The sequence below is a fragment of the Triticum aestivum genome, chromosome 5D (genome assembly GCF_018294505.1).
Source record: "Triticum aestivum cultivar Chinese Spring chromosome 5D, IWGSC CS RefSeq v2.1, whole genome shotgun sequence".
In the NCBI taxonomy this organism is placed as follows: domain Eukaryota; kingdom Viridiplantae; phylum Streptophyta; class Magnoliopsida; order Poales; family Poaceae; genus Triticum; species Triticum aestivum.
Genome location: NC_057808.1, coordinates 287,744,134 through 287,816,222, shown reverse-complemented (window position 1 = coordinate 287,816,222; position 72,089 = coordinate 287,744,134). Strand labels below are relative to the sequence as shown.

Below are 72,089 nucleotides of genomic sequence, written 5' to 3'. Positions count from 1 at the left end.
AGGCCTATGATCCAATTCGGTGTGCGCCGCTCAGTTGCTGAGTCAAGAAGGCTTCGGCTGATACCATGACTTCGAGTGCCCATAACTGTCCCCATGTAGTTGGTTAGTGCGTATAGGCCAGTGGCCAGACTCAGATCAAATACCAAGATCTCGTTAAGCGTGTTATTTTGAAGTAACCGCGGACGCCGACTAGGGCCAGGCCCACCTCTCTCCTAGGTGGTCTCAACCTGCCCTGTCGCTCGGCCACAAAGATCCACACAGAGGGCCGTCGAGAAAGTATGTCTTTTCAGCCCCCAATCCGTGAATCAACCGCGCGTACTCAACGAGACGACCCGACTTTAGTCACCACATGTATCATGTAAGGCATATAGTATATACCCGTGATCAACACCCGACGTGATCACAGCCCGAAAGTATAGCATGGCAGACGGACAAGAATGTAGGGCCATTGATGGAATACTAGCATCCTATACTAAGCATTTAGGATTGCAGGTAAGGGTAACAATTGTGGCAACAATGACAGGCTATGCAGCAGAATAGGATTAATCGAAAGCAGTAACATGCTACACTACTCTAATGCAAGCAGTAGAGAGAAGGAATAGGCCATATCAGGTTGATCAAGGGGGGCTTGCCTGGTTGCTCTGGCAAGGAGGGCACGTCAACACCGTAGGCGTACTGGGTAGCAGCGGCGTCAGTCTCGGTGTCTAACGAGAGAAGAGGGGGAAGAAACAATAAATATAATGCAAACATATGCATGACAATGCATGACATGACAATGAGCGGTACTAGGTGTGCCCTAACGCGGTAGTAGGTGATACTGGCGAAGGGGGGAAACATCTGGGAAAGTATTCCCGGTGTTTCGCGTTTTTGGACAGACGGAACGGAGGGGGAAAGTTGCATGTTCGCTATGCTAGGGACGTGTGGCGGACGAACGGGCTGCGTATTTGGATTCGTCTCGTCGTTCTGAGCAACTTCCATGTACAAAGTATTTTCATCCGAGTTACAGATTATTTTATATTAATTTTTAAAGATTTAATTCATTTTTAGAATTAACAGAATTAATTTAATTAGAAAATATAATTTCGACGTCAGCAGTCAAACAGTTAGTTGACTAAGTCAAACTGACATGTGGGTCCTGGTTGTCATAGACTACTAACTACAGTTAGTTATTTTAGTTAGCAGGAAAATTAAGTTTAGTTAGTTATCTAAACAGAATTAATTAAGTTAATTAATTCTTTAATTAATTAATTCATTTTCTTTTTTTCTTAAATCGTTCAGGGGGTGTGGGGCCCCCATGTCATAGGCACAGGGGGCCTTAGCGGGTTAGCGGGCAGGAGCGCGACGGGCGCCTGGGCGGGCGCTTGCCCACAGGGAGTGCGGCGGGGCGAGGCCAGTGGCCGGCCGGCGTGGGGGGAGACGGAGTGCGGGGCCGGCGAAGAGCGGGCCCGCGGGCGGCAGAGGAGCAGCAGCAGGGGAGCCAGGGCGCGGCGGCACACTAGCAGCAGGGGGCGGCGCAGCGGCAACAGCAGCGCAGTGGTGGGGCATGGGCGCGCATCGGTGAGCCGTGGCGCGGCCAAGCGCGGACGCGCGCGCGGGCGCGCTCAGCTGCGTTGAGCGGCCGGGAAGGCGGATGCGGGCGGCGCGGCAGGGGCTCGTGCGTGGGTTGCAGCGTGGGATGGCGAGGGGTGGCGAGGCCACGGGGCGACCAGCGTGGAGCAAGCGATGCGGGGGCGTGAGCTTAGGCGACGGTGAGCGCAGTAGGGCGGCGGGCGAGCAGCGGGGCCGCACGGGGCGGCTCGGCAAGCGGGGCCGAGCGAGGCGTGGTGAGCGCGCGGGGCTCGAGCGCGCGTGCGCGACAGCCGGCGAAGCCGAGTAGCAGCAGCGGGCAGCAGGGGCGGCGGCCGAGCGAGCCACGGCGGAAGCGAGCGGCGTGCTGGCGCGAGGGAGAGAGGAGGAGAAGGGGCGCTCACGGTGGCCGTAGGGAAAATGGCAGTGGGGCGCGGGGAGGAGGTCGGAGATGACGCGATGCAAGGGAGGACGACGGCGATGGCGTCCAGCGAGGAGGAGTCGAGGAGGAGGTCGGCGACGCGGCTCCGGGCGGCGGGGATCTGCGATGGGCAGGCGCAGGGCGTCGGGGGCGACGGGATCGGGGCCGATACCGATCCAGATCGGTGGGGGAGGAGAAGGGGAGCGAGTGGGGGGTTCGATCTAGGGTTTCCTAGATAGGGGGGATATGGGGGAGTGGAGTGAGCCGGTTGGTCCGGCTTGGCTAGCCCAGTGGCCAGCTGGGTCGAAGCCCACTGAGGGGGAGGGATTTTCCTTTTACTTACTTTTTTTGTTTTATTTATTTATTTATTTTTCCTTTACTATTTTAATTCATTTTAAAGTATTTATGCATTTTGTAAAAGCGTGATTTCTTCACCATAATTACCTATGCATTAATTGGCACAATCCGAACATTTTAGGTCTAATATTCGAAAACTTTTATTGTTTGCTTGATTTTGGATTTGAATTAGAATCGGTTTCGAACTAACACGAGATTAGCAATAGTAATCGAATTGACGTGGCATCATTAACATGGAATTACTGTAGCTTAATTATTCGGGTGTCACACATGTCAGGGGGTTCCCGAGGGACCCACAAGCCAGGGAGGGCCCTAGGGGGGCCCCTCCACCCTTGTGGTTGCCTCGGGACTCTCCTGGCCCAACTCCGATGCTCCGTGGGCTTCTTCTGGTCCATAAAAAATCATCGTAATTTTTTAGCTCGTTTGGACTCCGTTTGATATTCCTTTTCTGTAGAAGTCAAAAATAAGGAAAAAGAAGAAACTGGCACTGGACTCTAGGTTAATAGGTTAGTCCCAAAAATAATATAAAATAGCATATTAATGCATATAAAACATCCAAAACAGATAATATAATAGCATGGAAGTTTTACATAAAAGGAATATCAAACGGAGTCCAAATGAATAAAACTTTACAATGATTTTTCTTGGACTAGAAGAAACCCACGAGAGTTGGTGAAGAGGCCAGAAGACCCACGACGAGGCCACAAGCCATAGGGGTGCGCCCCAGGGGGTGCCCCCAGGGCTTGTGGGCCCCTCAAGGACCTCCTAACCCTAATCTCAGCACTATAAATCCTCAAATATCCCCCTATACCAGAGGACACACCAAAATACTTTTCCGCCGCCGCAAGCCTCTGTTCTCGTGAGATCCCATCTTGGGGCCTTTTCCGGCACTCCGCCGGAGGGGGATTCGACCACGAAGGACCTCTACACCAACCTTAGTACCCTTCCGATGATGTGTGAGTAGTTTACCACAGACCTACGGGTCCATAGCTAGTAGCTAGATGGCTTCTTCTCTCTCTTTGATCTTCAATACAATGTTCTTGGAGATCTATTCGATGTAATCTTCTTTTGTGGTGCATTTGTTGAGATCCGGTGAATTTTGAATTTATGATCAGATTATCTATGAACATTATTTTAGTCTTCTCTGAACTCTTTTATGCATGCTTAAGATATCTTTGTATTTTCTTTGAACTGTCGATTTGGTTTGGCCAACTAGATTGGTTTTTCTTGCAATGGGAGAGGTCTTAGTTTTGGGTTCAATCTTGCGGTGTCCTCACCCAGTAACGGAAGGGGTAGCGAGGCATGTATTGTATTGTTCCATCAAGGATAAAAAGATGGGGTTTATGTCATATTGCTTGAGTTTATCCCTCTACATCATGTCAGCTTACTTAAAGTGTTGCTCTGTTCTTTTGAACTTAATACTCTAGATGCAGGCATGAGTCGGTCGATGTGTGGAGTAATAGTAGTAGATGCATAATCGTTTTGGTCTACTTGTCACGGACGTGATGCCTATATTCATGATCACTGCCTTAGATGTCTTCATAATTATGCGCTTTTCTATCAATTGATCAACAGTAATTTGTTTACCCACTGTATGATTTCTTCAAAAGAGAAGCCTCTAGTGAAACCTATGGCCCCCGGGTCTATTTTCCATCATATATTTTCAGATCTATAAACCAAAAAACCCGAAAATACCTTGCTACACTTTATTTGTATTTACTTTATTTTGCCTTTTATTTATCCTTTATACCTATCTCTATTAGATCTCACTCTTGTTCGTGACCGTGAAGGGATTGACAACCCCTTTTTCATGTTGTGTGCAAGTGTTTGTTAGTTTGTGCAGGTGCATATATTGGAGACTTGCTTGTGCCTCCTACTGGATTGATACCTTGGTTCTTAACTGAGGGAAATAATTATCTCTACTTTGCTGCATCACCCTTTCCTCTTCAAGGAAAAAAATCAACGCAAGCTCAAGAAGTAGCAGGCATATGCATTGTAATTGAGAATAATAGATGACAATATCTCACTGTGCCTCAAAGTGGGTCTGACCGACTCGATGATCTACATCCCCGAGTCATACTATCAGTTTAGTATGTATATGCCCATGACTTGTGAAACATAGTCATGAACCGAATTGTATACTAGTCAAAGGGTATGTGTCTACATAACCTTACCAACTAGGGACCATTAGAATTAATGATGATCATACAATATATAGTTCCACAAACAAGTCACATACTTATTGATACATATCACTGATGATGTTCAAGGATAATACAGAAGACTCATGAATACATAGGGAAATAGCATCATCACATGATTGCCTCTAGGACATATCTCAAACAGTCTCCCACTTGCACTAGAGTTAATCATTTAGGCATCGTATGCCCATGGAGCTCATGTGTGCCTCATGCTTTGTATGTGGGAGAGGCTTCGTCAATGGACCAACGGCATTTGTATCTGTGTGTACCTTGCATATGTTCACATCACCTGTCTCGACAATGTCACAAATGAGGTTAGAACGCCCGAGTATGTGTCGGGTTTTATGATGGTCCTGTGGTTCCTTGGCTTGTGCGATAGCACCACTATTATCACAATAGAGGTTCAACGGATTGGACGAGCCCTGAACCACACCAAGATAAGAAATAAAATTCTTCACCCAAACACCTTCTTTTGTAGCTTGAGAAGCCGCAATGTACTCGGCCTCCATTGTATAATCAGCTACCATATCTTGCTTGGAACTCCTCTAGCTCACTACTCCTCCGTTCAGAATGAACACAAACCTAGATTGCGATCGACTATCATCCCTATCGGTTTGGAAACTAGCATCGATGTATTTCTTTACAACAAGTTGATCCTCACCTCCATAAACTAGGAACATATCCTTGGTCTTTCTCAAGTATTTGAGGATATTCTTTACCGTTGTCCAGTGAATCTCACCTGGATCAGACTGGTATCTGCCCACTACACTTATAGCAAAGCAAACATCTAGACGAGTACATACCATATCATACATGATGAACCCGACAACCGAAGCGTATGGAATCACATCCATGTGTGTTCGCCCATCAGGAGTCGAGTGACCCCGAGTCTTTCTAAGACCAATGCCATCTGACATGGGCAAGAACCCTTTCTTAGCATTTGCATGTTGAACCGCTTCAACACCTTGTCTATATAGTTACTCTGGCTTAATCCAATAAGCCTTATTGATCTATCTCTATATATCTTGATTCCTGAAATGTAAGCTGCATCTCCCAAGTCCTTTACCGAAAAACTATTTTTCAAGGAGTCCTTGACAGATTCAAGCATTTGACATCATTTCCAATCAACAATATGTCATCCACATATAAGATAGAAATGCGGCTGAGCTCCCACTGACCTTATTGAACACACAATGATCATAATCCTTTTGATGAAGCCAAACTCTTTGACCGCTTCATTAAAACGAATGTTCCAACTCCGAGATGCTTGCCCCAATCCATACATGGATCTCTGAAGCTCGCATTACTTGCTAGCATTCTTTGGATCAACTAAACCCTCCGGCTATGACATGTACACGTCCTCGATTAAATTTCCATTAAGGAAAGTCGTTCTGACATCCATATGCCATATCTCATAGTCGAAATATGAAACTATAGCAAGAATGGTCCGAATTGATTTAGGCATCGCTACCGGTGAGTAAGTCTGATCGTGTTTAACTCCTTGAACTTGTCGATAACCTTTAGCGACAAGTCGAGCCTTATGGACTATAACATTTTCGTTCATATCAGTTTTCTTCTTAAAGATCCATTTACACTTAATGGCTTGAACGCCATTTGGCAGATCAACCAATTTCCAAACACGATTGTCATCCATGGACTTTAATTCGGATCTCATGGCCTCAAGCCATAACTCGGAATCCGTGCTCACCATCATTTCCGCATGCGTAGTCGCCTTGCCGTTCTCCAAGAACAACACATTGCACTCATGCATATTGCGCAATGATAACCCCACAAGTATAGGGGATCGCAACAGCCTTCGAGGGTAGTATTTCACCCAAATTTTTTCATTCAGCACAAGGGGAGCGAAAAATAATTATAAGCCTTAGTAGTTGAGTTGTCAATTCAACCGCACCTTATAAGTTGTTTGTCTGCAGCAAAGTATTAGAAGCACAGTAATATGATAGTTTTGAGAGTAGTGGTAAAGTAGCAATAGTAACGGTAACGGTAATAGTAGTAGTTTAAACAATAGCAACAATAGTAGTAACTTAGCAAAGACATTATGAGAAAAGCGTAGGCATGGAGTAGCGATGGATATTTGGATGACATTCATCATGTAACAGTCACAACCTAGAGCCATACACATAGCTCCAATTCATTAATCATATGTAGGCATGTATTCCGTATATTGTCATACGTGCTTATAATAAGAACTTGGATAACATCTTTTGTCCTACCCTCCCGTGGCAGCAGGGCCTAATGGAAACTAAGGGTAATTAAGGCGCTCCTTTAATAGAGAAACGGAACAAAGCATTAACACATAGTGAATATATGAACTCCTTAAATTACAGTCATCTCTAGAGAGTATCCCAATTATTGTCACCTTGGGGTCTACGGTTCAGAACAATAACACGTGCATATAACTTGCAGATAGGATCAAGAACTCAAATATATTCATGAAAACATAAAGGGTTCATATCCGAAATCATGGCAATTGGGCCCTAGTGACAAGCATTAAGCATAGCAAAATCATAACAACATCAATCTTAGAACATAGTGGATACTAGGGATCAAGCCCTAACAAATTGACTAGCATCTTCAAGCAGCTGCAAGCATCTTGCAGCATCAGAAGAGATAAGAGTGGCATACTATAATATTAGTAAGTATGTTGTAACATCGCCCAAAGGTCACTTCCTCGACTCCCTGTGAGAAAGCAATCCTGGAGCCACATATCCATAACATGCCTCGGCATTTAGTATCCAATTCTAGTTGTATCAATTGGGATACAACTCTGAGCGTCCGTTACCATGGACGCGGTTATTCGAATAGATAATACTTCCCTGCAGGGGTGCACCAACTTACCCAACACGCTCGATCAACTCCGGCCGGACACACCATGAGGTCATGACCGCCCTCGGCTAATCAATGCACCGCAGACCTACCTAGGCTCATCAGAGAGGCCAACATGCCGGTCTACATCCTAAGCACGCAGGGGTCTTGGGCGCATCGCCCTTTGCACTCCTGCACGTTGCGTACGCGGCCGGTGAGCAGACCTAGCCCCCCTTATACAAGCGAGGCGTTCCAGTCCAACCCGGCGCGTGCCGCTCCATCGCTAACGTCCGTTGAGCTTTCGGCTGATACATACGACGCAGAGTGCCCATACTTATTCCCGTGTGGTGTTTAGTGCGAAAAAGGCCAGAGGCCTACTCAGATCAAATATCCAAATTGTTGATGTCTTGGTAGTGCAGTAACGATCAATGATCCATGATATGTGGTCCCGTTGCCCCGTCTCACGGACTTGCGGCAAGGGCTAAGAATGCCCGGCCGCGCCGCGTGGAAAACTTGCGGGTATCCTCCAAATCAACCCGACTTCACATCACTCGCGGGTACCCCTCAGGGCCGACCCGATGTCATCATGGTAAGTCAAAGTAACCGTGTGTCCAAAACAGCAAGGGGGAAACCTGAGGAATCACCCTCAATGGATTCCCACTCGATTAACCGTCAAGGTGGACTTTGGAGGAATCACCCTCGATGGTCCACACATGAGGGATTGCATGACAGAGTCGTTATCGGGAGTGGTGAAGGAGGAATTACCCTCAATGACCATGACCGGATAGCCACACTACAGGGTTAACATCAGAAGTGCTAACGAGGTATCACCCTCCGCAGTCGATAATAACTCTGCAGAGTCGTACAACTAAGGGGTTGATGTGCGGTCTCGGGGCCTGGACGTCGATCACGTTGATCAAGTCATCAAACATAAAGCGGGGCAACTGGGACAAGGAGGGAGTGACTGATGGATCTCTAACCAACCTATACTAAGCTGTTTAGAATAAGCAGGTAAGGTATGAAAGCGGGTAACAAAAACGAGCTATGCATCAGAGTAGGATCATAAAAAAAACAGTAGTAGTTCTAATGCAAGAATAAGAGAGAAGGGAATGGGCGATATCGGAATGATCAATGGGGGGGTTGCTTTCCTGGAAGCTCTGTCGAGAATGAAGAGGGGTCGTCCTCGACGTAGTCGATCACTATGGCATCGGCATCGGTCTCGGGGTCTAACGGAGAGAAGAGGGGAAAGAAACAGTAAATATAAAGCAAACAGATGCATGACTAAGCATGACATGATGATATGCAGAGCTAGGGGTGTTCTAACGCGGTGCTACACATTGCAGACGGCGAGGGAAAACATCCGGAGGGGTTTTCCTGGTCTTAGGCATTTTCTGGACAAACGAAAGAGAGGGGACGGTTCCATGTTCAGCATGCTAGGGGCATGCGACAAATGAACGGACCACGTATTCAGATTCGTTGGTTTTTTTGAGCAATTTTCATATATAAAATATTTTCATCGGAGTTACAGTTTATTTTATATCAATTTTCTAAGTTTTTAAACAATTTTTGGAATTTAACAGATTTAAAACAATTCAAAAAGGGATTACTGCATCAGCATGATGTCACCCTGACATCAGCATGATGTCACCCTGACATCAGCAGTCAACCAGCCAGTTGACTGGTCAAACTGACGCCCGGGACCCACCTGTCAGTGACAGTGGCTGGTTAACAATTTTTCTAAACTAATCTAATTAACTAATGAAGCATTGGGCCCACATGTCAATATGTCATTAGATTAACTAATTAAATTAATTATCTTAAGCAGTAATTAAGGGGGTGGGCCCCATCTGTCAGCGGTTGGGGGTTGCCCAGTCAGCACCATTGACTGGTCAAAGCAGTCAACGGGGTCAGCGAGGCCACTTGGGGCCACCAATCAGTGGCTGCGGGGGTAGCCCCAGCGGCACCATGTCGGCAGGGCGCCGGAGAGGGGCTCCGGTGACCATTTTCACGGTGGAGTGCCCCTGGTCTTGCCGGAAAATGGCCACAGGCCACCATTTGGCACGGGGCCAGCTGCGTTCGAATGTGCGGACGAAGCCGCATCCACCCGTGGTGGTCTCGTAGGGAGGGGTGGCCGGAGCTGAGAGCTACGATGACGGCGGCGGTGGCACTTTCAGGTGCTCCACGGGGACGACAAGGTGGGCATGGTTCGGCATGCAGAGTGGCTCTAGGGGCAGATGGCGCTCGCGTGAGTCCATTACCGTAGTCGGCAGTAGGTGAGAGGCGACGAGATTGCCGGAGACGAGCTCGCGGCGGCGGCCGAAGCACTGGCCCATCGAGGATGGCTCTAGGGGGAGCGGGAGGAGTAGCGGGCGTGTGGAGTGGGTGCGAGCGGAGGTGCTGAGCACGACGGGGCGGTCGGCTGTTGCTACCTCTTGAGCACTGCGTTGGTTTTCCCTTGAAGAGGAAAGGGTGATGCAGCAAAGTAGCGTAAGTATTTCCCTCCGTTTTTGAGAACCAAGGTATCAATCCAGTACGAGACCACACGCAAGTCGCCTCGTACCTACACAAACAAATAAGAACCTTGCAACCAACGCGATAAAGGGGTTGTCAATCACTTCACGGCCACTTGCAAAAGTGAGATCTGATAGAGATAATAAGATAAATGTTTTTTGTATTTTTCATGATAAAGATTGAAAGTAAAGATTGCAAAATAAAATAGATTGGAAACTTATATGATGGAGAATAGACCCGGGGGGCATAGGTTTCACTAGTGGCTTCTCTCAAGATAGCATAAGTATTACGGTGGGTGAACAAATTACTGTCGAGCAATTGATAGAAAAGTGCATAGTTATGAGAATATCTAGGCATGATCATGTATATAGGCATCACGTCCGCGACAAGTAGACCAAAACGATTCTGCATCTACTACTATTACTCCACACATCGACCGCTATCCAGCATGCATCTAGAGTATTAAGTTCATAAGAATAGAGTAACGCATTAGGCAAGATGACATGATGTAGAGGGATAAACTCAAGCAATATGATATAAACCCCATCTTTTTATCCTCGATGGCAACAATACAATACGTGTCGTTTCCCCTGCTGTCACTGGGATCGAGCAACGCAAGATTGAACCCAAAGCTAAGCACTTCTCTCATTGCAAGAAAGATCAATCTAGTATGCCAAACCAAACTGATAATTCGAAGAGACTTGCAAAGATAACAAATCATACATAAAAGAATTCAGAGGAGATTCAAATATTGTTCATAGATAATCTTGATCATAAACCCACAATTCATCGGATCTCGACAAACACACCACAAAAAAGAGTTACATCGAATAGATCTCCAAGAAGATTGGGGAGAACTTTGTATTGAGAGCCAAAGAGAGAGAAGAAGCCATCTAACTAATAACTATGGACCCGAAGGTCTGAGGTAAACTACTCACACATCATCGGAGAGGCTATGGTGTTGATGTAGAAGCCCTCTGTGATCGATTCCCCCTCCGGCGAGCACCAGAAAAGGCCCCATGATGGGATCTCACGGGTACAGAGAGTTGCGGCGGTGGAAATAGGGTTTCGTTGTGCTCCTCGATGTTTTTGGGGTATATGAGTATATATAGGCGAAGGAAGTCGGTCAGGGGAGCCACGAGGGTGGGGGGCGCGCCTCCCTGCCTCGTGGCCTCCTCGCTTCTTTCTTGACGTCCACTCCAAGTCCTCTGGATTGCGTTTGTTCCAAAAATCACTCTCCCGAAGGTTTCATTCCGTTTGGATTCCGTTTGATATTCCTTTTCTACGAAACACTTAAATAGGCAAAAAAAATAGCAATTTGCACTGGGCCTTTGGTTAGTAGGTTAGTCCAAAAATAATATAAAAGTGTATAATAAAGCCCATTAAACATCCAAAACAGATAATATAATAGCATGGAACAATCAAAAATTATAGATACGTTGGAGACGTATCAAGCATCCCCAAGCTCTCGTCCTCGAGTAGGTAAATGATAAAAACAGAATTTTTGATGTGGAACACTTCCTAGCATATTTTTCAATGTAATTTTCTTTATTGTGGCATGAATGTTCAGATCCAAAATATTCGAGATAAAAGTTTAATATTGACATAAAAATAATAATACTTCAAGCATACTAACTAAGCAATTATGTCTTCTCAAAATATCATGGCCAAAGAAAGTTCATCCCTACAAAATCATATAGTTTGGTCATGCTCCATTTTCGTCACACAAGAATGCTCTCATCATGCACAACCCCGATGAAAAGCCAAGCAATTGTTTCATACTTTAGTAATCTCAAACTTTTTCAACCTTCACGCAATACATGAGCGTGAGCCATGGATATAGCACTATGGGTGGCATAGAATATAATGATGGGGGTTATGTGGAGAAGACAAAAAAGGAGAAAGTCTCACATTGACGCGGCTAATCAACGGGCTAGGGAGATTCCCATTAATTGATGTCAATGCAAGGAGTAGGATTGCCATGCAACGGATGCACTAGAGCTATAAATGTATGAAAGATCAACAAAAGAAACTAAGTGGGTGTGCATCCAACTTGCTTGCTCACGAAGACCTAGGGCATTTGAGGAAGCCCATTGTTGGAATATACAAGCCAAGTTCTATAATGAAAAATTCCCACTAGTATATAAAAGTGACAAAACAAGAGACCCTCTATCATAAAGATCATTGTGCTACTTTGAAGCACAAGTGTGGAAAAAAGGATAGTAGCATTGTCCCTTTTTATTTCTTTACTTTTTTGGGCCTTTCTTTTTTTATTTGACCTTTCTTTTTTTTCTTTTTTCTCCTTTTTTGGGACAATGCTCTATTAATGATGATCATCACACTTCTATTTATTTACAACTCAATGATTACAACTCGATACTAGAACAAAATATGACTCTATATGAATGCCTCCGGCGGTGTACCGGGATGGGCAATGAATCAAGAGTGACATGTATAATAAATTATGCATGGTGGCTTTTCCACAAATACGATGTCAACTACATGATCATGCAAGGCAATATGACAATGATGAAGCGTGTCATAATAAATGAAACGGTGGAAAGTTGCATGGCAATATATCTTGGAATGGCTATGGAAATGCCATAATAGGTAGGTATGGTGGCTGTTTTAAGGAAGATATAAGGAGGTTTATGTGTGATAGAGCGTATCATATCACGGGGTTTGGATGCACCGGCGAAGTTTGCACCAACTCTCAAGGTGAGAAAGGGCAATGCACAGTACCGAAGAGGCTAGCAATGATGGAAAGGTGAGATTGCGTATAATACATGGACTCAACATTAGTCATAAAGAACTCACATACTTATTGCAAAAATCTACAAGTCATCAAAAATCAAGCATTACGCGCATGCTCCTAGGGGGATAGATTGGTAGGAAAAGACCATTGCTCGTCCCCGACCGCCACTCATAAGGATGACAATCAAAGAACACCTCATGGTTCAAATTTGTTACACAACGGTTACCATACGTGTATGCTACGGGACTTGCAAACTTCAACACAAGTATTTCTCAAATTCACAATTACTCAACTAGCACAACTTTAATATCACTATCTTTCATATCTCAAAACAATCATCAAGTATCAAACTTCTCATAGTATGCAATGCACTTTATATGAAAGTTTTTATTATACCAATCTTGGATGCATATCATATTAGGACTAATTTTTAGCCAAAGCAAATTAGCATGATGTTCTAAAGGACTCTCAAAATAATATAAGTGAAGCATGAGAGATCAATAATTTATATAAAATAAAATCACCACCGTGCTCTAAAAAGATATAAGTGAAGCACTAGAGCAAAATTATCTAGCTCAAAAGATATAAGTGAAGCACATAGAGTATTCTAATAAATTCTGATTCATGTGTGTCTCTCCCAAAAGGTGTGTACAGCAAGGATGATTGTGGTAAACTAAAAAGCAAAGACTCAAATCATACAAGACGCTCCAAGCAAAACACATATCATGTGGTGAATAAAAATATAGCATCAAATAAAGTTACCGATGGACGAAGACGAAAGAGGGGATGCCTTCCCGGGCATCCCCAAGCTTAGGATTTTGGTTGTCCTTGAATTTTACCTTGGGGTGCCTTGGGCATCACCAAGCTTAGGCTCTTTCCACTCCTTGTTCCAAAATCCATGAAACCTTTACCCAAAACTTGAAAACTTCACAACACAAAACTCAACAGAAAATCTCATGAGCTCCGTTAGCGAAAGAAAACAAACCACCACTTCAAGGTATTGTAATGAACTCATTCTTTATTTATATTGGTGTTAAACCTACTGTATTCCAACTTCTCTATGGTTCATACCCCCCGATACTAGCCATAGATTCATCAAAATAAGCAAACAACACACGAAAAGCAGAATCTGTCAAAAACAGAACAGTCTGTAGTAATCTGTCTCAAACGCAAACTTCTGTAACTCAGAAAAATCTACCAAAATAGGAAGACCTTGTAATTTGATTATTGATCTACTTCAATTGGAATCAGTATTTTATCAAGTCCTGGTGATTTTTAACAATTGTTTTCGTGAGCAGAAAGTTTCTGACTTTTTCAGCAAGATCAAATAATTACTATCCAAGAAGATCCTATAGGTTTTACTTGGCACAAACACTAATTAAAACATAAAACCACATCTAACCAGAGGCTAGATGAAATATTTATTCAAAAACAGAAAGGAAATATATTGGGTTGTCTCCCAATAAGCGTTTTTCTTTAAAGCCTTTTTAGCTAGGCATTGAGATTTCAATGATGCTCACATAAAAGATAGTAATTGAAACACAAAGAGAGAACATAAAACATGTGAAAATCACATCTAAGTCTGACATACTTCCTATGCATAAGCATCTTATAGGCAAACAAATTATCAAGGCAAGCAAAAACTAGCATATGCGAGGAAGAGGAAAGAAACAATAGCCATCTCAACATAACAAGAGGTAATTTAGTAACATGAAAATTTCTACAACCATATTTTCCTCTCTCATAATAATTACATGTAGGATCGTAATCAAATTCAACAATATAGCTATCACATAGAATATTCTCAACATGATCCACATGCATGCAAAGTTGACACTCTTCCAAAGTAGTGGGATTATCATTAACTAAAGTCATGACCTCTCCAAACCCAGTTTTATCAAAAATACCATAAGATTGAACATTCTCCAAATATGTGGGATCTAAAGTTGACACTCTTCCAAACCCACTTTCAATATTATTGCAAACACTATTCTCAATCTGATATTCATCATGGGGCTTAAACAAATTTTCAAGATCATAAGAAGAATCACCCCAATCATGATCATTGCAACAAATAGTAGTCATAGCAAAACTAGCATCCCCAAGCTTGAGGTTTTGCATATCATTAACACAATTCACATTAAGAGAAGTTATAATAACATCATTTCAATCATGCTTTTCATCGAAGGAACTATCAAGTATGGGTGCAATAGCAACGATCTCATGTTTATCATAAGGAACTATAGCAAATTCATCTTCATAAATATTGGCATCATGGCCACAAGAATAGCAAGCATCATGTTCATCAAGGGATATTTCAATCAAATCATCGGAATCATAATTATCTATAGATTCATGTGTATCATTATTTTCTTCGGAAGCAACGGTCATTCTTTCAATAAATTCTTTGACATAGACATTATGAGCATAGTTTTCATAGCAATATTTATGTCAAAAATTTCAGATTCGTAGAGAGTAGTATCATACTTTTCAATCAAAGAAGCAACTTCATAAGCACCCTTAAAAGCAATAAATTCTTCAATTTGTTCAATATCGTAATAACTATAAACACCCTTTGCATAAGAAGATAAGATTTCATTATCATTAAACTCACATAGGTAGGGGAGGTGTTTTTTAGGGTTCTTAGAGCAACAAGTAAAATCATAAATTTCACAAAGATTCCAAGCGTAACACAACAATCTGTTTATTTGATCCCATAAGAGTCTCCCTTTTTCAGACAAACGGTGACGCACAAAATGAGCATGCTCATCTAAAGATTTCCCATCAACTTGGCTAGTTGGGGTTTCAGCACGAGCGCATAAAGATCGAAGATGATCCAAGTAGAACACTTTAAGTGGATCCATATCAATACATTTTTAGCAAGCAAATAGAAGGCACGTGGAAACACAAACAAAAGACATACGGGAAGAAGGCGAATAAAACGGCAAGGGTGAAGTGGGGGAGAGGAAAACGAGAGGCAAATGGTGAATAATGTAATGCGAGGGATAAGAGTTTGTGATGGGTACTTGGTATGTCTTGACTTGTGCGTAGACTCCCCGGCAACGGCGCCAGAAATCCTTCTTGCTACCACTTGAGCACTGCGTTGGTTTTCCCTTGAAGAGGAAAGGGTGATGCAGCAAAGTAGCGTAAGTATTTCCCTCAGTTTTTGAGAACCAATGTATTAATCCAGTAGGAGACCACACGCAAGTCGCCTCGTACCTACACAAACAAATAAGAACCTTGCAACCAACGCGATAAAGGGGTTGTCAATCCCTTCACGTCCACTTGCAAAAGTGAGATCTGATAGAGATAATAAGATAAATATTATTGGTATTTTTCATGATAAAGATTGAAAGTAAAGATTGCAAAATAAAATAGATTGGAAACTTATATGATGGAGAATAGACCCGGGGGCCATAGGTTTCACTAGTGGCTTCTCTCAAGATAGCATAAGTATTACGGTAGGTGAACAAATTACTGTCGAGCAATTGATAGAAAAGTGCATAGTTATGAGAATATCTAGGCATGATCATGTATATAGGCATCACGTCCGCGACAAGTAGACTGAAACGATTCTGCATCTACTACTATTACTCCACACATCGACCGCTATCCAGCATGCATCTAGAGTATTAAGTTCATAAGAACATAGTAATGCATTAGGCAAGATGACATGATGTAGAGGGATAAACTCAAGCAATATGATATAAACCCCATCTTTTTATCCTCGATGGCAACAATACAATATGTGTCGTTTCCCCTGCTGTCACTGGGATCGAGCAATGCAAGATTGAACCCAAAGCTAAGCACTTCTCCAATTGCAAGAAAGATCAATCTAGTAGGCCAAACCAAACTGATAATTCGAAGAGACTTGCAAAGATAACAAATCATACATAAAAGAATTCGGAGGAGATTCAAATATTGTTCATAGATAATCTTGATCATAAACCCACAATTCATCGGATCTCGACAAACACATCGTAAAAAAGAGTTACATCGAATAGATCTCCAAGAAGATTGAGGAGAACTTTGTATTGAGATCCAGAGAGAGAAGAAGCCATCTAGCTAATAACTATGGACCCGAAGGTCTGAGGTAAACTACTCACACATCATCGGAGAGGCTATGGTGTTGATGTAGAAGCCCTCCGTGATCGATTCCCCCGCTGGCGGAGCGCCGGAAAAGGCCCCAAGATGGGATCTCACGGGTACAGAGAGTTGCGGCGGTGGAAATAGGGTTTTGTTGTGCTCCTCGATGTTTTCGGGGTATATGAGTATATATAGGCGAAGGAAGTCGGTCAGGGGAGCCACGAGGGGCCCACGAGGGTGGGGTGCGCGCCAACCCCCCTGGGGTGCGCCTCGCTGCCTCGTGGCCTCCTCGCTTCTTTCTTGACGTCCACTCCAAGTCCCCTGGATTGCATTTGTTCCAAAAATCACTCTCACGAAGGTTTCATTCCGTTTGGATTCTGTTTGATATTCCTTTTCTGCGAAACACTGAAATAGGCCAAAAACAGCAATTTGCACTGGCCTTTGGTTAGTAGGTTAGTCCCAAAAATAATATAAAAGTGTATAATAAAGCCCATTAAACATCCAAAATAGATAATATAATAGCATGGAACAATCAAAAATTATAGATACGTTGGAGACGTATCAGCTGCGAGCTCCGTGATCCGTGGCCACGGCGGCGAGCGCCACCGCAGCGACGAGCTCGGGCACGACGGGGGGGTGGGGGAGCAGCTACGGCCGTGGTAGAGGCTGAGAAGAGAGGGGGGAGGAGCGCGGGGCTCACCGCGCCCTGTAGTTGTGCGCTCGCGGGCTCGGGGAGGGCTTGTGGTGGTCGAAGACGGTGACGGTCTGTGGTGGTGCAGAGGAGGAAGAAGACGTCGCAGCGGGCTCTCCGGTGGCCCTTGGCCTGCTTGGGTGGTCGGGGAGGATGAGGCAGACGACGGTCGTGCTCCCGGGCATGACGGCGGGGCACGGGGTGGCCGGTTGCCGCAGTGGAGCAGCAGCGCTGCGACGATGGCGCTTGGGTGAAAGGGGATCTGAGGAGTAGGGAGTGCGGGAGAGAGTGAGGGCGAGGGGGGAAAGTGGAGGGGGGAGACGAGGAGGCCGAGGGGGGAGGCTCGCCTGCCTTATCCCCTAGCCGGCGGGGTCGGTGAGGTGGTCGGGCGCGCGCCCGGTTGCGTGAGCAGTGAAGACGACTGGGGAGGGGGTAGCTAGGTGGGCCTTTCCCTGGTGGGCCGAGGCCCGGGGGCAGGGGAGGCTTTTCTTTTTTTCTTTGCCTTTTCTTTTTACTCTTTTAGTTTTCTGTTTTCTTTTGTTTTAACTCTGTTTTGTATTAAACTTAAGTAGTATTTTAGTTTTATAAAATAGGAAACTTGCACCATAAATAGTGTTACATACTATACCACTGCCACAAAAGTTTGGTACTCCAATAACTTAGTTTCTAAATTATAGAAGGCTTTTAATTAATTGTTTAAGCCACTGTTTTAGTTATTTTTGTGCATTTAAACACTTTAAAAAAATGTTGGCTCACCACCAATATTAACAAAAGATTATTTGTGACAACTTGAACATTTTAGTTTTGACATTTGAAAACTTTTATAGTTTGACTTGATTTTAAATTAGAATTTGAACGGGGTTTGAATCAACGCGAGTTTATCAACAATAATCGTGGTGACGTGGCGTCATTAGTAGAGGGTTACTGTAGCTTAATTATCGGGGCATTACAAATCTCCTCCACTACAAGAAATCTCGTCCCAAGAGTTAGGAAGTAGAGTATGGGGAAAGTTCTGGTTACGAGATTCTAACGAATCTTCTCAGTCTTGGCCGCTCTTCCCGAAGAAGTTATCCCTCTGTTTGAAGTCTTCATTCCTATACATGGTTGGATCATGACGGAGTTGTCATCCTTCCTTCAGGATCTTCATCATACTTACGAATAGGTAAGGGGCAGTTCGACAATGATAGAATGCTATAAGGGGTAATCATCTAGGTTAACCCATGAATGAGCGTATGAGTATCTCTCGAGTTGGAACTCAGAAAATACATCAAGAGAAATAAAGGTAGGCATGAAAATTTCCAAGCGGGTAGGCAAACGTTCGATGCCTGAAACAGAGTGTGAGAGGGATTTAGAGCAATGGGAATAAGTATTGTGTCCGACACCAGAATAGATCACTACGAAGGTGGCTCATGATTTACCTATGAAGCCAAGCGTGAGGAATAACTTCAGAGACAGGGGTGTACATGAGAGTCAGGTTTCGATCCTGTGGAACTGTGGGTTATGGGCCCACCATGTGGGTTAAGAGTGGGAAGAGAGGTAACATCTTGTACGGTCATGGTAGTAAGGCAGGTCAGAGGCTAGCTGTCAGTTATGTTGGCAACAACGTCGGTACCAAGCGCGAGGGACGAAGAAAACAATTTTCCTGCTCGTTGTACAGGCGGACCAATAGGCAAAGTTCTTGTCTATCGGTGGTTACCGGAATGTCATCATCAATAGTAACAGGGTTTTGCTGATAGGGTTGTACAACTGTGGTGTTACATAAGTAGGGAATTATTACTGCTTGGAATATATAGATGACAAGAAAGGTTAAACAAACCAACGGAAAGAAAAATGTGATTATCAGATTTAAATAGAACAATGGAAAGGAAAGGGTGTATACACGAGTATTAGGTGTATCTCGTTCCCAAGAGCAAGCAGATCGGGATAATCATGATAGGACTCCAAGCATGTAACCATTTAGACAACGGGGTAAGGAGTTTATGAAGTTTACCCATACAATGGTGTTTGGATAATTGAACAAGAAACATTTAGCATTGCACCTCCAATGTTCTTAATGATGTTCGGAGTACCATAGTCATGCTTCGGGATAGCATTGACAGGGTCATTAGGTAAAGGTCGGACCTTGGGAACACTAAGGATCCATCGGGAATTCCTAGAACACCTCGTGTAATTTTTATCAGGAAAAATATGAGGATGTAGCCGATAAGTTCAGCACCAATCCATCGACATGTCAAAAAGGATGTATTTCCAAGATTATATGAACAAGTTTGTGTTGGGGGGAAGCAAGAATGTTGTCGATGATAACACAAATCATCGAGGGGCCGGGATGGTATTTCTCATCATGAATTCGATTGATATCCTGGAAGAGCTCAGAATGTTGACGATGATCATGACACATTTGTTGAGAGATTTCATGAAGATGTAATCGATCAGCGATGACATCAAGTCAAAGGACTGATGAAGCGAAAAGTTATTGGAATCAAGGGTATGACACAAACTCGAAATCAAGCTTGTTGTTCAAGGCAAAATGATATGACGAGGAAGATCGACGTAAGCTTAGCTCATCGTCGAAAAATGTGCTCCGGGAAGGACCAGGTAGCACAGTCAAAATTTAGCACGATAATGATATAGCCGATCAAGCTAGAAAAGACTTGAAGGATTATTAAACTCGTAAGAAATGAAAATTACTTAGAGTTACTGAATCGGAGTGCAGAATTGATTCACTTATCGGTGTTCTCAAGTGACTAATAACTCGGAACCCAAGGGAAATATGAAATCGGTGAGAAGCATTACTAGATGAAGAATCACAGGAAGCAACACAATTCTTTGATATCCTCGAGATACCGGAGGGTAATACTCGAAGGAAGATCAAAATAGAGGTTGCGAAAATGTATTGATCTGCAGAAGACAAGTACTTTAACTTGTCCGAGAATTGGGATCAAAGAAGAACAATATGGTCGGAACCATGATTTCAAAAGACCAAATCCCAGATATAAGATGAAGTTATACCAAGGGGACAATTAGTTTTAAGAGAAGCTTCCATGATAAGATCTACATCGTGACCATGGGCATGAACACAAAGTTCAAGGTCGACTCCCACTTCTCCAATGCAAAACCTTTCATTCACTGCTCTGTTAAAATTAATTGAAAGTGAAGAACTACCTGGTGAATTACCAGAGGAGTATGATCCGTGAAAACTATCGGCTTCACACAAATTAGGGAAGGCATAGGTTCAACCCATCGGGGCATCTTAGTAACATATAACATCATCTTCAGAAGTAAATAACACAAGCTCGAAAGCAGAGGATGGTTGATGAAGCAGAGGATACAATTTAACAAAGGCATTAAGTCTCAGGGGAAGAACTCACCAGAATTTTGAATGTGAAGGACAGCATCAGATAATAATCCAACAAAGTATTTGACGTTCCACAAGGATCTGAGGTGATTATAGCTACTCAACCATAAGAAGAAAGAATGCAAGGCATCGGATTATAGAAACATCTGGATAATTTGTAGTATATAAAATACAAAGGAATTGCGATTTCTATATCAGGGGTTCAAAAGCAAAAGCTCTGGTCAAGATATGAGTAAGTTGAATAGACTTAGGGGTACAATCGACAACAATTTGATTGGTCGAGAACTAGCTCCTCTTTCAAGATGACGTCTGAGCTGGAAGGATGAATTCTAGGATTCGATTGAGGATTGCAAGCAATCACAACCTATTGAATCAACTGTAAGTGCATCTAGTGCCCCTTAGTGATTTTTGTGTATTGAAGACTTATAGGTTAAGGGTTTAATGTGTTTGTGAGTGTACATAGGTCTATAAGTCTATGAGGAGTTTGATATTTACAAAGAAAGTCGACCCCTAAAAATGAATGTCTTCAACTGAAGACTTTGAAAGTGAAGAATTTGGTGTGACCGTGAAGACTTAATATTCAGGCGAGGAATACGATGCGTGAAGACTTTTGTTTTCCTAGTTTCGTTTTTCTCTTTTGCGAGTCATAGGAAACACTGTACTGTTAAAGGGGGTCGAGGTAAAACTAAGGAAAAGTTTCCAAGTGATGCTCATCTCAAAATCCTACACCTACCCAATCCTTTCGAGTAAAGCCATTGGAAATCTCATACAGTTCAGTCCATTTCTTCAGTGATAGAGACGAAGATCTTCTGGTCTCTGAGGAATTTGTTCTGACTGAGGAGTTAGGAATTCGCCAGTGCGGATTGCCTAGAAGTGAGGAACATGATAGCCCTAAGGAATTTGATACTCAAACATCCGACCATTGCTGTGCTACGTGCCAGCTGTCCCAAAATATCTACCCACCTAACAGTCATATCGTTGAAGGGCATTTATGTCTTATCATGTCGGGCTGCTCCCTAGGCTATAAATAGCCCCCCCTTCAACCACTAGCTGGTTGGCTGCTCCGAGAGAAACTGACACTTGTCATTGAGAGCATCCCATCCTCCAAGGACTTTGAGCGAAAATCATCAAGTGAGGAAAACTCAAACCCAAACACCTACAAACCCAAAGTGATTGAGCATCACTGAAGAGATTGTTCCTATGTGGAACCGAGCTTGTTACCTTTGAGGACTATGCATCCTCCAGACGGTTAGGCGTCATGGTCTAGAGCATCCAAGAGGAAATTGTGGATCGCCGAGTGACCGGGTCTGTGAAGGTTTGGAAGTCACCTGAAGACTTACCATGAGTGATTGAGCGAGGTCTATGTGACCTTAGCTTAAGGAGAATACGGTGAGGACTGTGTGTCCTCAGGTTTAAATACCTAGCCGCTCCAACCAGACGTACGACTGTCACAGCAGTTGGAACTGGTCTACCAAATCACTGTCTTCACCGAGCTACTGGTTCTATTTCCTCATTCATATACTGTTGTACTTGATCGTTACTGTTTGAAGACTTTGACTGAAGACTTTCTCAATTTCGTCAATCATATTTCTTCAGTTAGTTTGTCTTCAGCCTGCTTATCTTGTGTTTACGCTACTTGTACTCGGTGCTTGTTTTCATTTCATCATGATGATTGTGCTACTGCTCTGTTATGCTTGCATCTGAGTACTTATTCCGCTGCTAGTCGTTCGTGACTTAGGGACTTCCTCACCTTGAAATTCCTTAGTGATGAATTTCTAAAAATCGCCTATTCACCCCCCTCTAGTCAATATAACGCACTTTCAATTGGTATCAGAGCGAGGTACTCCCTTGTTCTGTGTGATTTTGGTTTAACCAAGTTTTAGTTATGTCGACTGCAGGTATGATCAAGGTCTCTTATGGGTGTCCTACCTTCGATGGGACGGACTACCCCTACTGGAAGAATAAGATGCGAATGCATCTTGAGGCAATTGACAACGATCTCTGGTACATTGTGGAAAATGGTGTCCCCTCTGTCACTCCTACCATCAACGCTGCTGATGTGAAGAGATTCAAGCAACTCGACTCTCAAGCGAAGAACATCATATGTGGCCATCTAAGCAAAGGGCAGTATGGCAGAGTGAGTGCTTTGGAGACAGCTAAGCTTATCTGGGATAGGCTGTCCAAGGTCAACAAAGGAGTCTCAACATAGCGTGACTCTCGAGTTGACGTTCTTCGCAATCTCTTCAACCGCTTCAAAAGACTCGACAATGAAAATGTTCAACAAACATTTGATCGCCTCACTAACATCTAAAATGAGCTTGAAGCACTTGGCGCCACTGACATCACCGACCATGAGGTGGTGAAGAAATTGTTGAGATCGCTTGATTCCTCATTTGACACTCTTGCACTGATGATACAAGAACGTGGAGACTACAAGTCACGTGATCCCACTAATATCCTCGAGAGGCTAAACACTCATGAGTTCCAACTTGCTGAGAAGAGAGATCTCTATAGACTGAGCTATGGCAGATCAGGCGCTCTAAAGGCCAAGGCAGTCTCTGAATCTGAAGGTGAGGATTCTGGTAGTAGCCTTGGTGATCCTGAAGTACTGAGTCAAGAGCTAGCAATGCTCGTGAGGATATTCCAGAAGTTCTCAAGGCGTGGTCGCTTTGGTAAATCCTCAAGAGGTGATGACATTAGATCAGATTCTTCCCCGTGACTACAAGAAGAGAACTTGCCACAAATGCAAGAAATCTGGTCACTACATTACTGATTGTCCTCGGTGGGAGAAGGAATTAAAGAAGAAGAAATACAAGGATTACAGTTCTGATGACTCAAAGAAGAAGAAGAAATCTTCAAAGTCGTCATCGTCAAAATCTTCAAAGTCTTCATCTCACAAGAAGAGCAGCTGCAAAAAGGCTCGGGCATTCGTTGGCAAGGAAATGGACTCTGTAGCTGAATCTGAGGAAAATGAGGAAGAGGAGGCATCTGAGGAGTTAGAATCTGGTGTGGTGAGCCTAGCCCTCGCTACTGTTTTCGTCAGCAAGTCCATCTTCAACTCTGAGGAAAATGACTTTCCCAACACGGCTGACGACGGCGATGATGACTACACTCCCACCTATTGCTTCATGGCAAAGGGTACCAAGGTACCCAAATATCCCTCCTCTGAATCAAGTGAGGATGAATCTGATGAAAACCTCAAGCCTAGCTACTCTAAACTTGCTAAGATTGCTGTGAAACAACAAAAGACTTTTGAAAAGGTTCAAAATATGCTAGACAAAAGCGATGACCTGTTGGGTGAAGAAATGGATCGCACGCAAACCTTGACTGATAATCTTCAGAGACTTTAGTCTAAGTTTGACTATCTTCAAAGTCATCATAACACTCTCTTATCTGATCATGAGAAGCTTTCTTATGAATTTCTTCAAAGAAAGCAAGATCTTGAAAAGCTAAGGGAGAGTTATGAAGATCTTCAGAAGGAACGTGATTCATTGCTTGCTCAACAGATCAGTGCCGCTCAGGAAGAATTCATTCCACCATGTTTGAAATGCATTGAACGTGAATCTGCTAATTCTTCACCTGAAAGTTCAGATGCTTCTATTGCTGCAAATTCTTCAACTGTCTCTGCTATCACAAATCCATCATCTGAGGATGCTACTAGTATCACTGACAATGCAGGGCTGAAGGAATTGTATGTGACAAGCATGTACAAAAGCCGGGCATTAGGCTCTTTGTGATGTGCTTAAAAAGCAGATCCTCAACAGGAACCCTAGGTAAGAGGGTATTGCCTTTGAGAGAAAACTCAATGCTGATGGGACCTACTGGAAACCTGAGCAGTACCCCAAAACCTCATGGGTTGCTGCAAAGGGACCTCCCGTAGATCCATCCACTTTATGTGGCTTTACATGTGAATCTTCATATTCTTCTGATGAGTCATTTGACTCCAACTATAAGCTGTTCAAAAATCAGAATGGTGAGGTATTTGCTAGATATGTTGGCACTAACTGCAGGAACGGTCCCCCTATGAAGAAAATCAGGGTTCCCAAAAGGTGCCTTGAAAGTCTTCAGGTGAATGTCATCATGATGCCACCTGTGAAGAATAGGAACCCCAGATCAAATTCTTCATATGGACCAAAATCTTCACATGGATCCAAGTCCTCAAGTGGATCAAATTCATCATATGGATCAAAATCCTCATATGAACATCATCGTGCTAACACTTCTGTTTTGCAGGAAAGATCTAAGGGCTATGAATATGTGCATTATTCTTCAAATCATTATGTTCATAAGTCCTCGAAGAATTTCTCTGCTTATTCATATGCTTACTCTAGCCCCTCTTATGTGAAACGAAGTGGACTGGCTTCTATGCCACCTTTCTCATATGGAGCTCATAGAATGATGAACTCTTTGCCACCCCTCCAGATGTGGGTGGTAAAGAAAAAGAACTAATCTCTTATGCAGGGTCAGGTCTCCAGATGAACTTAAACGTCTGAAGAATTTGCTGGAGACCTGAATATGCTTGAAAGGACGCAAGCTAGTCATGAAGAAATGAATTTTCATTTCTCACGTCCACCTACTGCTATATCTGTTCTATTGCTTGATGAAATTGATCTGATGAATTTGTTGTCATATTCTTCACTAATGAAGTATAGGAGTTCGTAAGTTGCACTAATTCATCTGCAGGATGATTAACCCAACGCTACTGAGTGGGTCGTCGACAGTGGATGTACAAATCACATGACTGGTGACAGGAACTTATTGATGGACATTGTTGTATCACTACTGCAGGATGCTGCTAACGCGACACTACGATCAGAGACCCTTCGAGAAACTGTGTGTGATGCAATAATCGCAAACGGTGCTGTATGAAAACCGTCAGAAATGATGCAAAACGTTTGCGATGGAGGATGCATCAAACACGGTTCAGATTTTAGTTGCGTGTGCGATTCAGGCCACACAGTTGACCCATTCGAACTGTTTGCGATGAGGCAGAACAATAGAAACGGGCAGCCATATCAATGTATGTGCGATATATGACATACAGGTCGCTCCGATGAACCGTTTTCTATTAGGGAGTGCAACATAAACGATTAGCCAGATCAAGGTGTGTGTGATATAGGGCATACGGTTCACTCGGACGAACTGTTTTCGATTAGCAAACGCAACAGAAACGGTTCAACTTACAAGATGTGTGTGATACGTGGCAAACAGTCGAATCGGATGAACTGTTTGCAATGAGAAATTACAACACAGACGGTTAATACAGTTAGTTCATGTGCGATTCTGTGTGTACAAAAAACTTTGAAATATGCAAACTAGTTGCTTGCGGTGGCTAGGAATATCGCACACGATGCGTTTGCGAGTACTCGTGTGCGATGATTAGTAAGTTACACATACGTTTCCTTATGTTAACACTTGTGTGATAAATAACACGTGGCACCGGATACGGTATTCGGGTTGTGTGTGTGCTCCACTTAGTCTTCCCGCGCTCCAGTGAATGCTTCCCGCACTCCAGTGAATGCTTCCCGCGCTCCAGCGAATGCTTCTCGCTCCACATGGATGAATTGTAAAATCCACACCTATCCCTTCACCGGTTTCCTGCCACCAGCTAACGGCTTGCTGCATATAACCCAGGAGGCAACGCACCGCCGCAACACTCTGCGAAGATCTAGTCCTCACCCATCTACCATTAGTTATTCCAAGCATGCCAGGCAACGACCAGAGCTTCGACGTCGACGCCTACCTGCGTTACATCTTCGGCGAGGAGAATGAGCCGGAGCAGGTCGGGGAGCAAGAGCTTCATCGGCCGGTGCAGGCACCATGGCCCATCGGTAGCGATATCGGCGTCACAGTCCTTGGGAGCACAATCGACATATTGCAGAGGAGGTGTGATGAGCAGTTTGCCATCCACCATGCAAAAGATCCAGAGCTGCTCGGCGGCATGATTGACGACCCACCCGAAGAGCCGCCGTCACCAGTGCTCATCAAGAGCCTGATGCCCCGCAAGGAATGGGCAGAGGACCTCTGCAATTCAGTCAAGAGAAAGGCAGCCTACGGCTTCATCATTGCCCACGGTGGCCGTGTCAACCTCGATCCCGATGATGTGGTGCCCAGGCTTGAGCACATCCTTGGCCGAGTTGACGTCCCCGACGAAGTAGAACATCGCCAACATGATATCTTGAGGATGCAGGTGATTGGCGGAATTTGCTACCAGGCGACATGGAAATGGAGCGGTTCCGTGGAGTTGTCATGCACGCGATTGCACGCTATCAAGCTCTTCTGGAAGAGGCCCAGCAGCCCCAAGAGCCTCCCAGCGCCAGCAGCTCCGTAGGCGGAGGCGGGTCGGGACACTCGGAGCGAACGGCCGCAAGGGTGCTATGCTGATCATGGAGTCCAAGAAGACCATCATCGGAAGGCCGCCAGCTCAGCCTTTTAGCTTATATTTTATTATAATTGTATGCATATGTAGGTCGTGAGTGTTCTGGGCCTTGCCGCATTTGGCATTTTAAATTATCCTGAATATGTAAGACAATTATTAAGAATTATAAACATTTGCCATTGTAACTTTGCCTCAACGGCGAGCACAGCACGCGCGGGGACGCCAGAGCGGAGCGCGCTGCGGCCACCTCAACGGCGAGCAACCACGTGGTCAACCTTCTGCCATCAATAAATTTTGACCTTATTTCTCGTCACATTTCTTATTACAACGCAATAAGTATAATTGCAAATCTGTTCACACCTATCAAACTAATATGTGCTCACACTTAGCACTGGGCTATAAAAACTACCCACTCGAAAATTACTTCACAGTTCCTCTCCTCATCACCCACAAAACAGGTTTTCTCTGTCAAGTCGTTCCGCCATGACCGGTAGGAGGAGTTTAGGGTGGACATATAACCAGGCAGCAAAGACCAAGGCCGCGGAAGCACTAGAGAGGTCCCGCCGCGAAGCCGCAGCCGAAGCTGAGATGTCCCGGTGCGCCGCGGAGCCCTCGAACGAGCTCTCACGGGCACGCGAGGGCTCTCACAAGCGCATTCGCGGTGTCGGCCATCGCGACGAGTCGGCGTTCCTGAAGTCCTTCACCGGCGACGATGACATTCTCACTGGCGTCACTACGTAGCAGGAGTTGGTCGACGGCTTGATGAAGCTGCTCAAGATCAGCGATGCCTTGGTTGACAAGGCGACCGGCCTCGTCGAGCAACTCATGGATGACAATGCGAAGCTCCTCAAGTTGGTCGCCGAGAAGGAGGAGGAGGCCGCCGGCTGGAAGATGCTGCATGAGCAGAGCAGTGCCTCGGAGATGACACTGAAAGCAGTCGTCGAGGAACTGATGGGTGGCTTGAGGAAGCTCCGGATCGAGCGCGAGCAGGAGGTGGAGGAATCCGTGGCTGCTTTCAAGCAAAGTCGTGAGGAATTGAAGAAGGAGCTGCAGGATTTCACCGCCCGGCAATCCATCGATGAGTAAAGACAGTAGCAACCCAGATTGTTGTCTGCAATTTCCTTCTTCTCTTGCCCCCGTGTCTTCCGGGCTTTGCCGCATGTGGCATCTTAAATTATCCGGAATATGTAAGACAATTATTATGTGCACCATTGTAAATTTGTCTTCGTATTATCTGTTGCCATTTTATTTGTGGTCGTACTATCCGTCGCCCTATGTGGCAATTTAAATTAGGGCGGAATACTAGTTGAAAACATGAACAAAGCAAATGCTGCCATGGTATCACAAGCAAACACCCTCCGTCCAGGTGCTTTAATTAACCCATTAATGGAGAAGTTGTGAGCGAGGCGGGTGGCGGCTGGTGCATGGAGGTGAAAGAGCTCACTTCCCGGTGAGCATGGTCGGTGGACTGCTCGGTGGGCAGGATGTCCCGTCGAGCCTGCGAGGTAGGCAGGATGCAGGCGTCCCATCGAGCCTACACGGCGGACTGCTCGCACGCGTCCCGTCGATCCTGCACGGCGGACTTCTCATGCTCGTCCCGTCTAATCAAACAGCTGCACGCACGCCACCGAGTATGGTTAAATTTCGAGATGGTAAATATAATACAACCATTTGCGATATTAACGTGTTAGCTTTTTGTTTCAAAAAGGACTTCGTTGGCTACTAATGTGTGCGCCTCTTCTCAAACTGGACGATTTTTTTTACCACGGCATATATGTGCCATGTCATGAAACCATGCCAAGTTTCATGTTTTTGGGTGACTTTTTTATTTACTGGGATTTAAAAACCGAGATTCTCATTGTTTCAGGACGACGACAAGTTTGTAATTCATTCTCATTCCTTAAAAAGAACTAAACATGCACCCAATGACACATGTATGATTTCCCACCCATTTTGCTTCACTGGAGCATGTGGTTGTAGTTCAAATTTGAATTATGGACTACATTAAATGCATAGAAAACTTTGTAATTAGTAATATATATACAATGGCCGAACGAACCCTGAACAGTTTCAAATTTCAGCCCGACACTCCTGTTATTCTATGTTGCCTGTAGAAAACAAAGTTCAAGGCGAGAAGAGGCATTGATTATCGTTTCGCCCACAAGAGGGGCATGTTTCCCTATCGGAACCACACGAGGGTTGCGACAGGCTCTGGCTTGTAAAAGGCTTGTAATATAGCTTCGCCCAAATTGGACAGTTATAAATACCATGTAGTGACACCATGCCATGTTTCATGATTTCCTGGTGAGTTTTGGATTTACAGACATTTAAAAACCGAGATTCGCAATGTTTGTGGCCAGGCCAGGACGGCGAGACGGTTGAATTCGTTCCCATTTGTTCCATGGGACCTAAACATGCACCCCAAGGAAACATGTACGTTTTTTCTAGCCATTTTGGTGCACTGGAGCATGTATTTGTAGTTCGGATTTGAATGATGGACATTAAATGCCTAGAAAACTCAATTAATGAATAAAAAGGACAAACGAACCCTGAATAATTTCAAAGTTCGGCGTGAATCTCCTGTTGTTTCGTGTCGCGTGTAGAAGAAAATACGAGGCTAGAAGAGGGAATGATTATCGTTTGGCCCACAAGGGGACACGTTTCCCTATCGAAACCACGAGGGTTCTTGCGACAGGCTCCGGTTTGTAAGAGGTTTGTAATAAAGCTTGGCCCAAATTGGCAATGTTTTTACCACGACATATATGTGCCATGACATGACACCTTGCCACCTTTGATGACTTTCTGGTGAGTTTAGGATTTATGGGGACTTAAAAACCGAGATTCGAAATGTTTGAGGAAGAGCCAGGACACCGGTATGGTTGTAATTCGTTCCCATTCCTGGCATGAGACCTAAACATGCACCCAAGGACACATGTATAATTTTTCTAGCCATTTTGGTGAACTGGAGCATGTATTTGTAGTTCAGATTTGAATTATGGACATTAAATGCCTAGGAAACTCAATTAGTGTATAAAAAGGCCAAACGAACCCTGAATAAGTTTAAATTTCAGCACGGATATCCCGTGGTTCCATGTTGCCCGTGGAAGAAAATACAAGGCGAAAAGAGGCAGTGATTACGTTTCGCCCACAAGGGGAACACGTTTCCCTATCAGAACCACGAGGCTTCTTTGAGAGAAGCTCCAGTTTTTGTAAGAGGTTTGTAATAAAGCTTGGCCCAAATTGGACAATGTTTTTACCATGACATATATGTGCCATGACGTGACACCATGCCACCTTTGATGACTTTCTGGTGAGTTTAGGATTTATGGGGACTTAAAAACCAAGATTCGAAATGTTTGAGTACGAGCCATGACACCAGTACGGTTGTAATTCGTTCCCATTCCTGGCATGGGACCTAAACATGCACCCAAGGACACATGTATAATTTTTCTAGCCATTTTGGTGAACTGGAGCATGTATTTGTAGTTCAGATTTGAATTATGGACATTAAATGCCTAGGGAAATCAATTAGTGTATAAAAAGGCCAAACGAACCCTGAATAAGTTTAAATTTCAGCACGGATATCCTGTCGTTCCATGTTGCCCGTAGAAGAAAATACAAGGTGAAAAGAGGCAGTGATTACGTTTCGCCCACAAGGGGGACACGTTTCCCTATCGGAACCACGAGGCTTCTTTGAGAGAAGCTCCGGTTTGTAAGAGGCTTGTAATAAAACTTGCGCCACAATGGACGAAAAAAATTCCTCGACATATAAGTGCGATGTCGTGACACCATGGCAGGTTTCACGATTTTCAGCTTAGTTTTGGATTTACAGGGATTTAAAAACCGAGATTCTTCTCACGAAATGTTTTCAAATAGCACACGGTTCACTCACGAAAGCCGATATTCAATGAAAACTTCGTGGAAACCATATTTTAAAGTTTCATAAAAATCTGAAAAAATTGTGGGATGTTAAGAAGGTGATGTTTTATTGCGACACAAAATTTCAAGTTGAAAAACATTACGAGATGTGAGCTATGAAAAAGACAAATTCCGCCCTGAAGAGTGACATTACTATTCGGCACTATTTAACACTGATTTTGTCTTTTTCATAGCTCACATCTCTTAATGTGTTTCAACTTGAAATTTTGTGTGCCAATAAAACATCATCCTCTTAACATCCCGCATTTTTTGATTTTTTTTGAAACTTCAAAACATCTTTTTCTCATGGTTTTCACCGGTTTCCACCGAATGTTGGTTTCCGTATGATATCCCCCCCCCCCGCTAGGCGCGCGATCTAAGTCCTGCGTTCTGACTGGCCAGGACCCAAACCCCAAGGATCGTACGCGTGCACCGTTGGATGCTCCCAGATCAAACGGCAACGCTGAGCCCTTTCGACAGCACATGCAGTACATGGGTAAGCACTGTGCGCATGCGTCGTGTAGCTCACGCTTCCTTCTCTACTAGTGTTTTCATTCAAAACAGGCTACCGTTTCTCGCCACTCCTCTCATCGGGTTCCCGCCTCTTCTCCCAAATATGCATGATGTAGATGTTTGTTTAATTCTTATAGTTCATCTCATCCAAAATCAATTAGTTTTGTAAAAAAACTATTTTAAGATTCATGGAATTGTGCATTGTAAAGGTAAAAAAATGTGACAATTCATTTAAAAAAAGGTTTGGGCAATTAAGATATGAAAGATTCTAGAGGACAAAGGAGAAGTGCTTGTGTTTTGAGGTTTGTGCATTATGCTTAAGTTCAACCATGGATTCTTCTAGATTGTACATGTGGCAGAATCTGGTGGAATGTAGATGATATCCAACGGCCAGTAGTGCTCGGATTTGCCATCTCTGTACCGTCGGATTGGCTTCATCCAACGAGCAACTTTCATAGTTATTCGCACACTATATATGTGTATAGATGTATAGATATATATAGATGTGTCCCATGCTAGACAAAATAAAGTTTGAGCGCATGCGTGGGACCCCCCCCCCCCCCGCGCTGCTGCCTCGAAGTTGGGAAACTGACATCATAGGTATTGAACCAGGCTTGGAGTCGGGTACGGTGTTCGGTTTGTAATGTACTTGGCGTGGCCCATCGAAGTTGTGCATTTGGGATTTAAACACATCATACACCATCGTACCCATACATATTTTCGGGCCGCATGCAGTGTATACGGGGTCTTCTGATCGACCACGTCTCCCTTGTGCGGTTTTTTGTGACGACACTGATATCTGTGGGCTCCCCGAGTGTATATATATCATCCCTTTGACCGATAATGAGGGGTATGTGTTGGCCATGAATGGATTCCTCCTAGTTCATGTTAGGGCCGGTCACCGTCAAATGTCGGTCAACCAAAGCTCGAGCTCATGCGTTGTCAGGATTCCCTCCCAGATGCTCGGATTGCTGGGTTCGACCTACATCAAACCCTGCGTACGTATCTCGTCCTTAACTACCTTGCCTTCATGGTTGTTGTCTGTATCGAGAGGTAGGCACCACATCTAAATTGTACATTATTCTATATTGAAAACACACATCACCCCTTCCCAACGTACATCATTTTGGGCCGCATGCAAGAGGTGCTGGTTTTGTGGTCCCTCTCGTGCGATGTTTATGATGGTTCAATCTATTGGCCCAAGCGGTTTATCGACAACAACAACTGTCATTTGACCAAACGAAAGATTCATTGGTCCGTCTTATGGTAGGTCATGGCGACATGCATGTATGACCAAAGTATCGATCATTACGTGCATCCGCCCCACTGACACGAAGTGGGAGGTGGTGGGCCAAGCATCCTAGCTAGGTACGACATTATGTCATTATATATATCCTAGCTAGGTGGTTGTTAGGGTGCTTTCGGGTTTGCGAGGCAGGTGCCATCAAAGTTATGCATTGTGTATTTGAAGTTTTAAACATCCCCAATATTCGTACATATATTTGGCCACTTTCAGGTGGTTCTTGACTTCTGGCCCCTCTCATGGATCTTCAGTGACGCGCCCAACCGTGGGCCCGTGGGGTCAAAGTTGTGCATTGGAACTTTGAACATCACATACCATCCTTTTCACTCATATATATTTGGGCCACATGCTGGTGTGGTTGTCTTTTGACCCTCCCTGACGTTATTTTTTGCTGTAAAGACTCTAATGATCCTCAGCGGACACGGGGTATAATATCTTAACCGTGTGCGATACAAGTGCGATGTGAATCACCACGACCGCGCAAGCGCGAGCAAATTAATGTGGAGGTACTGGCTCAACCGTGTGCGATGCAAGTGCAATGAAATCACCACGACCATGCAAGTGCGAGCAAAGGGTGGAGGTACTGGCTCAACCGTGTGCGATGCAAGTGCGTTGAAATCACCACGACCGCGCAAGCGCGAGCAAAGGGTGGAGGTACTGGCTTAACCGTGTGCGATGCAAGTGCGCTGTAAAACCACCACCTGTGGAAGCTAAAGGCGAGTAAGTTTATTTGGAAATTAGGACGAACCGTGTGCGATAGACCAGCTAGCTAGAAATATAAAAAACAAACTACCCGCCTTGAGCGTTGCAAAAATCGGAGGATCCGCGCCACTTTTCCTTATTATCATACACGCATATTGTTATTGGACCGTGCGCGATCTTGGGCACTGCCGCCCCGCATCAATTCCTTTACCCAAATTTTAGTAGCCGCCGTACTTCAACCGTCGCCCACACTCCTCCAGCACCGACCTTATAGTAAAATTGCAGTAGCCGAGGCATTTGAACCGTCGCCCTCCCTCGTCCACCACCATCTCCACCCACCATTACTAAAATTTTCAGTAGCCGCGGCGTATCCTCAAACACCCCCCCTCCACAGTCCCCCACCCGCCCCCTCCCCCCTTCGAACCCTAGCTCGCGGCCGCCGCCGGCGCCGCCGCCAACCCTGCCGGTCTGCCCGTTCCTCCTAGCTTAGATAATAAAGTTCAGGTTATCCAGCGATTCCCATACCGTCGCCCCACTCCCCTGAGTTTTTAGATGAGGCCTGCGGTGTCCCTCCCCGCCAGATCCACATCCCCTGTTCCAGAATGTCACAGCCTAAGCTCGACCACGTATCCCGGGGAGCCTGACGAGCGTTCGGCCAAGAAGAGGTTTATCATGGCCTCTCCGACGGACGTTGGTGAGGTGGCCGCCGTTTGCCCTGACCTATCGATCCCGGAGCAACACGTCGCCGCGGAAGCCGGCGAAGACGTTCACTATGTTGCCATGCCGAAGGCTTCATGTCAGCGGGCTAGCGTATTACTGTATCTCGGGAAAGCTGGATACGACATCAAGCTCGTCCACACCGATGGATTCATGCGGGCCATGTCACAGGTTAAGTGGTCCATCCCCAACCCCTCTGGTTCAACCTCCGTCGATCTCTTCGACGGCCCTGACGCTGATCTCCTCCACCAAGCGGTCAAGGATTTGCGAGCTTTATATGCCATCGAGCCCATTTTGTCACTTCTGAAGGACACGTTCTACGGCGGCGGCTTGGGATCCTCAATTGCCAAGTCAGATCTCATCGACCACGACCACGACCAGGAGGAGGGCACCCACGAAGGTTCTTCCAAGGTGAAACAGCCCATCTGTGACATCAGAGAGTGCACCATGGGTCTGTGCTCTTCCAACTGGAAGGATCCCGTGCATGAAATGTGAGGCAACATTCTATCAGCAAATATTACCTTTTCTAGCTTGCCAACCCGTACCCTTTGTTGTAGTAGCTTTTGCCGTGCGGTGCTTTAACTGTGCGTGTTTAATTATTTCAGTTATGCAAAAATGTATTGTTCAATAGGTCTATGTGATGTTTAAGTATGAATTCTCCACTTTAGTTTCACGAGTGGCTATATTTGGTTGTTTATAGTGAGTAGATGCCTTGTTTATCTGTATTTGGTTGTTAGGTTGGTTGGAGTGAGCATTTTTTCAGTTATCGAGCAGATGCCTTGTTTATCTGTATTTGGTTCTTAGTTTGGTTGTAGTGAGTATTTGTCCAGTTATCAAGCAGATGCCTTGTTTATCTGTATTTGGTTGTTAGGTTGCTTTTTTAGCATTTGTCCAATTATCAAGCAGATGCCTTGTTTATCTGTATTTGGTTGTTAGGTTGCTTTTTTAGCATTTCTCCAGTTATCAAGCAGATGCCTTGTTTATCTTTATCTGCTTGTTAGGTTGGTTGCAGTGAGCATTTGTCCAGTTTTCAAGCATATGCCCTGTTTATCTGTATTTGCTTGTTAGGTTGGTTGCAGTGAGACTCTGTCCAGTTTTCAATGGCTATATTTGGTTGTTATACTGGTCATTTATGCCTTGTTTATTTCAGTCATTCACAATGTGTGGTTCATTATGTGCAAGTCGGAACTGTGCCGCTCGACTACATCAATACCAGTTTGAACGGCTATATTTGGTTCTAGTTATTCCTGGTGTAGTTAACACATGCCCTTTATTTCAGTTTTACACATTTATCCAGTGTGATGTTTAAGCATTACCTACGTTCTATTCATTTTCAACAATACCAGTTTGAATTGCAATATTTGATGGCTGTTAAGCCTGCTGTCGGTAACATTGCCTTCCATTTTATATCTGCTTTAACAGCATGCTGAAACCAACACATTCAAGCTATCATTTGGAGATGATGTTGTTTACCTTTGCTATATTTGTTTGATGTTAAGATTGCTGTACTTATCATGCCTTTCCACTACTTATGCAGGACAACAACGGGAGTGGCCACCATTTTCCGCCGAGGTTAGCTTCATCCCTCGGCTTGTACTCCCCCCGTCGTTCCATAATGTAGTGCATATAGATCCAGGCCTGGACACTAGTTAGCTTCTAATATTGACTTGTTGCTTGTAGGTACATATGCCCTTGGCAAGGATCCACGCATCGACCCTTTTTGCGTATGGGGCAATGAGATATTGATGAACAAGCATCAAGTGAGGAAACTGATAAGGATTATTAGCAAAAAGATACGAATGGTGGCAAGCAAATTATTTGTTTATGCTCTATCCAACACAACAGTGAGCTGTAGGATGGTAACTACAAACTCTGCAGCCTTCTCTTTTTACTGCCCATAATGAGTTGTTAGACAACAATGTCTGAATCTTTTTCGTTCCCAGTGGTTCCCGAAGCAGTTCACTCAAGATTACCTCGCAAAGTACATGATTGGTGGACACGCAATGAAGGTTAAAGTATTTCATCCAGACTACAATGAGCATCGAGAAGTCCTAATGAAGACAGTGAAGGATGGACGGGCAGCCATCACAAGGGGTTGGCCTAGAGTCGTGCGCGCCTTACGCATGGAGGAGGGCACAATATGGGCATTCCGCTTCACCTTCTCCAGCAACCAGAATGTCTTTCGCCTCTCTCTTTACAGTCTTTAGTACAACTGTGGTTCATCATTCTTTACTTGGTGCTTCTGTAGTTCTTCAGTATATGTACCTGTGCATTGAATTATGGATTCGTGGTTGAGCCTATATTTGTAATAAACATGGTTGGATATGAAATAAGTGATTGCCTACTTTCAAATTCATAACATGTGATTTTTAAATTAGGGATTAATTGGACTAATTATGGATTAAATAGGGATTACACTACACACGATTTGCGAAAGCGAAATGTCTGCGATATACGTGGAGATCAGAAACGTTTCTAGAATCCACTACGTGTGCGATCAATCTCCACTGCACACACGACCTTCTCTTGAAAACTGTTTGCGTTAGGCCACCTTGCGCAAACGTTTATCACACAAAAAGTGTGTGTGATGGACAGCCTTTGCCACACAGTTTCTTTCTACGCACCGTGTGTGATGCATTCAATAAAGCAAACGATAAATTATTAATATCATGTGCAATGGCAACGCTATCACAAACGATTTAACGGGAAAAATTGTGTGTGATGTACCTGTGAACGGAAACGTTTTCCTTGGAGCGACTGTGTGGGATGTGCATACGAACGGAAACGTTTAGCGGGGACTGACTGTGTGGGATGCACTTGTGACCGGAAACAATTTTGCCGTATAATTGTATTTTTTTTATATGTATTGTACGTATTTCCGTATTTGAGCGCTCGCCGGTCGCACGTGTGTGCCAGGAGGGCATATCCCCGACGGTTTCTGGGTCGCGTGCGAAGGACCCCCCCTATCGCCCACACTCACTTGGAGACGGTTCCAGATGCCGTCGCGGAAAGGGGTTTTAAACCGTTTGTTTAGGACCGACGCGCACCAGTGTATCTCCATCGCATCTGAAGCATATCACCTACGCTGACAAAGGCAAAAGCAAGGTATTGGGTCTAGGTAAGGTTGCGATCTCAAAGGATCGACACATGGACAAAGTCATGCTTGTTGAGTCCTTAGGATTCAACCTCATGTCTGTCTCAATGCTTTGTGATCTTCATATGGCTGTTGTCTTTGGCAAGTATCATTGTGTTGTGATCATGGAAGCTGACCATTCCAAAGTCTTCGAAGGCTTTAGGAGAGGAGACTTGTATATTGTTGATTTCTCTACAGGACCACAACCTGCTACATGTCTACTTGCAAAAACTTCAGAAGGCTGGCTATGGCATCGACGACTAGGTCATGCTGGCATGAGGAACTTGCACACGCTCGCGAAGAAGAAGCATGTCATTGGCATCGAGGATGTCAAATTCCTCAAGGATCACCTGTGTGGAGCCTGTGAAGTTGGAAAGATGACCAAGGCCAAGCATCCCTTAGAGACTATCATGACTACTACTCGTCCATTTGAATTGCTTCACATGGATCTCTTTGGCCCTACTCATTATGCCACATTCACCAATGCTACATCTTTATATGGCTTTGTTATTGTTGATGACTATTCTCGTTACACACGGGTGCATATCATCATTTACAAATATGAAGTGCAGAATGTCTTCAAACGATTTTCCTCGAGGGCTTCAACCAACTTTGGTGTGAAGATCAAGCACATCAGAAGTGATAATGGGACCGAGTTCAAAAATACTAGTCTTGATAACTATCTTGATAAACTTGGTATTACTCACGAGTTATCTGCTCCTTATACTCCTCAGCAGAATGGCGTCCTGGAGCGTAAGAACATGACTCTTGTTGAGATGGCTCGCACTGTGCTTGATGAATACAAGACGCCTCATCACTTTTAGCCTGAGGCAATTGATACTGCGTGCCACATCATCAACAAGGTATATCTTCACAAATTCTTCAAAAAGACCTCATACGAACTCCTCACTGACAAGAAACCCAATGTGGGTTATTTCAAAGTCTTTGGTGCTAAATATTGGATTAGAGATCCTCATCACAATTCTAAATTTGCACCGAAAGCACATGAAGGTTTTATGCTTGGTTACAGAAAGGACTCGCACACCTATAGAGTCTTCAACACCGTTCATCACAAGGTTGTTGAAACTGTATTTATGAAGTTTGCTCAGGTGGACGAGAAGTATCAATTTCACACCATACGGCCGCTCATGTGAGCGGGCGCAGTGAGATGGAACGCCATTTTTTACTCTGTTTCTTCTGGTGCACCTCCACTTTATTTCTTCTATCTCCTTCTTCACTCTTTTCCTTGTTCAAACTTAATTTTGTCCATAAATAGCCCATTTCCCGTGGAAACAAAATAAAGAGAGGATTTTGGAATGTTATGCCTCCATTAGTCATCAGTGGCAATGTCGGAGCAAATATCTCAGTTTAATGAAATATATCAGTTTAAACTCGGGTTAGAGGAGTGTAGAAATAACACTCATCAGGACCCGTTGAGGCTACCATTTGTGTTGGGAGCTTCTGTTTTATATGGTGGTTTCGGTAGCACAAACCTAGTTGGAAGGCTGAGAGGGCGCTGAAGCTATAGGATTCGGCTGCCTCCATAACTCATGCCCTTACTATCTAGCCTAATCCCGCAGACATCAGATCTTCTAGGCGTCATATCTTGTACGTCAAATTTCATGATGGGTGTGCGCCATGAGATGAGTCGTGGGCTTGGGCCACCCCGTCGCTAACAGGCTAAGAGCATCTCCACCCGCCCCCCAAGACACCTTTTTAAGCTCGGTTTTAGGATCGGCGACGCTTTTTGCCAAAAAACAGCCCAGCCACGCCCCCCCCCCCCCCAGGACGTCAAAATAGCGTCGGCAAACCCAGGCGAAACCCAACGCGTTGGGGGCTCTTGGGGGCGCCGGCGGAACTTTCGGCGAATCGTGTCTCCCCACATATCCTTTTTCTTGGCCCACTTAATCATTTCCCTCACAAACTTTTGGTTGGGGTGGGGTGTGGCTGGGAAGATGCCCTCCCCATGCACTCCTATTTCGGGCGGATAAAGCATTTGGCCCCCCAAGACATCAACTTTTTTGGTTCGGTGGTGTTCTTGGGGGCTCCAACGGCTGGAGATGCTCTAACTCCTGCCTCTGTTGTTAGGTCTTCGGGGCATAGCACTGTTGGTATCCTACTTCGTGAGCTCCACCTCATGTGATACATCATTTGAAGTATATGTAACAAAAATAACCTTTTAAGCTACATTTACATACTTATGCTAAGTGACAACTTTATGAAAAAATGTACTCCCTTAGTTTCATAATGGAGAGAATTTTTTTCTTAAAGTCAAACATGTATATATTTGACCAAGTTTAAACAAAAAATATCGACACTCACAATACAAAATCATTATCATTACATTCATCATTAAGTGTGCTTTTATGTTTTATTTATCCAGTATTTTACGCGTTGATTGTTTATCTTATAAATTTGGTCAAGCATAAAAATGTTTGACTTTCAAAAACAAGATATGCACTACATTATAGAGAGGGGGTAGGTAACAAAATATGCAGTGCATTTTTAGATTTTTTTTACTCTGTTTAGCGTTTGTGTTTTTCTCGGGAAGGCGAGGCGACGACGACTCCTTGTAGATGGAATAGTGTTCTCCCCTCCTAGCCCCCATCTCGGTGGTGCGTCTTGCGTTGTTGGAGGACGTGTGGAAGTGTCTTTCAGGCGGATCTCGTGGGATTCGGTCGACGTTTGTCTTTGACGGTTTTGCGTGGATCTGATCTGAGTTCATGTGTTTATAGGTTAGATCATTCTGATCTACACTTCTGTTCATCGACGATGGGGTGTTGTTTTGGTGCGTTGCTCATTTGGGGCCTTAGCACGACGACTTCCTGACTACCTACTATAATAAAGTTTGCCCGGCTCTGGAGAGGGAGGGGCCATGACGGCGGCGCGCCTTTGGCTCGCTCTAGTGTTTGTAGTAGTCGCTATGTGGTATATGAACATGAATATAATTTGTATTACTCTTCGTGTTCTTTGTGACTTCACGATATTTGATGAATAGACCAAACGATTTCTAGCAAAAAGGCAAGCACAAAAAAATAAGGATATATTTTTCGTGTGGTCTTTTTTCTAACACAGTACACTCATACATACGCACATACATTCATCTGATGAACGCGTGGACGCACAACCTAACCCTATGAGCACCTCCAAAAAGATTGAGCCGACATATCATCTTGAGGTTGATGAAGTCGCCGCTGACATCTTTGTAATCGATAAAGACATTTTCTCCCCCTGAACGCACATCATCAAAAGGCTTAAAATAAATTCAGAAAAAAATGCATGTTTAATTTCACCTGGCCGGATCGACCGGACGTCCTTTGCAACTTCAAGTGTCACGGTTAGATATTTGATTGGGCTTTTGATGGAGCCTTGTATAATCTTGTCGATCTCTCCTGATCATCCATGGCTAGCCTCTTATCCATTCTAAACTCGGCCGGTCATTGTTTTTTCGTGCTTATAATAGGTCAAATCAGCGCGGCGGAAATGAACTGAGCGCTAAGAATATACGTGCATTTTTTTATCAACATAAAATGTTTAATTACGCTGCCAAGTGGTCATTCCGACAGTGCTGACTTATGAAAAAGAAAGACTAAAAAAGTAGCGGACGTGGCTATTTTGCACCTCGGCTCAGCTAGGCCCGGGTGTGAACAGTAAAATCGTTTTAAATGGTAGAAACTCAAAATAAAATAAAATTTGTGGTGCAAGATGCTCATGTGCGTGATTTCTATGTAAAATTTGAGAAGTTTGGACATTCAAGGAACTCTGTGAAAAAAGTAGGATGTCTTATAAACTTTTGAAAACAGACATGCGATTTTGTCTTTTTACCACGAACTCCTCGAATGTTCAAACACCTTGAAATTTTGCAAGAAGATTGCACATTTGAGCATCTTGCGTCATAATAAAAAATTATTTTCTTTTCGCTTTTTTATTTTACTTTTCACCGGGTGTAGATCAACCCCGGGCACCAAATTGAATTATCGAAAAGTAACTCATTTTCTTGCTATTATTTTTCACTACACAATTTTTATCTCCTGCATTGTTTTCTCTTTCTTTTCTGCCTTTCGGAATTGACTTACATAAATTGTCATCGGTACATGATGATACTTTTACAGTTAGACTCTTCCACTCCTCTCTTATTTATCTTTTTTTGCAACCTTCATTTTGCCGGATGATTATGAATTATCCTTCATCGCTGACCGTCGATGTAGTTATGAATCTCACCAATTCGTCTCTATATTTCCCCTCAAGTTCTATCCTTCATGAACCTTGTCGACGTGTCCACCTCATCTTCTTCGTGACACATGTTCCAGCTAAGGACTATGTATAACGTGCATACTGTGACATAACCATACCAAACATCTTAAGCTTTTATCAGCGTGTCACGTAATAGGGTTAGCAAGGGCGAAATGAACACACTTGGTAGCGTGCAGAGTCCACGTCCGAGATAACTGAGCAAACAGAAAAAACCTGCTCCGCAAGAGACGCTAGTGTCTTGCGACGTCCTTTCTGTTGGTTCACATGGCCTCTGCGGACAACTCATCGCGAGGAGATGGAGGAACCTGGATATGCATCGCGAGGAGAAAGTAACGAACGTGGCTATTCTGCAACCGGGCTCAGCTAAGCCCGGGTGCGAGCAGTAAAATTGTTTTAAATGGCAAAAAAAACTCAAAATTTCCAGAAATGAAAATTGTAGTGCAAGATGTTTATGTGCGTGATGGCTATGTAAAATTTGATGAAGTTTGTACATTCAAGGATCTCCTGAAAAAAAAGACAAATTTCAGGTGTCTTAGAAACTTTTGAAAGCAATACTGTTCACGCCTGATTTTGTCTTTTTTGCCACGAGCTCTTCAAATGTCCAAACACCTTGAAATTTTGCAAGAACATCACGCATTTGAGCATCTTGCACCATAATGTAAATCATTTTTTTGTTTGCTATTTTTCGATTATACTTTTCACCAGGTGTTGATCAGCCCGGGCACCAAATTGAATTATCGGAAACTAACTCATTTAAACCCATTTTCTTGCTATTATTTTTCACTACATAATTTTTATCTCCTTCGTTGTCTTTTCTTCCTTTTCTGCATTTCTTTAAAGCCCTTTTTCTGCCTTTCTGGATTGACTTACATAAATTGTCATCGGTGTATGATGATACTCTAAAAGATCTTACTATATTTTTACAGTTAGACTCTTCTACTCCTCTCTTGTTTGCCTTTTTTGCAACCTTCATTTTGTGGGATGATGATAAACTATCCTTCATCGCTGACAGTCAATGTAATTGTCAACAATTTTTCTCTATCACCAATTCATCTCTATATTTTTCCCTCAAGTTCTATCCTTCATGAACCCTGTGCCGACGTGTCCAAATTATCTTCTTCATGGCACATGTTCCAGCTAAGGACCATGTCTAATGTGCATACCGTGACGTAACCATACCAAACATCTTAAGCTTTTATCAGTGCGTGAACACACTTGGTAGCGTGCAGAGTCCACATCCGAGATAACCGAGCAAGTAGGAAAACTTGCTCCGCAAGAGACGCTAGTTTCTTGCGACGTCCTTTCCGTTGGTTCACATGGCCTCCGCGGACAACTCGTCGCGAGGAGATGGAGGAACCTGGATATGCACCTGGCACGTAGATGAAGTAACTTCCATGTCAGAACCGCGTGGCGCTGCAAAGGTGTAGAAGCGATGTTGTACCGGACGCCTCCTGAATTCCAAATGTCCACATTTGTATTATATTCTCCGTCGCAATGCATGAAGCAAAGACCATGACTCTTGAAAACCTCATGTTTTTTTAAGTTGGAAAATAACTTTTACATATGTTCTTTTTTGCTTTTAATAAAGAATCCTTGTTGCTCTTGGTCTTCATTTTGTTTTGATTTATCGTAATTTGTATCGATTTTACTAGGTTTAATGTATCAATGGAAATCATATATACTGTACAATCGTTTGTGAAGAAACACAGCCGAGGACGTTGGGACTATACCAACGCGTGGGACAATTCCTCAACAGTTGCTTACATACTCAATCCAACGGCTTCCACGGTCACAAAACCAAACCTAGCTGACAGTGACGGAGACAAAGATGAGACGTGCCCTCGCCTCATCTCATCTTTCCCTTCCTTATTCCGCTCGGATGCTATTATTGCGTTGCATCATCGATCCGTCTCCCGCCGCTCACGAGATCGATGGACCATAAACAAATCAACCGATCTCATTTTAATTATAATTAATATAAGCCCGAGAAACGGGACAAAATTAGCAGTCGGAAATATAGGGGCATCGCCGTCGTCAAGTGGCCATCGCCAACGTCCCGCAGCCTCCGCCTCCACCGTCTCCTCCTCCATCAATCACCGCATCCCCACCGGCGGCCCCCGGCAATAAGAACCCGAATCGCGCCCCGTCCCCCTCGCTCAAAATCCCGACGAATCTCGCGCCGGACGCAGGAATCACGAATCCCCGAGGATATTCATCGGGAATCCGGGAAGAAAGCCCCGGCCTTGGCGGTCCGGCCATGGACACGGAGCCGCTGCTCCCCACCACGGCGCCGCAGCCGCTCCACCCGCTGCCGGAGCACGCGACGGTCTCCAACTTCGACCTCGGGCCGCCCTCCTCGCCCTGCCCCTCCCCGGCCTCCTCCTACAAGGACCGCCTCATCTTCGGGCCCCACGACACGCCGCCGCCGCCCCCGCCCCCGCCCCCGCTGCCGTCGTCCGCGCGCCACTACCGCCGCATCTCCGTCGGCCACGCCGACCCGTTCCGCGACTACGACCATCCGTCCTGCTCCTCCTCCCCGCCCTCCGACGAGGAGGGCCAGCCCCAGCCCACCACGCCCTCACTCTTCAATTTAATCAGCGGCCGCACCAACCTCCACCGCTCCCGCACCGCGCCCGCCATGGCGCCGCTCAGCGCCGCTGTCCTCGCCGCCTCCGCCCAGGCGGACCACCAGAACCCGCCACCGCCGCCGCGGAGGCCGGCCATCGTGCTGCACGCCTTCCTCTTCCTGCTCGCCTACCTCGGCCTCGGCGTCTCCTTCTACGCCGCCTTCCCGGCCAACTTCACATCCTCCGCCGGGCCCACCCACCCCGTCGTCGACGCCCTTTACTTCTGTATCGTCACGCTCTGCACAATTGGCTACGGGGACATCACCCCGGCCAGCCCTGCCGCCAAGCTCTTCGCCATATCCTTCGTCCTCATCGGCTTCGGCTTCGTCGACATCCTCCTCTCCGGCATGGTGTCCTATGTGCTCGACCTCCAAGAGCACCTCCTCATCACCGCGATCAAGAACCCCCGCTCTGCGCGCAAGCACCGCCACAACTACATCTTCGACATCAAGAAGGGCCGAATGCGCGTGCGCATGAAGGTCGCCCTCGCGCTTGGTGTGGTGGCCATCTGCGTCGGCATTGGGGCCACTGTGCTCAGGAAGGTGGAGAACATGGGCTGGCTCGATGCCGTGTACCTTGCAGTGATGTCGGTGACCACGGTCGGATACGGCGATCACGCGTTCCGGACACTGCAGGGCCGCCTTTTTGCCTCTGGGTGGCTTCTCGTGTCCACGCTAGCCGTGGCACGGGCATTCCTCTACTTGGCGGAGATGAGGATCGACAAGAGGCACCGTGCAATGGCCAACTGGGTGTTGTCCAGAGACATGACCGTGTCAGAGTTTCTCGCTGCAGATATCGACAACAATGGCTATGTCACGTAAGTTATCGCGGTATCAAACCTTATTTTCATGCCTGCATTGACCAATTCCCCTATTGAATTTCATTCGGCAATTTAGCATGTACAACGATTCTGAAAGTATTACGTCCCTGCAAAGATGCTTTACTAGCTATACTTGATTTGCGGATAGTAAGCAACATGTGTGTCAGTTGGAAACCAGCACATCATGACATTATCAAAAGCTCTGGCATTCAGTAACAGTATAGTCATACCTCAACTCACAAGTCACAGAATATCTTCATGCCAGCTAGTGGACAGTAGGTATATTATTAGCACTAGCTGACATACTGTTATAATTTCCACAAATGAGCTGATAGGTTTTGTGGCTTATTTTTTACAATAGGGTGTTCCTAACAGTTGTGTTGTGCTTAACATAAAGGTAAAAATCTGGAAACGATAAAATAATGGCTCAAATTAATACTACTTGATTTATTTTTCTTACTCAGCTTAGTACTTGATATATGATTTGTTTTGTACTGCATTTTGAATTTGCTCAAATGGAAAATCTGAAAATGGGGTGAAGAACATGGTATTTGGAGCCGGGTTACTATTGTTGTAATAGAATAATATGTGATCTGAAAAGGAGACGACTTTGAATACGGTGTATAATAATTATATATACCATCTATCAGTTGTGATTCTGGTGAATTATGCCCACACAACTTATTTTATGTTGGCATATAGCATGAACAAAATTATGAAATCGGTTATCTAGCCATGTTAGTGGAATCGATTATTTGGTCGTTGTATTTTGCTTATGTTTCTATGTATATTTCTGTGATGAATTATTATTTTTAAATATTATAGTGCGCAATTAAAGGGCTGTAAGATGGCAAGAGCACTAAATCTAAAGAGCTTGACAGCCTTTTCAACTCAGAAGCGTGCCATGATAGAACCCGGAAATGGTTACCTATGTAAAGTATGGCGTGTGAGGGAAGGATGGTTTTTATTAGTAAAATACAATTGTAAATTTTAGTGGAATCTTTAGTACTGAGTAAATGAATCAACTTATGACTACTGTATTGCTGACTTTTGTGCTTGTTTTGGTAACTCAAACATGTTTTGTGTTGTATGACAACCCTGAGCCCATCAGAAATGCATTATGTTAGGGTACATATTAATTTGCAAGAGAGCAATTAATTTTGGTAATGTCCTTATACAAGACAACACATTGTCCATAATGTTGTTTATTTATCATCATATGCACGCTGTAGTACAATCATTTATCATAATGAAAGATATTTCCATTTCCATTAGTTATGAAGCTATACCATATCCTGTTTTTCTTATACTGAGGTATTCACATAGTTTGCTGAGGTTCTTCCTACTGCAGACACACACACAAAAATTGCTTCTGCTGTAGAACTTCACTAAGCATAAATTAATCAGGGATAATTGATGATTATGATTATGAGGTAGTTTTAAAAATATGCACACTGTATTGAAAATTTGAGATGGTGAATTCTGTAGTTATTCTGTAATGTATATGAATAGGGGAATTCAAGATACAGTACTTTGTGTTGCAATAGCTCACCCCCTTGGTCTTCCTTTTAAGTTGGACTGTTGGAAGCCTTGGTCTTCCTTTTAAGTTGGAAGAGAGAATTGTGCCCTGCAGCACATTTCTTTCATGATTCTATCGCTTGTTAGGATCTGCAGAATAAGGCTTGATTTCTATCACATTTGACTTGTCTTCAAAAAGAAAAGGAAAAAAATCCCAACATGTATAAAGCTATTTTTCTTCCAAACATAGCATTCTTGTATAATGTCCAATTCTTTGCTTTCAGCCTAGCGCTAAGAGTTGTTATTTGCTATACTTTGTGTATTGCACCTATAGTATATCCAGTCAGTTATCTTGATAATGTTTCAGTAATGCATTTAATTATATATTTTATATGTGCAATTATTTCAGAAACCATTGATGTTAACCCTTAGACTTCACAGCTACACTCATCTTCATGTATTTTTCTATGGTTGGCTAGTATGGTTCTCAATTGTTATCTACGTTGAAAATCTAGTGGTTCTCACCAATCATCAACATAGAAAATGTAGTGGCCTTTGGTGTGTATTTTAATTGTATATTCATTCCATTTTAGTAAACTTAATTTATTTTGAATTGGTAAATGATTTGTTTTTGCATCCATTTCTTAGCACATTGATTTGAACATTTTGTTGAGAAGCATTTTATCGTTTGCTTGAGTTTGGCATGTATGCATCCAAGTGATTTGCGTCTAACACTACAAAAATGAAAATGGAGCGCGCTTATAAGCAATAAAAGATGGAAGCTGCACCCTTTAATGGCTGCCTTAGCATTATACAGCAGTTGTCATTCGAACACAATACACAATAATTTGGATTGCAATAGTAAATCAGTGTTGCTTAGGCTGCTGATTGCATCATACTGCTTTGTACCCGTGAAGCTGCATATTCCACCCACATTTAGTAATTTACTTCTAATTTGGTGCCAACGCAAATAGGCAATTTTCTCGAAATGCTTATGTTGTTATACTTTTAGTAACAATTATTACACAGCCAGAACGGTTGAGCACTGTCATCTAATGATAACAAATACGTAGTGTTTCCATCACATTTCCTGGAAGAGCATTGCTTAGTTCCATTTTGGACACAGCTTGCTTGTTTGCAGTAGCTGTATTGGTTAATGATGTTCTGCATTTGCACATTGTTTCAGGAAATCGGAATTTGTGGTTTACAAGCTGAAAGAGATGGGGAAGATTTCGGATAAGGACATCAAGATGATCGTGGAGCAGTTCCAGAGGCTGGACTCTGGAAACTGTGGAAAGATCACGCTTTCGGATCTCCTGCAGAGTCATCACCTGGGCCATGAACCTAGGGACATGAAAAGGGGGAAGAATTCGTGACGGATGGCGCCGAACCGAAAAAACCCGCCCGTAGGACAGTAAGAATTTTGGGACTGTAAAATATATGGAAGGAAGGTTAGAGCTAGGATGCTTGCACCGGATGGGATCATTTGAAGGTAGAATAGCTCCAGATAAGTTACCAGCATGGGTGGAATGATCCTACTGCCCTAGAAGCGGTGAGAAGATCATTTCATGCCTGTAGGAAGGAGGCTGTAAATACAAGGAAAGCAGTTATCGAGATGATTTTCTTTGGAAATATGTGGCAGGTGAGGTGACCTGTTTTAGCCTCTCATAATTTTTCTCTTGTCTGGTCAAACATGAGATGGATGACAGGTGTGGGCTTGTCTGGTCCACATAACTGATTCAGGCCCGCGGTTGGATGCCAACGCCCCACTTTTGGTTAGATGGATGGATAGATCTCTACAGCGGAGACCAGGCGTCCGTTTTGTTTGAATGATTTGACGTCGTTTTCTGGACTTCAGGCACGGTCACGCTGTCATGAAATTTAATTCTCTCTTTCTTGGCGCTGTTTGAGATGGATATGACCATGTGTTTGCTGGACATGTGTAAAACGTAGGTAACGACTTGGACCTGGTGAAAAATTGGCTGTCCAGCAAGTTTGGCGACGGGAGGTTGACCGGAAAACTAGGGTTGCCTCCCCTCCAGTGCCGCCACTCCATAGGTGGTCTCTGGCCTCTTTTTGACAACCTTCCCTGAAACAAGCCCCCAACGGTGTGGCTAGCTCCAAATGAATTCATGGTGGCTTTTGGTTGGGTGCCACAACTCCGTCAAGGCCTTAATTGTTCGGATTTGACGTCCAAAATTTTAGTCCTTCAAGTACCTTTACCGAATTATCATGGTCAAGTATGTGTCTTGCGTCCTTGTTATAAAACCACTGCTTTCAAGGCAGATATTCTGGCCTCTATTAATTAGTTGGACCTAGCATATGTTCCCGCAGATTTGGTCTTCCTAGTCGCGTCAACTGCGCGTGGCATCGCTAGTAGTACGAAATACTGCCTCTGGTCCTTTTTACTCTGCGTATTAGATTTTTGTCAAGTCAAACTTTACAAAGTTTTAACAAATTTATATTGAAAAATATCAACATCTACAATACAAAATATATATACTATGAAACTACATTTCAAAACGAATCTAACAATATAGATTTGACATTGTGATTGTTGATACGTTTTTCTATAAGTTTGGTCAAAGCAAAGATACTTTGACTTTGGATAGAACTTATATGCAGACCAAAAAGGGCCGGAGGGAGTATTTCCACTTTCATGTGTGGAGTATGATCTATACTGGCTGGAACTGGATAGAAAACATTGGCGTGTGTCATCTTTATCTGAAGGCGCTGCTCTGAAACATCAACATGACCATTTGGCTGCCAGGGTTACATCTGATCTTAACCACCACCACGAGGACTTTCGTTCTTACATACTAGTGTCTAGGTGTTTCTTGTTAATCTCTTTTCCTAGTCACAGTTAATTGCTTTGATGCTAGCCGTATCTTTTGTACTTCAAACACGATAAATTATACTCCCTCCGTCCCAAAGTTGTACTAAGTTTGAGACACTTATTTTGAGACAGAGGGAGTATTTGAGTATCCTCTAGATGCAAAAGTCAGGAGATATGCAAAATGAACCTGATCACCACAAGAATATAAGCAAATATGATGGTGGTATTTGGTTCCCATAGCAGCAGTGGACCCAAACTGCCCCAGAAGTTTCAGCTATTTTGTCACTAGTGTGCTTCAACGAGACGGGAAATTCATACTGGTATACGTACGGCACAAGCACAACAATGGTAGAGGAAGATGTGACCACTAACTAGACGGGGGAAACAAACGGGCACAATCAGAACCCCCAGGGAGCTACAGATCCTTAACAAACTTTTTTTTAGTCAGAAAGAGGATTCTTCAGGAAGCGGGAGGCACGGTTGATGGGGTCGCCGCTGCCGGCAGGGCCTTCTTCTCCTTGGGCACCGGCTCTGCACAAGGAAACCGGCGAAAACACGCCATCAGCAAAGTTTCTGCCGAATCACCGACGCCGTGCTGGCAATTGTGGTGAAAATGGAAATTGGATCGGTGATTACTTGAGATGAGAGCCTTGGGGCGGTCCTTGAAGAGAATCTTGTGCCGGATGATGCCGATCACCTCCAGCTCCACCTCCGCCGCCGCCGCCGGTCCACCTTGGCCGAGCTCGCCGGTATCTCCGTTGTCGTTCTTCTTCTTCCTCAGCACAAGCAGGGGTTTCTTGAGAGTCACCTTCGAGCCGGCGAGCTCATGGTACCCCACGGTGAAGGTGTACCCGCCCTGGCAATGGCAAGACCGCCGTGAAGATCCCCCAAACCAAATCAAGAAACCAAATATGCTGGGAGGGTTAGTGGTTCTTGCCTTGGAAGTCGGGGCGGAGGAGGTGGAGCAGAGGCGGCCGATGTGGAGACCCTGGATGCGGCCGGAGAAGCAGGGCTGCGGCTGCAGCACGCCCTGCACCTCCACCACCGCCCACTCCGGGCACGCCGCCTCGCCGCACCCGCACCGGACCTGGATCTGCATCGCCGCCTCGCCTCGGATCGGATGTGGAGACAGGGGAGGAGGAGGAGAGAGATTGGTTCGCGAGGCTTTCTGCTGGATGTTGGCGGGCTGCTTTCCCGCCCTTTTCATTTCCCCGTGCTTCTATTAGTTCGCGCCAAAACACCCCCAATTGTTTTTGCTTCCTTTTTTTCCAAATGATTTTCTTTGCTTATACTGCCCTGGTTGCTCCAACGATGAAACAATGAACTCCCCCCCTCTCTCTCTCTCTCATGTGACACGAGAGGAGCTCCTTGAATTAGGCCAACTCCAACGCATGTTCCCAAACGAACGTCCGTTTCGGATTTTGTTCGTTTGGGTCGGGTAAAGGTGCGGCATACGCCCGTTTTTCTGTTTGCGCTGACCGTGCGTTCAACGGGCGAACACAACCACAATAGTTGAAGCCCCTATGTATACATTTTTTGAACTATATACACATTACCGAGTAAATCAAATATTGCTAATAGTTTTACAATCAAATAGTTCCACATCCGAATAAAAACACAATCAAATAGTTTTACAATCCAATGAAATAGTTTTACAACCCAATCGAAATTATCCTGAATACATGGAACGAAATAAACCGATATATCTACTGGTTGCCAATGTGAGCCCACGTGTGCTCAATCAAGTCATCTTGGAGCTGCATATGAGTATGACAATCACGCATTTCATGATGGAATTTGGTGAATTGTTCAAACGTTGCCGGTTCTTGGTGCTCAGGCGCAACATTTTCACCCTAAAAATCAAACCCTTGGCCGTAGATGATGTCAGCACGCTCATGCTCCACGATCGTGTTGTGCATGATCACACAAGCAGTCATCACCTCCCAAAACTTCTCGGCGCTCCATGCAGTGCAGGGTGTCGAACGATACCCCATTGAGATTGAAGCACGCCAAAAGCACGCTCCACATCCTTCCTAGCACTTTCTTGCTGTTGGGCAAATCTCTGTCTCTTCTCTCCTTACGGATTGGGTATTGTCTTCACAAGAGGTGACCACTGAGGATAGATACCATCACCTAGGTAGTATCCCTTGTTGTAATGGTGGTCATTGGTCTCAAAGTTGACCTCTGTGGAGTGGCCTTCTGCAAGCCTTGCAAATACCGGAGAACGCTGAAACACGTTGATATCATCGTGAGAACCAGCCATGCCGAAGAAAGAATGTCATATCCAAAGATCTTGTGAAGCCACCGCTTCTAGTATGACAGTGGCACCTTTCACATGCCCCTGCCAAGTAAATGGACAGTTCTTCCACTTCCAGTGCATACAATCTATGCTCCCAACTATCCCCGAAAAGCCATTGTCGGCATTGATCAACAACAACCGGGTTGTATCTGCGGCATTTGACTCTCTCAGGTACTCAGGGCCAAATACTGCAACCACGGCCTGGTAGAAGTTGTGCATTGATCTGAGACATGTGGACTCACTCATGAAGGAAATATTGTTGGGGAAAGTAGTAATTTCAAAAAAATTCCTACGCACACATAGGATCATGGTGATGCATAGCAACGAGAGGGGAGAGTGTGTCCACGTACCCTTGTAGACCGAAAGCAGAAGCGTTAGCACAACGTGGTTGATGTAGTCGTACGTCTTCACGATCCGATCGATCCAAGTACCGAACGTACGGCACCTCCGAGTTCAGCACACGTTCAGCTCGATGACGTCCTGCGAACTCCGATCCAGCAGAGCTTCACGGGAGAGTTCCGTCAGCACGACGACGTGATGACGGTGATGATGTTGCTACCGACGCAGGGCTTCGCCTAAGCACCGCTACGATATGACCGAGGTGGAATATGGTGGAGGGGGGCACCGCACACGGCTAAGAGATCAATTGTTGTGTCTTGGGGTGCCCCCTGCCCCCGTATATAAAGGAGCAAGGGAGGAGGAGGCCGGCCCTAGGAGGGGCGCGCCAAGGGAGTAGGATTCCTACTCCTAGTAGGAGTAGGTTTCCTCCTTTCCTAGTCCAACTAGGAGAAGGAGGGAAAGGAGGGGAGGGGAGAAGGAAGGGAGAGGGGGGCCGCGCCCCAAACCCCTTGTCCAATTCGGACTAGGCTTGGGAGGGGCGCGCGACACCTCCTGGCTGCTGCCTCTCCTTCCCACTAAGGCCCATTAAGGCCCAATACTTCTTCCCCGTATTCCCGTAACTCCCCGGTACTCCGAAAAATACCCGAATCACTCGGAACCTTTCTGATGTTCGAATATAGTCGTCCAATATATCGATCTTTACGTCTCGATCAATTCGAGACTCCTCGTCATGTCCCCGATCTCATCCGGGACTCCGAACTACCTTCGGTACATCAATACACATAAACTCATAATACAAATCGTCACCGAACTTTAAGCGTGCGGACCCTGCGGGTTCGAGAACTATGTAGACATGACCGAGACTCGTCTCCGGTCAATAACCAATAGTGGAACCTGGATGCTCATATTTGCTCCTACATATTCTACGAAGATCTTTATCGGTCAAACCGCATAACAACATACGTTGTTCCCTTTGTCATCGGTATGTTACTTGCCCGAGATTCGATCGTCGGTATCTCAATACCTAGTTTAATCTCGTTACCGGCAAGTCTCTTTACTCGTTTCGTAATACATCATCCCGCAACTAACTCATTAGTTACAATGCTTGCAAGGCTTATAGTGATGTGTATTACCGAGTGGGCCTAGAGATACCTCTCCGACAATCGGAGTGACAAATCCTAATCTCGAAATACGCCAACTCAACAAGTACCTTCGGAGACACCTGTAGAGCACCTTTATAATCACCCAGTTACGTTGTGACGTTTGATAGCACACAAAGTGTTCCTCTGGTAAACGGGAGTTGCATAATCTCATAGTCATAGGAACATGTATAAGTCATGAAGAAAGCAATATCAACATACTAAACGATCAAGTGCTAAGCTAACGGAATGGGTCAAGTCAATCACATCATTCTCTAATGATGTGATCCCGTTAATCAAATGACAACTCATGTCTATGGCCAGGAAACTTAATCATCTTTGATTCAATGAGCTAGTCAAGTAGAGGCATACTAGTGACACTCTTTTTGTCTATGTATTCACACATGTATCAAGTTTCCGGTTAATACAATTCTAGCATGAATAATAAACATTTATCATGAAATAAGGAAATAAGTAATAACTTTATTATTGCCTCTAGGGCAATTTCCTTCAGTCTCCCACTTGCACTAGAGTCAATAATCTAGTTCACATCGCCATGTGATTTAACACCAATAGTTCACATCACCATGTGATTAACACCCATAGTTCACATCGTCATGTGACCAACACCCAAAGGGTTTACTAGAGTCAATAATCTAGTTCACATCGCTATGTGATTAACACCCAAAGAGTACTAAGGTGTGATCATGTTTTGCTTGTGAGAGAAGTTTAGTCAACGGGTCTGCCACATTCAGATCCGTATGTATTTTGCAAATTTCTATGTCTACAATGCTCTGCACGGAGCTATTCTAGCAAATTGCTCCCACTTTCAATATGTATCCGGATTGAGACTTAGAGTCATCTGGATCAGTGTCAAAACTTGCATCGACGGAACCCTTTACGACGAATCTTTTGTCACCTCCATAATCGAGAAACATATCCTTATTCCACTAAGGATAATTTTGACTGCTGTCAAGTGATCTACTCCTAGATCACTATTGTACTCCCTTGCTAAACTCAGTGTAGGGTATACAATAGGTCTGGTACACAGCATGGCATACTTTATAGAACCTATGGCTGAGGCATAGGGAATGATTTTCATTCTCTCTCTATCTTTTGCCGTGGTCGGGTTTTGAGTCTTACTCAACTTCACACCTTGTAACACAGGCAAGAACTCTTTCTTTGATTGTTCTATTTTGAACTACTTCAAAATCTTGTCAAGGTATGTACTCATTGAAAAAACTTATCAAGCGTCTTGATCTATCTCTATAGATTTTGATGCTCAGTATGTAAGCAGCTTCACCGAGGTCTTTCTTTGAAAAACTCCTTTTATGCTTTCCAGAAAATTCTACATCATTTCCGATCAACAATATGTCATTCACATATACTTATCAGAAATGTTGTAGTGCTCCCACTCACTTTCTTGTAAATACAGGCTTCACCGTAAGTCTGTATAAAACTATATGCTTTGATCAACTCATCAAAGCGTATATTCCAACTCCGAGATGCTTGCACCAGTCCATAGATGGATCGCTGAAGCTTGCACATTTTGTTAGCACCTTTAGAATCGACAAAACCTTCTGGTTGCATCATATACAACTCTTCTTTAAGAAATCCATTAAGGAATCTAGTTTTGACATCCATTTGTCAGATTTCATAAAATGTGGCAATTTACTAACATGATTCGGACAGACTTAAGCATCGCTACGAGTGAGAAAATCTCATCGTAGTCAACACCTTTGAACTTTTGTCAAAACCTTTTTCGATAAGTCTAGCTTTGTAGATAGTAACACTACTATCAGCGTCCGTCTTACTCTTGAAGATACATTTATTTTCTATGGCTTGCCAATCATCGGGCAAGTCAACCAAAGTCCACACTTTGTTCTCATACATGGATCCCATCTCAGATTTCATGGCCTCAAGCCATTTTGCGGAATCTGGGCTCATCATTGCTTCCTCATAGTTCGTAGGTTCGTCATGGTCAAGTAACATGACCTCCAGAACAGGATTACCATACCACTCTGGTGCGGATCTCACTCTGGTTTATCTACGAGGTTTGGTAGTAACTTGATCTGAAGTTACATGATCATCATCATTAGCTTCCTCACTAATTGGTATAGGAGTCACAGGAACAGATTTCTGTGATGAACTACTTTCCAATAAGGGAGTAGGTACAGTTACCTCATCAAGTTCTACTTTCCTCCCACTCACTTCTTTCGAGAGAAAGTCCTTCTCTAGAAAGGATCCATTCTTAGCAACGAATGTCTTGCCTTCGGATCTGTGATAGAAGGTGTACCCAACTTTCTCCTTTGGGTATTCTATGAAGACACATTTCTCCGATTTGGGTTTGAGCTTATCAATATGAAACTTTTTCACATAAGCATCGCAACCCCAAACTTTTAAGAAACGAAACCTCTGGTTTCTTGCCAAACCATAGTTCATACGGTGTTGTCTCAACGGATTTAGATGGTGCCCTATTTAACGTGAATGCAGTTGTCTCTAGTGCATAACCCCAAAACAATAGTGGTAAATCGGTAAGAAACATCATAGATTGCACTATATCCAATAAAGTACGGTTATGACGTTCGGACACACCATTATGCTGTGGTGTTCCAGGTGGCACGAATTTGTGAACCTATTCCACATTGTTTCAATTGAAAACCAAACTCGTAACTCAAATATTCGTCTCCGCAATCAGACCGTAGAAACTTTATTTTCTTGTCACGATGATTTTCCACTTCACTCTGAAATTCTTTGAACTTTTCAAATGTTTCAGACTTATGTTTCATCAAGTAGATATACCCATATCTGCTCAAATCATCTGTGAAGGTCAAAAAATAATGATACCCGCCGCGAGCCTCAACACTCATCAGATCGCATACATCAGTATGTATTATTTCCAATAAGTCAGTTGCTTGCTCCATTGTTCCGGAGAACGGAGTCTTAGTCATCTTGCCCATGAGGTATGGTTCGCAAGCATCAAGTGATTCATAATCAAGTGATTCCAAAAGCCCATCAGCATGGAGTTTCTTCATGCGCTTTACACCAATATGACCTAAACGGCAGTGCCACAAATAAGTTGCACTATCATTATTAACTTTGCATCTTTTGGCTTCAATATTATGAATATGTGTATCGCTACAATCGAGATCCAACAAACCATTTTCATTGGGTGTATGACTATAGAAGGTTTTATTCATGTAAACAGAACAACAATTATTCTCTAATTTAAATGAATAACCGCATTGCAATAAACATGATCAAATCATATTCATGCTCAACGCAAACACCAAATAACATTTATTTAGGTTCAACACTAATCCCGAAAGTATAGGGAGTGTGCGATGATGATCATATCAATCTTGGAACTGCTTCCTGTTGGAGATCGTTGCAGAAATTAAAAAATTTCTACGCATCACCAAGAACAATCTATGGAGTCTTCTAGCAACGAGAGGGAAAAGAGTGCATCTACATACCCTTGTAGATCGCGAGCGGAAGCGTTCAAGTGAACGGGGTTGATGGAGTCGTACTCGTCGTGATCCAAATCACCGATGACCGAGTGCCGAACGGACGGCACCTCCGCGTTCAACACACGTCCTCCTTCTTGATCCAGCAAGGGGGAAGGAGAGGTTGATGGAGATCCAGCAGCACGACGGCGTGGTGGTGGAAGCAGCGGGGATCTCGGCAGGGCTTCGCCAAGCTCAGCGAGAGGGAGAGGTGTCACGGGAGGGAGAGGGAGGCGCCAGGGGCTTGGGTGCGGCTGCCCTCCCTCCCCCCTCTTTATATAGGGCCCCTGGGGGGCGCCGGCCCTAGGAGATCCAATCTCCAAGGGGGGCGGCGGCCAAGGGGGTGGCTTGCCCCTCAAGCCAAGTGGGGCGCCCCCCACCCCTAGGGTTTCCAACCCTAGGCGCAGGGGGAGGCCCAAGGGGGGCGCACCAGCCCACCAGGGGCTGGTTCCCCTCCCACTTCAGCCCATGGGGCCCTCCGGGATAGGTGGCCCCACCCGGTGGACCCCCCGGGACCCTTCCGGTGGTCCCGGTACAATACCGGTGACCCCCGAAACTTTCCCGGTGGCCGAAACTGGACTTCCTATATACAATTCTTCACCTCCGGACCATTCCGGAACTCCTCGTGACGTCCGGGATCTCATCCGGGACTCCGAACAACTTTCGGATTTCCGCATACTAATATCTCTACAACCCTAGCGTCACCGAACCTTAAGTGTGTAGACCCTACGGGTTCGGGAGACATGCAGACATGACCGAGACGACTCTCCGGTCAATAACCAACAGCGGGATCTGGATACCCATGTTGGCTCCCACATGTTCCACGATGATCTCATCGGATGAACCACGATGTCGAGGATTCAATCAATCCCGTATACAATTCCCTTTGTCAATCGGTACGTTACTTGCCCGAGATTCGATCGTCGGTATCCCAATACCTTGTTCAATCTCGTTACCGGCAAGTCACTTTACTCGTACCGTAATGCATGATCCCGTGACCAAACACTTGGTCACATTGAGCTCATTATGATGATGCATTACCGAGTGGGCCCAGAGATACCTCTCCGTCATACGGAGTGACAAATCCCAGTCTCGATTCGTGCCAACCCAACAGACACTTTCGGAGATACCCGTAGTGCACCTTTATAGCCACCCAGTTACGTTGTGACGTTTGGCACACCCAAAGCACTCCTATGGTATCCGGGAGTTGCACAATCTCATGGTCTAAGGAAATGATACTTGACATTTGGAAAAGCTCTAGCAAACGAACTACACGATCTTGTGCTATGCTTAGGATTGGGTCTTGTCCATCACATCATTCTCCTAATGATGTGATCCCGTTATCAATGACATCCAATGTCCATAGTCAGGAAACCATGACTATCTGTTGATCAACGAGCTAGTCAACTAGAGGCTCACTAGGGACATGTTGTGGTCTATGTATTCACACATGTATTACGATTTCCGGATAACACAATTATAGCATGAACAATAGACAATTATCATGAACAAGGAAATATAATAATAACCATTTTATTATTGCCTCTAGGGCATATTTCCAACAGTCTCCCACTTGCACTAGAGTCAATAATCTAGTTACATTGTGATGAATCGAACACCCATAGAGTTCTGGTGTTGATCATGTTTTGCTCTAGGGAGAGGTTTAGTCAACGGATCTGCTACATTCAGGTCCGTATGTACTTTACAAATATCTATGTCTCCATTTTGAACATTTTCACGAATGGAGTTGAAGCGACGCTTGATATGCCTGGTCTTCCTGTGAAACCTGGGCTCCTTGGCAAGGGCAATAGCTCCAGTGTTGTCACAGAAGAGAGTCATCGGGCCCGACGCATTGGGAATAACTCCTAGGTCGGTAATGAACTCCTTCACCCAGATTGCTTCTTGTGCTGCCTCTGAGGCCGCCATGTATTCCGCTTCACATGTAGATCCCGCCACAACGCTTTGCTTGCAACTGCACCAGCTTACTGCCCCACCATTCAAAATATACACGTATCCGGTTTGTGACTTAGAGTCATCCAGATCTGTGTCGAAGCTAGCATCGACGTAACCCTTTACGACGAGCTCTTCGTCACCTCCATAAACGAGAAACATATCCTTAGTCCTCTTCAGGTACTTCAGGATATTCTTGACCGCTGTCCAGTGTTCCATGCCGGGATTACTTTGGTACCTTCCTACCAAACTTACGGCAAGGTTTACATCAGGTCTGGTACACAGCATGGCATACATAATAGACCCTATGGCCGAGGCATAGGGGACGACACTCATCTTTTCTCTATCTTCTGCCGTGGTCGGGCATTGAGCCGTGCTCAATTGCACACCTTGCAATACAGGCAAGAACCCCTTCTTGGACTGATCCATATTGAACTTCTTCAATATCTTGTCAAGGTACGTACTTTGTGAAAGACCAATGAGGCGTCTTGATCTATCTCTATAGATCTTGATGCCTAATATATAAGCAGCTTCTCCAAGGTCCTTCATTGAAAAACACTTGTTCAAGTAGGCCTTTATGCTTCCCAAGAATTCTATATCATTTCCCATCAACAGTATGTCATCCACATATAATATGAGAAATGCTACAGAGCTCCCACTCACTTTCTTGTAAACACAGGCTTCTCCATAAGTCTGTGTAAACCCAAACGCTTTGATCATCTCATCAAATCGAATGTTCCAACTCCGAGATGCTTGCACCAGCCCATAGATGGAGCGCTGGAGCTTGCATACCTTGTTAGCATTCTTAGGATCGACAAAACCTTCCGGCTGCATCATATACAATTCTTCCTTAAGAAAGCCGTTAAGGAATGCCGTTTTGACGTCCATTTGCCATATCTCATAATCATAGAATGCGGCAATTGCTAACATGATTCGGACGGACTTCAGCTTCGCTACGGGTGAGAAAGTCTCATCGTAGTCAACCCCTTGAACTTGTCGATAACCCTTAGCGACAAGTCGAGCTTTATAGATGGTAACATTACCATCCGCGTCCGTCTTCTTCTTAAAGATCCATTTGTTTTCTATCGCTCGCCGATCATCGGGCAAGTCTGTCAAAGTCCACACTTCGTTTTCATACATGGATCCTATCTCGGATTGCATGGCTTCAAGCCATTTGTTGGAATCTGGGCCCGCCATTGCTTCTTCATAGTTCGAAGGTTCACCGTTGTCTAACAACATGATTTCCAGGACAGGGTTGCCATACCACTCTGGTGTGGAACGTGTCCTCGTGGACCTACGAAGTTCAGTAGTAACTTGATCCGAAGTACCTTGATCATCATCATTAGCTTCCTCTCTAGTCAGTGCAGGCACCACAGGAACATCTTCCTGAGCTGCGCTACTTTCCGGTTCAAGAGGTAGTACTTCATCAAGTTCCACTTTCCTCCCACTTACTTCTTTCGAGAGAAACTCTTTCTCCAGAAAGGACCCGTTCTTGGCAACAAAGATCTTGCCTTCGGATCTGAGGTAGAAGGTATACCCAATGGTTTCCTTAGGGTATCCTATGAAGACGCATTTTTCCGACTTGGGTTCGAGCTTTTCAGGTTGAAGTTTCTTGACATAAGCATCGCATCCCCAAACTTTTAGAAACGACAGCTTAGGTTTCTTCCCAAACCATAATTCATACGGTGTCGTCTCAACGGATTTCGACGGAGCCCTATTTAAAGTGAATGCGGCAGTCTCTAAAGCATAGCCCCAAAATGAGAGCGGTAGATCGGTAAGAGACATCATAGATCGCACCATATCCAATAGAGTGCGATTACGACGTTCGGACACACCATTTCGCTGAGGTGTTCCAGGCGGCGTGAGTTGTGAAACTATTCCACATTTCCTTAAGTGTGTGCCAAATTCGTGACTCAAATATTCCCCTCCACGATCTGATCGTAAGAATTTTATTTTCCTGTCACGTTGATTCTCAACCTCACTCTGAAATTCCTTGAACTTTTCAAAGGTCTCAGACTTGTGTTTCATTAGGTAGACATACCCATATCTACTCAAGTCATCAGTGAGAGTGAGAACATAACGATAGCCACCGCGAGCCTCAACACTCATTGGACCGCACACATCAGTATGTATGATTTCCAATAAGTTGGTTGCTCGCTCCATTGTTCCGGAGAACGGAGTCTTGGTCATCTTACCCATGAGGCATGGTTCGCACGTGTCAAATGATTCGTAATCAAGAGACTCTAAAAGTCCATCAGCATGGAGCTTCTTCATGCGCTTGACACCAATGTGACCAAGACGGCAGTGCCACAAGTATGTGGGACTATCATTATCAACCTTACATCTTTTGGTATTCACACTATGAATATGTGTAACACTACGTTCGAGATTCATTAAGAATAAACCATTAACCAGCGGGGCATGACCATAAAACATATCTCTCATATAAATAGAACAACCATTATTCTCGGATTTAAATGAGTAGCCATCTCGAATTAAACGAGATCCTGATACAATGTTCATGCTCAAAGCTGGCACTAAATAACAATTATTGAGGTTTAAAACTAATCCCGTAGGTAAATGTAGAGGTAGCGTGCCGACGGCGATCACATCGACCTTGGAACCATTCCCGACGCGCATCGTCACCTCGTCCTTTGCCAGTCTCCGTTTATTCCGCAGCTCCTGCTTTGAGTTACAAATATGAGCAACCGCACCGGTATCAAATACCCAGGAGCTACTACGAGTGCTGGTAAGGTACACATCAATAACATGTATATCACATATACCTTTGGTGTTGCCGGCCTTCTTGTCCGCTAAGTACTTGGGGCAGTTCCGCTTCCAGTGACCACTTCCCTTGCAATAAAAGCACTCAGTCTCAGGCTTGGGTCCATTCTTTGGCTTCTTCCCGGCAACTGGCTTACCGGGCGCGGCAACTCCCTTGCCGTCCTTCTTGAAGTTCTTCTTACCCTTGCCTTTCTTGAACTTAGTGGTTTTATTCACCATCAACACTTGATGTTCCTTTTTGATCTCCACCTCCGCTGATTTCAGCATTGAATATACCTCAGGAATGGTCTTTTCCATCCCCTGCATATTGAAGTTCATCACAAAGCTCTTGTAGCTCGGTGGAAGCGACTGAAGGATTCTGTCAATGACCGCGTCATCCGGGAGATTAACTCCCAGCTGAGTCAAGCGGTTGTGTAACCCAGACATTTTGAGTATGTGCTCACTGACAGAACTATTTTCCTCCATCTTACAACTGAAGAACTTGTCGGAGACTTCATATCTCTCGACCCGGGCATGAGCTTGGAAAACCATTTTCAGCTCTTCGAACATCTCATATGCTCCGTGTTGCTCAAAACGCTTTTGGAGCCCCGGTTCTAAGCTGTAAAGCATGCCGCACTGAACGAGGGAGTAATCATCAGCACGCTGCTGCCAAGCGTTCATAACGTCTTGGTTCTCTGGGATGGGTGCGTCACCTAGCGGTGCTTCTAGGACATAATCTTTCTTGGCAGCTATGAGGATGATCCTCAGGTTCCGGACCCAGTCCGTATAGTTGCTGCCATCATCTTTCAGCTTGGTTTTCTCTAGGAACGCGTTGAAGTTGAGGGCAACATTAGCGTGGGCCATTTGATCTACAAGACATATTGTAAAGATTTTAGACTAAGTTCATGATAATTAAGTTCATCTAATCAAATTATTCAATGAACTCCCACTCAGATAGACATCCCTCTAGTCATCTAAGTGAAACATGATCCGAGTCAACTAGGCCGTGTCCGATCATCACGTGAGACGGACTAGTCAACATCGGTGAACATCTTCATGTTGATCGTATCTTCTATACGACTCATGCTCGACCTTTCGGTCTTCCGTGTTCCGAGGCCATGTCTGTACATGCTAGGCTCGTCAAGTCAACCTAAGTGTATTGCGTGTGTAAATCTGGCTTACACCCGTTGTATTCGAACGTTAGAATCTATCACACCCGATCATCACGTGGTGCTTCGAAACAACGAACCTTCGCAACGGTGCACAGTTAGGGGGAACACTTTCTTGAAATTATTGCGAGGGATCATCTTATTTAAGCTACCGTCGTTCTAAGCAAATAAGATGTAAAACATGATAAACATCACATGCAATCAAATAGTGACATGATATGGCCAATATCATTTTGCTCCTTTTGATCTCCATCTTCGGGGCGCCATGATCATCGTCGTCACCGGCATGACACCATGATCTCCATCATCATGATCTCCATCATCGTGTCTTCATGAAGTTGTCTCGTCATTTATTACTTCTACTACTATGGCTAACGGTTTAGCAATAAAGTAAAGTAATTTACATGACGTTATATGTTGACACGCAGGTCATAAATAAATTAAGACAACTCCTATGGCTCCTGCCGGTTGTCATGCTCATCGACATGCAAGTCGTGATTCCTATTACAAGAACATGATCAATCTCATACATCACATATATCATTCATCACATCCTTTTGGCCATATCACATCACACGGCATATGCTGCAAAAACAAGTTAGACGTCCTCTAATTGTTGTTGCAAGTTTTTACGTGGCTGCTATAGGTTTCTTAGCAAGAACGTTTCTTACCTACGCCAAAACCACAACGTGATATGCCAATTTCTATTTACCCTTCATAAGGACCCTTTTCATCGAATCCGATCCGACTAAAGTGGGAGAGACAGACACCCGCTAGCCACCTTATGCAACTAGTGCATGTCAGTCGGTGGAACCTGTCTCACGTAAGCGTACGTGTAAGGTCGGTCCGGGCCGCTTCATCCCACGATGCCGCCGAAACAAGATAAGACTAGTAGTGGCAAGAAAATTGACAACATCTACGCCCACAACAAGTTTGTGTTCTACTCGTGCATAGAAACTACGCATAGACCTAGCTCATGATGCCACTGTTGGAGATCGTTGCAGAAATTAAAAAATTTCTACGCATCACCAAGAACAATCTATGGAGTCTTCTAGCAACGAGAGGGAAAAGAGTGCATCTACATACCCTTGTAGATCGCGAGCGGAAGCGTTCAAGTGAACGGGGTTGATGGAGTCGTACTCGTCGTGATCCAAATCACCGATGACCGAGCGCCGAACGGACGGCACCTCCGCGTTCAATACACGTACGGTTGGGGGAGATGTCTCCTCCTTCTTGATCCAGCTAGGGGGAGGGAGAGGTTGATGGAGATCCAGCAGCACGACAGCGTGGTGGTGGAAGCAGCGGGGATCTCGGCAGGGCTTTGCCAAGCTCAGCGAGAGGGAGAGGTGTCACGGGAGGGAGAGGGAGGCGCCAGGGGCTTGGGTGCGGCTGCCCTCCCTCCCCCCTCTTTATATAGGGCCCCTGGGGGGGCGCCGGCCCTAGGAGGTCCAATCTCCAGGGGGGCGGCGGCCAAGGGGGTGGCTTGCCCCCCAAGCCAAGTGGGGCGCCCCCCACCCCTAGGGTTTCCAACCCTAGGCGCAGGGGGAGGCCCAAGGGGGCGCACCAGCCCACCAGGGGCTGGTTCCCCTCCCACTTCAGCCCATGGGGCCCTCCGGGATAGGTGGCCCCACCCGGTGGACCCTCCGGGACCCTTCCGGTGGTCCCGGTACAATACCGGTGACCCCCGAAACTTTCCCGGTGGCCGAAACTGGACTTCCTATATACAATTCTTCACCTTCGGACCATTCCGGAACTCCTCGTGACGTCCGGGATCTCATCCGGGACTCTGAACAACTTTCGGATTTCCGCATACTAATATCTCTACAACCCTAGCGTCACCGAACCTTAAGTGTGTAGACCCTACGGGTTCGGGAGACATGCAGACATGACCGAGACGACTCTCCGGTCAATAACCAACAGCGGGATCTGGATACCCATGTTGGCTCCCACATGTTCCACGATGATCTCATCGGATGAACCACGATGTCGAGGATTCAATCAATCCCGTATACAATTCCCTTTGTCAATCGGTACGTTACTTGCCCGAGATTCGATCGTCGGTATCCCAATACCTTGTTCAATCTCGTTACCGGCAAGTCACTTTACTCGTACCGTAATGCATGATCCCGTGACCAAACACTTGGTCACATTGAGCTCATTATGATGATGCATTACCGAGTGGGCCCAGAGATACCTCTCCGTCATACGGAGTGACAAATCCCAGTCTCGATTCGTGCCAACCCAACAGACACTTTCGGAGATACCCGTAGTGCACCTTTATAGCCACCCAGTTACATTGTGACGTTTGGCACACCCAAAGCACTCCTATGGTATCCGGGAGTTGCACAATCTCATGGTCTAAGGAAATGATACTTGACATTTGGAAAAGCTCTAGCAAACGAACTACACGATCTTGTGCTATGCTTAGGATTGGGTCTTGTCCATCACATCATTCTCCTAATGATGTGATCCCGTTATCAATGACATCCAATGTCCATAGTCAGGAAACCATGACTATCTGTTGATCAACAAGCTAGTCAACTAGAGGCTCACTAGGGACATGTTGTGGTCTATGTATTCACACATGTATTATGATTTTCGGATAACACAATTATAGCATGAACAATAGACAATTATCATGAACAAGGAAATATAATAATAACCATTTTATTATTGCCTCTAGGGCATATTTCCAACACTTCCAACACACATCGTCACTTCACCCTTAACTAGTTTCTGTTCATTCTGCAACTCCTGTTTCGAGTTACTACTCTTAGCAACTGAACTAGTATCAAATATCGCGGGGCTACTATAAACACTAGTAAGGTACACATCAATAACCTGTATATCAAATATACCCTTGTTCACTTTGCCATCCTTCTTATCCACCAAATATTCAGGGCATTTCCGCTTCTAGTGACCATTTCCTTTGCAGTAGAAGCACTTGTTTCAGGCTTTAGTCTAGCTTTGGGCTTCTTCACGGAAGTGACAACTTGCTTGCCATTCTACATGAAGTTCCCTTTCTTTCCCTTTGCCCTTTTCTTGAAACTAGTGGTCTTGTTAATCATCAACACTTGATGCTCTTTCTTGATTTCTACCTTCATCGATTTCATCATCATGAAAAGACCGGGAATCGTTTTCGTCATCCCTTGCATACTATAGTTCATCACGAAGTTCTACTAAGTACTAACTTGGTGATGGTGACTGGAGAATTCTGTCAATCACTATTTTATCTGGAAGTTTAACTCCCACTTGATTCAAGCGATTGTAGTACCCAGACAATCTGAGCACATGCTCATTGCTTGAGCTATTCTCCTCCATCTTTTAGCTATAGAACTTGTTGGAGACTTCATATCTCTCAACTCGGGTATTTGCTTGAAATATTAACTTCAACTCCTGGAACATCTCATATGGTCCATGACATTCAAAACGTATTTGAAGTCCCGATTCTAAGCCGTTTAAGCATGGTGCACTAAACTATCAAGTAGTCATCATATTGAGCTAGCCAAACGTTCATAACGTCTGCATCTGCTCCTGCAATAGGTCTGTCACCTAGCGGTGCATCAAGGACATAAATCTTCTGTGCAGCAATGAGGAAAATCCTCAGATCACAGAGCTAGTCCGCATCTTTGCTACTAACATCTTTCAACTTATTTTTCTCTAGGAACATATCAAAATAAAACAGGGGAGCTAAACGCGAGCTATTGATCTACAACATAGATATGCTAATACTACCAGGACTAAGTTCATGATAAATTAAAGTTCAATTAATCATATTACTTAAGAACTCCCACTTAGATAGACATCCCTCTAATCATCTAAGTGATCACGTGATCCATATAAACTAAACCATGTCCGATCATCACGTGAGATGGAGTAGTTTCAATGGTGAACATCACTATGTTGATCATATCTACTATATGATTCACGCTCGACCTTTCGGTCTCAGTGTTCCGAGGCCATATCTGCATATGCTAGGCTCGTCAAGTTTAACCTGAGTATTCCGCGTGTGCAACTGTTTTGCACCCGTTGTATTTGAACGTAGAGCTTATCACACCCGATCATCATGTGGTGTCTCAGCACGAAGAACTTTCGCAACGGTGCATACTCAGGGAGAACAATTATACCTTGAAATTTAGTGAGAGATCATCTTATAATGCTACCGTCGATCTAAGCAAAATAAGATGCATAAAAGATAAACATCACATGCAATCAATATAAGTGATATGATATGGCCATCATCATCTTGTGCTTGTGATCTCCATCTCCGAAGCACCGTCATGATCACCATCATCACCGGCGCGACACCTTGATCTCCATCGTAACATCGTTGTTGTCTCGCCAACTATTGCTTCTACGACTATCGCTACTGCTTAGTGATAAAGTAAAGCAATTACAGGGCGATTGCATTGCATACAATAAAGCAACAACCATATGGCTCCTGCCAGTTGCCGATAACTCAGTTACAAAACATGATCATCTTCATACAATAAATATAGCATCATGCCTTGACCATATCACATCACAACATGCCCTGCAAAAACAAGTTATTAGATGTCCTCTACTTTGTTGTTGCAAGTTTTACGTGGCTGCTACGGGCTGAGCAAGAACCGTTCTTACCTACACATCAAAACCACAACGATAGTTCGTCAAGTTAGTGTTGTTTTAACCTTCTCAAGGACCGAGCGTAGCCACACTCGGTTCAACTAAAGTTGGAGAAACTGCCACCTGCCAGCCACCTGTGTGCAAAGCACGTCGGTAGAACCAGTCTCGCGTAAGCATACGCGTAATGTCGGTCCGGGCCGCTTCATCCAACAATACCGCTGAACCAAAGTGTGACAAGCTGGTAAGCAATATGACTTGTATCGCCCACAACTCACTTGTGTTCTACTCGTGCATATAACATCTACGCATAAAACCTGGCTCAGATGCCACTGTTGGGGAACGTAGTAATTTCAAAAAAATTCCTATGCACACACAGGATCATGGTGATGCATAGCAAGGAGAGGGGAGAGTGTGTCCACGTACCCTTGTAGACTGAAAGCGGAAGCGTTAGCACAACACGGTTGATGTAGTCGTATGTCTTCACGATCCGACGGATCCAAGTACCGAACGTACGGCACCTCCGAGTTCAGCACACGTTCAGCTCGATGACGTCCCGCGAACTCCGATCCAGCAGAGCTTCACGGTAGAGTTCCGTCAGCACGACGGCGTGATGACGGTGATGATGTTGCTACCGACGCAGGGCTTCGTGCTACCTCTTGAGCACTGCGCTGGTTTTCCCTTGAAGAGGAAAGGGTGATGCAGTAAAGTAGCGTAAGTATTTCCCTCAGTTTTTGAGAACCAAGGTATCAATCCAATAGGAGGCCACGCTCAAGTCCCTCGCACCTACACAAACAAATAAAAACCTCACAACCAACGCAATAAAGGGGTTGTCAATCCCTTCACGGTCACTTACGAAAGTGAGATCTGATAGAAATGATAAGATAATATTTTTGGTATTTTTATAATAAAGATGCAAAGTAAAATAAAAGGCAATAAAAATAGCCAAGTGTTGGAAGATTAATATGATGGAAAATAGACCCCGGGGCCATAGGTTTCACTAGTGGCTTCTCTCAAGAGCATAAGTATTACGGTGGGTGAACAAATTACTGTTGAGCAATTGATAGAGCTGAGCATAGTTATGAGAATATCTAGGTATGATCATGTATATAGGCATCACGTCCGCGACAAGTAGACCGACTCCTGCCTGCATCTACTACTATTACTCCACACATCGACCGCTATCCGGCATGCATCTAGAGTATTAAGTTCAAAAGAACAGAGTAATGCTTTAAGTAAGATGACATGATGTAGAGGGATAAACTCATGCAATATGATATAAACCCCAATCTTGTTATCCTCGATGGCAACAATACAATACGTGCCTTGCTGCCCCTACTGTCACTGGGAAAGGAAACCGCAAGATTGAACCCAAAGCTAAGCACTTCTCCCATTGCAAGAAAGATCAATCTAGTAGGCCAAACCAAAGTGATAATTCAAAGAGACTTGCAAAGATAACCAATCATACATAAAAGAATTCAGAGAAGATTCAAATATTGTTCATAGATAAACTTGATCATAAACCGACAATTCATCGGTCTCAACAAACACACCGCAAAAGAAGATTACATCGAATAGATCTCCACGAGAATCATGGAGAACTTTGTATTGAGATCCAAAGAGAGAGAAGAAGCCATCTAGCTACTAACTATGGACCCGAAGGTCTGAGGTAAACTACTCACACATCATCGGAGAGGCTATGGTGTTGATGTAGAAGCCCTCCGTGATCAATGCCCCCTCCGGCAGGACGCCGGAAAAGGCCCCGAGATGGGATCTCACGGGTACAGAAGGTTGCGGCGGTGGAATTAGGTTTTCATGGATGCCTCTGTTGGTTTGGGGGTACGTAGGTATATATAGGAGGAAGAAGTACGTCGGTGGAGCAACGTGAGCCCCACAAGGGTGGAGGGCGCGCCCAGGGGGGTAGGCGCGCGCCCCTGCCTCGTGCTCTCCTGGTTGCTTTCTTGACGTAGGGTCCAAGTCCTCTAGATCATGTTCGTTCTGAAAATCACGTTCCCGAAGGTTTCATTCCGTTTGGACTCCGTTTGATATTCTTTTTCTGCGAAACTCTGAAATAGGCAAAAAAGCAGCAATTTGGGCTGGGCCTCCGGTTAGTAGGTTAGTCCCAAAAATAATATAAAAGTGTATAACAAAGCCCATTAATCATCCAAAACAGAATATAATATAGCATGAAGCAATCAAAAATTATAGATACGTTGGAGACGTATCAAGCATCCTCAAGCTTAATTCTTGCTCGTCCTCGAGTAGGTAAATGATAAAAACAGAATTTTTGATGCGGAATGCTACTTGGCATTTTTTTTAATGTAACCCTCTTAATTGTGGTATGAATATTCAGATCCGAAAGATTCAAGATAAAAGTTTAATGTTGACATAAAAGCAATAACACTTCAAGCATACTAACTAAGCAATTATGTCTTCTCAAAATAACATGGCCAAAGAAAGTTCATCCCTACAAAATCATATAGTTTAGTCATGCTCCATCTTCGTCACACAAGAATGCTCTCATCTTGCACAACCCCGGTGACAAGCCAAGCAATTGTTTCATAATTTAGTAATCTCAAACTTTTTCAACCTTCACGCAATACATGAGCGTGAGCCATGGATATAGCACTATGGGTGGAATAGAATATAATTATGGGGGTTATGTGGAGAAGACAAAAAGGAGAAAATCTCACATCAACGCGGCTAACCAACGGGCTATGGAGATGCCCATCGATTGATGTTAATGCAAGGAGTAGGGATTGCCATGCAACGGATGCACTAGAGCAATAAATGCATGAAAGCTCAACAAAAGAAACTAAGTGGGTGTGCATCCAACTTGCTTGCTCACGAAGACCTAGGGCATTTGAGGAAGCCCATTGTTGGAATATACAAGCCAAGTTCTATAATGAAAAATTCCCACTAGTATATGAAAGTGACAAAACAAGAGACTCTCTATCATGACAATCATGGTGCTACTTTGAAGCACAAGTGTGGAAAAAGGATAGTAGCATTGTCCCTTTATATATTTTTTTTGGGCCTCCTTTTTTTATTTGGCCTTTCTCTTTTTTTATGGGACAATGCTCTATGAATGATGATCATCACACTTCTATTTATTTACAACTTAATGATTACAACTCGATACTAGAACAAAGTATGACTCTATATGAATGCCTCCGGCGGTATACCGGGATAGGCAATGAATCAAGAGTGACATGTATGAAAAATTATGAACGGTGGCTTTGCCACAAATACGATGTCAACTACACGATCATGCAAAGCAATATGACAATGATAAACGTGTCATGATAAACGGAACGGTGGAAAGTTGCATGGCAATATATCTCGTAATGGCTATGGAAATGCCATAATAGGTAGGTATGGTGGCTGTTTTGAGGAAGATATAAGGAGGTTTATGTGTGAAAGTGCGTATCATATCACGGGGTTTGGATGCACCGACGAAATTTGCACCAACTCTCAATGTGAGAAAGGGCAATGCACGGTACCGAAGAGGCTAGCAATGATGGAAGGGTAGAGTGCGTATAATCCATGGACTCAACATTAGTCATAAAGAACTCACATACTTATTGCAAAAATCTACAAGTAATCAAAAACCAAGCACTACGCGCATGCTCCTAGGGGGATAGATTGGTAGGAAAAGACCATCGCTCATCCCCGACCGCCACTCATAAGGAAGACAATCAAAGAACACCTCATGTTTCAAATTTGTTACATAACGTTTACCATACGTGCATGCTACGGGACTTGCAAACTTCAACACAAGTATTTCTCAATTTCACAACTACTCAACTAGCACAACTTTAATATCACTACCTCTATATCTCAAAACAATCATCAATCGTCAAACTTCTCTTAGTATTCAACACACTCATAAGAAAGTTTTTCACTAGTCTTGAATACTTAGCATATTAGGATTAATTTTCCTATTTAAGCAAATTACCATGCTGTTTAAAACTCTCAAAATAATATAAGTGAAGCATGAGAGAATAATATTTTCTATAAAACGAAACCACCGCCGTGCTCTAAAAGATATAAGTGAAGCACTAGAGCAAAAACTATATAGCTCAAAAGATATAAGCGAAAGAGTATTCTAATAAATTCCGAATCATGTGTGTCTCTCTCAAAAGTTGTGTACAGAAAATATGATTGTGGTAAACTAAAAAGAAAAGACTCAAATCATACAAGACCCTCCAAGCAAAACACTTATCATGTGGTGAATAAAAATATAGCTCCAAGTAAAGTTACCAATGGAAGTAGACGAAAGAGGGGATGCCTTCCGGGGCATCCCCAAGCTTTGGCTTTTTGGTGTCCTTAGATTATCTTGGGGTGCCATGGGCATCCCCAAGCTTAGGATCTTGCCATTCCTTGTTCCATAATCCATCAAATATTTTACCCAAAACTTGAAAACTTCACAACACAGAACTTAATAGAAAATCTCGTGGGCTCCGTTAGCGAAAGAAAACAAAACACCACTTCAAGGTACTGTAATTAACTCAGTCTTTATTTATATTGGTGTTAAACCTACTGTATTCCAACTTCTCTATGGTTTATAAATTATTTTACTAGCCATAGATTCATCAAAATAAGCAAACAACACACGAAAAATAGAATCTGTCAAAAACAGAACAGTCTGTAGTAATCTGTAACTAACGCAAACTTCTGAACTCCAAAAAATCTACCAAAATAGGAAGACCTAGACAATTTGTTTATTGATCAGTAGCAATTGGAATCAATATTTTATCACGTTCTGGTGATTTTTAACAATTATTTTCGTGAACAGAAAGTTTCTGGAATTTTCAGCAAGATCAAATAACT

General features: G+C 44.4%; 2 protein-coding genes across 2 annotated transcripts; one reads left to right on the top strand and one right to left on the bottom strand.

Moving 5' to 3' along the window:
• The first annotated feature begins 43,671 nt into the window (after window positions 1-43,671).
• LOC123121142 (two pore potassium channel c) lies at window positions 43,672-48,324 on the top strand. The gene is made up of 2 exons (XM_044541071.1): window positions 43,672-45,132; window positions 47,840-48,324. The coding sequence occupies exons 1-2, from the start codon at window positions 43,946-43,948 to the stop codon at window positions 48,027-48,029; spliced, it is 1,377 nt and encodes a 458-aa protein (XP_044397006.1). The 5' UTR covers window positions 43,672-43,945; the 3' UTR covers window positions 48,030-48,324.
• Window positions 48,325-49,662: 1,338 nt separating this feature from the next.
• On the bottom strand, window positions 49,663-50,692 carry LOC123121141 (chromosome transmission fidelity protein 8). Its single transcript, XM_044541070.1, has 3 exons — window positions 50,427-50,692; window positions 50,126-50,345; window positions 49,663-50,020 (listed from the first exon to the last, which is right to left on the bottom strand). The coding sequence occupies exons 1-3, from the start codon at window positions 50,586-50,588 to the stop codon at window positions 49,950-49,952; spliced, it is 453 nt and encodes a 150-aa protein (XP_044397005.1). The 5' UTR covers window positions 50,589-50,692; the 3' UTR covers window positions 49,663-49,949.
• Window positions 50,693-72,089: the final 21,397 nt, after the last annotated feature.

Bases quoted from the DNA above. Each gene is read 5' to 3' on its own strand.
- LOC123121142 (XM_044541071.1), top strand. From the start codon at position 43,946: ATGGACACGGAGCCGCTGCTCCCCACCACGGCGCCGCAGCCGCTCCAC. The intron at 45,133-47,839 runs GTAAGTTATCGC...ACATTGTTTCAG, and splicing joins GACAACAATGGCTATGTCAC to GAAATCGGAATTTGTGGTTT.
- LOC123121141 (XM_044541070.1), bottom strand. From the start codon at position 50,588: ATGCAGATCCAGGTCCGGTGCGGGTGCGGCGAGGCGGCGTGCCCGGAG. The intron at 50,346-50,426 runs GCAAGAACCACT...TGCCATTGCCAG, and splicing joins CCTCCGCCCCGACTTCCAAG to GGCGGGTACACCTTCACCGT. The intron at 50,021-50,125 runs GTAATCACCGAT...TTCCTTGTGCAG, and splicing joins CCCCAAGGCTCTCATCTCAA to AGCCGGTGCCCAAGGAGAAG.